This window comes from Drosophila grimshawi, unplaced genomic scaffold (genome assembly GCF_018153295.1).
Source record: "Drosophila grimshawi isolate 15287-2541.00 unplaced genomic scaffold, ASM1815329v1 contig_44, whole genome shotgun sequence".
NCBI lineage: Eukaryota > Metazoa > Arthropoda > Insecta > Diptera > Drosophilidae > Drosophila > Drosophila grimshawi.
Window position 1 is genome coordinate 1,546,699 of NW_025063240.1, and position 60,948 is coordinate 1,607,646.

The 60,948-nt window shown below is 36.0% G+C and overlaps 3 protein-coding genes across 3 annotated transcripts; all 3 read right to left on the minus strand.

Annotated features, from left to right (window-relative positions):
- Positions 1-25,661: 25,661 nt before the first annotated feature.
- On the minus strand, positions 25,662-26,289 carry LOC6558203. The gene has a single exon (XM_001985491.3). The coding sequence runs from the start codon at positions 26,214-26,216 to the stop codon at positions 25,866-25,868; it is 351 nt and encodes a 116-aa protein (XP_001985527.1). The 5' UTR covers positions 26,217-26,289; the 3' UTR covers positions 25,662-25,865.
- A 23,631-nt stretch (positions 26,290-49,920) lies between these two features.
- Positions 49,921-51,463, minus strand: LOC6558807 (gamma-glutamylcyclotransferase). Its single transcript, XM_001985490.3, has 4 exons — positions 51,323-51,463; positions 50,672-50,807; positions 50,484-50,620; positions 49,921-50,423 (listed from the first exon to the last, which is right to left on the minus strand). Exons 2-4 carry the CDS (start codon positions 50,780-50,782, stop codon positions 50,105-50,107), a joined length of 567 nt encoding a protein of 188 aa, XP_001985526.3. The 5' UTR covers positions 50,783-50,807; positions 51,323-51,463; the 3' UTR covers positions 49,921-50,104.
- A 454-nt stretch (positions 51,464-51,917) lies between these two features.
- On the minus strand, positions 51,918-53,018 carry LOC6558833 (gamma-glutamylcyclotransferase). The gene is made up of 2 exons (XM_001985489.3): positions 52,576-53,018; positions 51,918-52,514 (listed from the first exon to the last, which is right to left on the minus strand). Exons 1-2 carry the CDS (start codon positions 52,917-52,919, stop codon positions 52,196-52,198), a joined length of 663 nt encoding a protein of 220 aa, XP_001985525.2. The 5' UTR covers positions 52,920-53,018; the 3' UTR covers positions 51,918-52,195.
- Positions 53,019-60,948: the final 7,930 nt, after the last annotated feature.

Sequence of the window (60,948 nt, forward strand, 5' to 3'; positions counted from 1 at the left end):
GCTCCGAGCAGGACACGTGTTCGGCAACGCCGCCTCTTGTGTCTTCAACAATTTTTGAAGTGCCCGCTTTTTAGCTGGGGGTTCGGCACTGGGCTTTAGCCCAACTGGCGAGTGGGTTGAGTCTTTTTTAGCTTGTGTCTTTCCCGTGACTTCTTCAGCTGTTGTTGTTTTTTTTTTTTTTTAGTTGCCGTGTGTCGGCGGCGCTAAACCCAAAAGTATGATTTGATTTTCGCTTCTTTTTTTTCTGTTGGTAAGCCCATTAACGCATGTTTTCACTCATCAACGCTTGGCTAAGTGTTTTATCTTGTGTGGAACGAGGGGCGGAGATATATGCAGAAGGCACTACAATAATATTTTGATTAACAGTAAGACTAATCATGACGGTAGGAGGGAGACAACATCTCCACTTATATTTTCCGAAAATAATATATAATTTTAAATAATTGCTAAATTTAAAAGAAAAATTAAAATCGTCTTGAATCTTATAATTTAAGAAAGGTTGTCTTTTTAAAACCAATTTCTAAATCTTCTTTCATGCAATTCCTTTTCTAATATTCAGCTAATGTATTTCTAAAATTTACAAAACACATGTCTAGTATCCAGAGTATTAAAAATAACATGTGTGTTACTTTTATTATTATCAAACATTAGTATTTTAAGGATGATAATATAATAACAAACATTTGAGATAATTAATTTGACAATAGATTTTATAATTTTCAGAATTTTAGAAAGGATTTTTGAATAGTAATATAGAATAATTGCAACAGGTAAAAATAGTAAATTCTCTTTTTCTATATGATATTTTAATCTAATCTAATCTAATCCTGCAGCAAAAAAGCATATGCCATAAAACAGAAGGACAGGCGGATGTTGAATAGGCTCGTCGTTATTTAATGTGTTACATGTCAAAAATTATTATTCTAAATATTCATTATTTATATTATAAATGCATATACATTTTGTCCCAGCTTTTCCGTCGCTTTCTTTTCTATTCAGTCAATCTTTAATCGAGCTATTATCAGTCCACAAAAGCTACGCCCGCCATAGACCACTTCAGTTGACACACAATAACCCCATGGGGAGATCACTTTATGCCCTACCCTTTACAACAATTCACAAATGACTTCATTTTCTAATTTCCAATTGAAATATTGCATAAATTTAAATAGAAAACGTGGCAAGGATAACTGCTCTACCCCATCCACCTCTTGGCACTCGCATATGCATGGCTGATCTCAGCTCTCTTCAAATGTGAAAACCAAAATCTCAAATTTGAAATACCAAGCAAAATGCAAGGAGAATAAGTTGCGTGTGGCAGCATACGCACAAAAGCCAACAAACAATTGCCAACATTTAGACGAACACACACGCTACGAGTCTAAACACAAATTCGTCAAAAATCAAAATCAAATCAAAGCCCAACAAAAAATGGGAATAGAATATAGAAGTAGAGGGTTGCGGCGGGGCTTGGTATCAGAACATACAGTGAACTGACTTTCACACCCTGAGGCGCATTAGCCGCGCACGCGTCGCATTCTAAAAAGCAAAAGTAGAAACAATCACAGCCAAAAGCCTTAGAAATAGTGGCAACAATAACAAACAGCAAATTGCCCGAATCTATACAGGACGTGTGGCTGGCAGGAGCAAAAGGACGCGGCGCCTGTCACTGTTTGCACAGAAGTTTGCAGCAACAATTATTACATTTGTTTAACTTTACCCAGGCACTGCGGGCAATTATTGTTGCTGGCAAGCTATTGTTGTTCTTGTTGTTGTTATTGTTGTTGTTATTGTTGTTGTTGTCGCTGAGTTTATTTAAGAAAAACGCACCCACAGCCTGCCTGCAAGCGGATTGCGGCCAGAAAGGCTTGCGCCGAAATCCTTTGCGTGTGCCGAGTCTTGTTTTAATTGCTTCAAAAATTGCTCATACGCTTGATTGCGTCTTAAAGAAGTCGCGGCTGCCACATCCTGTTTTTGTACTCACAGGATGTGCGCCCTGCTGCTGCTGCCGGCAGTCATCATATTGTAGTTGTTGTTGCCGAGCTTTGTTTTAACAATTGTTGAAGCTGTTTGACAGCCACAACGACGGCCACTGTTCAAACATTTCACAACCAGAAAAGTGGTAAACGAAACTCGAGTCGAGCTGGCTCTTAGTATTGTGGTGGGTTCTGCTGAGCCCCAACTAGGCACATATACTTGGCCATTACACTAATTGTTCGGAATGCCAACAGTGGTCATATGAATATCAGCCAAGTAGCCCATAAATCAGTTGCATGTGGCCAATTAATCATAAAGTCCATAGACCCAAGCACATATTTAACTAAAAACACCTGAACCTCTGCGCAGACCGCAGTGCACAAGCAGGAGGAGTAACAAATATAAATGATTAAATATCTTTAATACCCTTGAATATACTAAGTGTATATGTTTAATCAAATCTGGCCAAGAATTTTGAAAGTTTCGGAGATCACTTCAGCCACTTTTTATTTAATTTTTTTATTTTTTATTTAAATATTAGATACTTAATTTTCTATTTTTGTTTTAATAAATTTTAAGACATGTTATAGATGAAATCTCTTTTAAGACAAGAGTGTACGAATAATTATTGGGCTGACTATATGTTTATTAGAAGCACAGACTTAATTGGTATCGCCTAGTCAAGCATATTCAAAACACAAGAAAAAAAATATAACAAAACCCCAAAAGCGTAAAAGCCGCAAAAACCAAAATTGGCAACCAAAATCTGGTACAGGCCTGTCCTAATTGATTTATGAGGGGTTTTTTTTAACCCGACTCGGCAAGCAAAATGAGCCAGCAAGCCAACAACCAACTGTTGTTTTCTGGTTGTGCTGCACAACTCTTTTTAGCTATTTCGCTGTACACATGAAATTAAGCCAAATAAATGATTTACGCAAATAAATTGAAATTTATTGAGTTCAGCAAAATATATGTGGTGTGCATGCATATACTTGGCAAATATATATATATATATTCCTATAATTCCTGTAGCTCTCGCGTGTTTTTTGGGCCGACAGCTTGTGATATGTATGTAAATTTGCATTTTGCATTGCATATTTTTGGGGGTAGTAGCAGAAACTCACACATATTGCGGCGGATTTTAATTAAGCGCAAAAGGCAACAAAAAAGGGTATTCGTTCCCGCATACGTAACAGGATTAATGCACTGTCCTTCAGTCTCAACGTCCCAAAATGTCCCTGTGTCCTGGCATCTGGCGCAGCGGCTGCCTTCCATTTGATTTGCATTGCATTTAATGAAACATTATTTTCGAATTTGTCTGTTTAATCGTGTGACAATTGGTCCAAATGGACCTCCGCATATAAATCAAAGGCATTTTGATACAATCTCCCACTTCAGATACTTTTTTTTTTATTTATGTCCTCTCTTTGTATACCTTTGCTGAAATTATACAAACTTGTTCGGACTAATTTGGAGGCTTTTAAATTGGTTATTAATTTATTTATATTTAATAACAAGTTCAGTTAATAAACATCTCCAGTGACAGTCTCCCGATAATAGGGTATTTACTCTTCGAGGACTCAAATATTTGACAACAGTCCGTTCTATTTTTGTTATTTTTTTTTGTTTTACATTTGCAATCAGCTTGTGTTTAATGATTGGTAAGCTTTGCAATTAGGAAATTAGTTTGATTTTTAATTAACATGCGGTTTCGGTGATTCGTTTTTGTTTTGATTTTCCCAGTTTTTATAGCCTTGTTTTTGTTGCTGTTCCCATTGCTGTGGTTGTTGTTATTGTTGTTTCTGTTTGTGAACCTTTCCACGCAAATCATTTAATGCGTTTTTGTGGTTAGAATTGTTTTTGTGTGGCCTTTGGCCAGGACCAGATTTGCATTTAATGAGCTTCTAAGTGGATTTTAATTAAATTAATTAACCAATTTTTTATCGAGAAGCAAACTTAGTTTAAAACATTTGCGCTCTTTGCTTGAATGCAATTTACATTAAATACTACGAACAAAAAACAGTTGATGTAGTAGCTCCTGCAATTGGAAAGGAATGCGAATAAATGGATGACATATTTATAGACAGTCCAAATTACGCAATTCCAGAGTTAAACATAAACTGATGTGGGGTGTAAGGAATGGAAATTATACCATGTGACCATCTCGAGTGAAGATCCATTTAATCCAACTAGATTTTCAAGAGTCTTGGCGGTCGTCTCAGATGCAACGTCTTTGGGTGAAAGTCCTCCTTGGATGTTCATTGCAATCTGTGCTATGTGCAAATGAAAAACAACTATCCTCTCCAGTCAATCGAATAATGGCAATTATCAGGTCAAGCTCATTAGAAATCCCTAATCAACTGATTATGACAATACTCGGTGCAGCTGCGAAAGTACTATTTTTAGATGTGAACTTCCGAATCATCATTGCAGCAATAGAAATGCGATTTAACCTATTCCCAAAACAGAACACTCACAAATCAGGATAGGCTCTATAGCCAGTAGATATGAATGTTGTGGATTAATATTCTTACTTGTCAATGTAAATAATTAAATAATCATGTTTACTCATAATATAATAAGAATTGCAATTTGAAGTCCCATGATTTTGCACAGTGAGAAGCATAAAAATACTCATAACTAGTGAGTTTGCTGAGGCAGCTATAAATACAAAAGTAGTGTATTTCAAAATTAATTAAGATATCGATAAAGCTGAGGGACTAACTCAAATACAAACAGAGAGACGGACATGGCTAAATCGACTCCCTTTCTCATTCAAGGCTTTACTAAATCCCCGACAACATTATAATTCCCTCTACAAGGATACAAACATTACAGTACATTAATAATATATCCCATATGAGAAAAGAATAATGTAATTTATGTAATAGTTAATTCGGCAGGGATACGAAGCGTGAACCACTTATATTATCCAATTAAATGATACGACTATATTCAGAGCCACTGAATTGGTTAAGCACTTAAAAAAAAACACAATCACTTCACTAAAAGTTTAATGGCAATTTTTTATTTTTTCTTGAACAAATTAGCTGATTTTAATAAATTTAGTATTTGACACAGCTGAGTAGGATCATTTGCTTAAAATCAAAAAGAAAAAAAACGAACTTTTTAAGCCATAGTTGATAATGAGCTGTAAATCAGTTGTTGATTCTGCAGACATTGCAAAAAGTAATTTTATATATTTGGTTTGGCAAGGATATACAAGATTGTACTTGAAGCTGCTTCACTCCTTTTCATCAGCACATCCTTGAGAACAGCTTCGCTCACCTTTAGCTCCGCTCCACTTATAAATTACAACTAATCTATTTTTTAGTCGCCTTTTCTATGCCACAAATCCGTTTAGTGAGTGCATTTAATTAAATCAGCGACGCATTTAACTCGCTCGTTGCGTAGAAAAAGCCAAAATCTAATTAGCTTTTAGCTCGGCTCGCAGCAACTAATTACAGCAGAGCGCAGGAGGCGACTTTCATGTTTGATCCCTGTACAAATTAACAAATTGTATACGTTTACTAAGAGCAAAGCAAACGGAAACAACACAAAGAGTGAAAAAACCAAACAGCAAAAAAAAGAAAAAAATAGAATGAAAATGAAAATGAGAAAAAATTGCAAACGTCATCGAAAACAAACCCCGACGCGACGCCTCGTGCTGCACTCAAGTGGCTTTATCAGTGGTAACCGCAGCTCTCTTGCCAGGATACGCCAGTCCGCCACTAATATCCTTTAGAATTTGTTGCTGTTGTTGCTGCTTGGATGGTTGGTTTTTTTGTTTTTTTGTTTTTTTCATCTCATTTTCGTTTTCGGAAAAAAGCAAAACGGCGAATGAAAATTGCATTCAATTGAGCGCATTTATTGTTTGAATTAAGTCATGAGGAAAATTCCATTAGGATGGCAGAGAAACTGCACTCGAGGATACGTTCCAAATTGCATGGGTGGGTGTACGAATGCTTGATGATGGCTGGGCGTGTTGCAGCAACCGTAGCAGTGGCAGACACATGTGGCGCATTAGCCGAAGGACGTGCTGCTTCGACTTTGCTGCCAAGTGGCTCAGCGTAAGCGTTAAATGGGATTTTGTGCAATGCATGCTTCGATATTATATGTTGTATGTTTGTGTGTGTAAGCCGAAATGAGCGGCTCAGCTTTGTGCTTCTTTTGTTTCTTTGGCTGAGGCGCTGCAATCTGTAATATACATGTTATGTATGTAGCTACCCCAAACCAAACTGCCACAAGTCGATGCCCCCAGCTGCCCACCTGCAGCATGTTGTTCTGGTTATGATTGACAGCTGGGAGCGCTGCATTTGAGTCGCATGAAATTGAAAGGCAACAAAAAATGCAGCGTTTTGATTGAGTCCTTTGGCTGCAAATCAAGCAAACGAATAACAGATTAACATACTCTGCAGATACCCCGTAAAATTCACACTAAGCACATGTAGCAGGTCAACAGACAAATGAATATTAAAAGAACTATTTCAAAAACAATCAGAGACCAATCTAAGAATTAAAAATAATTTCATTAAATTTAAAAAATTAAAACTTTTATTAAAGTTGTATATTAAAATAATTGCTAATTTAACTTGAAATATTCTCTGTTTGGGATACTTTTCATCGCATCGATGCAAATTTAAGTAAAGCATTTCAAAGAATAAATCATTGAAGAGAATTTCGAACATTCGCAACATATATTATAAATGTTGAATACAAATTGCAAATGTACAGGTAACATACTATATATTGTATATATATACAGTAGATAATCAAGAATATAAGAAATGTTGAAAGTCGAATCGAATTTGCCGCAGAAGCAAAACTGGAGTGGACAGATAATCAGACAATAAATCGCAAACTTAATTTATTCGTTCATAAATTTAAATGAATTATCTGCGTTTTATATTTATTATTTATTTGTTATTGAGATAATATTGTCTGCTTATCCGACATTTCCATTTGTCATGTTGCACTTGTGCAGCCAATATGCCCCTTTGACTGCGAGGCATGAAAAGAATGTGTCCTTTGAATGTTGTGATTGGTTTTTCCATGCATGGGTTTATTAATTTTTTGAGCACAGCCTTTGGCCGACTTGCTAATTAGGCATAGAAAGGCAAAGACCACAAATGCCATATTGAGAGGTCCTGTAACTGAGCTGGCAGCAATGCTATGTGTTGTGTAGTCCTTTATTCAACTTTGCTGCTGACACTTTAATTAATTTCTGAGGCTACAAAAAGCACTCGAAATGCATTTATACAACTTGCTTTCAAGTGAAAGCAGAGGCTGAGTCGTAGATAAAAGAATAAAAGACAGTTGCAGTTGGCCAAATTAAAACTGCAAAACGGAAAAGCTCGATTTCAACTCGGAGTCCAAATACTGAATCCTGGGTTCGAGTTGCGGGTTACGGGTTACAGAGTCCAACATCCAAACCACATTCCACATTGACATTGTTTGCCATACACTTCATTTATTTGGAATTAGAGCGTGCGGCACTCGCAATGCACTCAACGCCAACTGGCAACGAATTTGAATCCTTTATGAAGCGTAGCACAAACAACACCCACACACACACACACATCTACACACACGGGGTAAGCACACTCATGCTCATGCATTTATCTAATACTGAGGCAGTCCGAAAAGTAGCCTCAACTTTTACCGCACAACTCTACTGTGTGCAACACGGTGTTGCCAACTTTTTGCCAGCGAAATATCAACTGGAAAAAACCAAATGAAAATAGCTAAAAACTGGAGGAATTTAAAATGAAAATTGATTGACTTTCGGTCAATATTTTTAATTTATAATAATTAGCAATTTGTTTTGCATTTTGAAACCAAGTTCTCGTAAATGATTGTGAAAAATAAAATTATGTTTTAATTTATTAATTTTATTGCTTACGCATTGTGTTATTTATTTTCTGTCCTAATTTTGTATTCTCAATATTAGCTCGCTTGGGTGTTCTCTCGATTTTGACATTAAGATGCCAGATCCATTAAACCTTTCAAATATTATCTTTTGCAAACAAAATCAATAGAAAATTAAAATTTTGTTGAATAATAATATTTATTTATTTATTAAAGTACGCAATTTGAAGCCATAATTAACATACTAAAAAAAAACATTTTTTTTTTATTATTTTGCAAATTCACAAGTTATCATCAACATATCTATTTTATTGTCCAGGTATATCCCTGATAAATATTTTTGGAAATGACAATATTTCATAAATCAAATTGATATAATAAGGACCAAAATTAACACTTACAAAAAAGCTAGTTTTGGCTAAGTGAAAAAAGCTAAATGGACAACACTGTGTGCAGCAGACCAAAAACCATTGATTGTCATCGAATAGAGCCGGTCCGGACGAAGGCGTAAGTAAAAAAGCAGCTTCAGCGTTATGCTCCTCTGTTCCTGCTCCAACTCCTGCTTCAGCTACTGCTGGCCAGCTTAATAGTCAAAGTGTCCAGCTGCAGACTCTGTGTTCTGTGTTCTGTGTCCTTTGTCCACTCCTGCCACAGTGCCACACTGCCATAAAACCCTATCCGAATTCGACTGCCTTCTGCAGTTGGCAGACGTTCGTGTCTATCCACAGAGTTTACGTGTTTTTGTACATTTGTTACGCTACACGTAATGCAATGAGTATGCGTGATTGTGTGTGTGTCTTGCATAGCTCGTCCATGCCACGTCACGCTACACTTGATAAATCTCTAATGCCACTTTGGGTGCTCCAACCGCACAGCCCACACATCCACAGACCCCACTTGAGTGGCTACCCCAACCCTAATTTGCTGAGCATTTGTAAATTTCTGTCCACTCCAGCTGCCGGTTCGATTATTAAAGGTCGAATGATATTTTGTCCCTCAGGTGTTATTGATGATGCACACACATTTGGCCAGTGTTTAATCAAAGGTAATTAGACTATTGTCGCTCGACATGCGAGAATGCTTCCAGCACTTTCGAAAACTGAAACTATTGATAGTAGATAGATGTGAATATATATATATATATATATATATGTACATATGTCGGTTGGATTATATTTGAGTTCAAATTTGGTCCGCATATCTGCTGTATTTACAGCTGATCCTACCCATTGGCCAGTGTCAGTGTCCTCTTGCACCCCTAATGAGCTTTGCTCAGGCCAGTCTCCTGCTCATTTCATGCCCGGCGACAAAAGCCTCTTGAACAAAGCAGGCAACGTTCGCCGCCTAATTCCTTAATTAAAATCGAAGCCTACTCGATGGCGCCAAATGGCTGTTTGGTGAGGGGCTGTTCCAAATGGGGGAGTGGAGAGTTCAATGCAAAATCCATTGACTGATTGCAATATTTCACTTTTAAGTCACGCGCACACAGCCAAACAAACAAGCAAACAAACCGGGCCAGGAACAGTCGAACATGACCAACACGGCGACTTAATTTGTATGTACAAGTCCCATGGGGGTGAGGAGTGTGTGGGTGTGTGTGTGGCAAGGTTTTATTAAAAAGGAGACAGCCGCAAAGCAGAATCAGTGCAACAAAGTTACATTTTAAAATGAAATTCACGCCAGAGCAGTTGACCAGAGCAGGACCCGGCCAAAGGACAAAGAATGGTCAGCATCTTGTTGTGCCAAATGATGCCCCATTCACTTCCAGGGAGATGTGGTGGAGTGAAGAGTGGGGAGGTGGAGAGGTGGAGAGGCAGCTCTGACTGTGGCCGAAACTCGTCGCGCTTTGCCATAATAAATTAACAAATTTGTCTGCACTCACTCGATATTCATGCGGCGCTGACAGCCAACAGGAGCCGCCATCCACCTGTGTCCACATTTGTGGAGGACAACTGCTGCTGCTGCTGATGCTGCTGTCCATTTGGTTGCTGCCAATCATGTCGGATTAATAACAACACACACACACAAACACACACACACTTAACCACACACACCCAGATAGATATTCCAAACCAAATTCAAGCATTCAAGCAAATGTTGCCACTGACTGACGCAGCTGTGCAGCTGGACAATGGTTGCTGCTTCTCCTTCAGCTGCTCCTCATTCGGCTGAGTCTGCTCCTCCTTCTACTCCTTCTGCTCCTTCATCTGCTTGTGTGCTTGTGGCTGGCTACTAAATGACGCGTCGCATGTTGCCATTTGCCGAGTGCCGCCTGTCAGTGCATTACATGGCAGTTCGACTCTGCCTCTGCCACACCACTCTTATCTGGATTTTAATTGTAACGGGCACCCAAGTCGCACAGTCGCATGTGGCGAGTGCATTTGCGTAGTATGTGCAACACACACTCCCGATCACTCCCAATTCCAACCCATCGGACAATGTCTGTCAATATTTTGCGTATTTCATTGTTGCAGTCAGTTACCGTTGCATTTGTTATTGTTATTGTTGTTGTTGCTGTTGCTGTTGCTGTTGCCTTTGCTGTGCGAGATTTATGCTCGTTTCCCGCACAATGTGACCAGTGTGGCTCAACTTCCACTCACTTACCCCTTGCCACTGGCACCAAGTAACCACAACATGTTGCAGGATGCGCGCTTAACACCCAAATGTAAGCCATAGCAGAACCAAGAGACCAGACCAACCTGTGGCCATTGTGCACATTCCTCAATGCTTAAACGTTGACCGGCAACATTCCACGAGCACTTTACAATATACCCTTTACAATAATATGCAAAGTATATGCATTCGATAAGGGCAGAGAAGTAAGAAGGAAAAATATATTCGCAGCTGTGTGGAATATTTTTACCCATGCCACAGGCGAGTTTTACTGAAGACGGATAATTGCATTATTCATTTTAACTCTTATTCCAGAAGTACTGTTATTCAAATATAAATAAAGTTTAATTTAATATTTTTATTTAATTTGGAAAAATTAGTATCATTCGGAATAGCAATTAATTACTGGAAGTAAAACTATGATCATTATTATTATTATACATAGCAATAATCTGGGGCCATTTCAATTTAAAATGGCTCAGTAATTGATGATAGTATTTGTGTTATCCAGAAAAACCCAGTCAGACAAAAATTGCTTAAACGTTATTGGAAGTATACATTTTGGTTGGATTCGATTGGAAAATAATACAATTTTTAAATTGATAAACATATAAACTATTACACATTTATATAAATTATTTAATTAAAATGAACTAAAAATAGTCCACAAATTTTAAAAATGGTTTTAAAAACTAAAAATAAAATATGTGAAATGCATTTACATTTATGGTTGCCATTTCGAATGCTTTAATTTTAATTTAAAGTTGCAAATGAAGTGCTATGAAATAATTCAAATAAAATTAAAATTGAAAAAAAATAAAAGAATATATTATATAGTGAATATTAATCTGTAAAATGGTCCAACATTTATTGCAATGATGGGGGCAACCCAGAAAAAACATAATCAGATCATAAATTGTTGAGTATAAGTAAAAAGTTTGGTTTTTTACTTTTAAACTAATAAACCTTTGAGATCTTAAGTGCTCGATTTAAGCGCATACTTAATTCCTAGAATGGAGTCAAGACTAAACTAAACTTAATCTGTCGAATTGATATATTCGATCTTATTTATACAATCTGTCCACTTGGCAGTTGATATAATCATTTTAATCCTGCCAAGTTATAGCGTATAATGCAGTCGTTGACAGCCCCACAAAGTGGAATTGTTTTGTTTTTAGAACATTTTTTTATACGTTTTCTTATCCGTTCTGTTTGTCCGACAATTTGGCCAGGCGTCAGCTTTGGCACCTGCTGACCATCGTTTCCTGTTCCACCTAAGCCCGAAAATCATTCAGAAGCTTTAGCTTTATTTTGGCATTTTGCTTGTGGTGCCTCTCTATTTTTTTGATTTTTTTCTTATATATTTTTTATATGTCTCGTTGGCGCTTTTTAGTTCTTTTTATTGGAATTTAATTTGGCTTTGAAACTGGTGTCATTCACTTTGTGTGTGTTGTGGACACTTTGTTATTACTGGCTGCTGTTGTTGTGCGTATATGTGTGTGTCTGTGTGTGTGTTGGAGTCTAGGCACGAATTTGTTTCAAAATTGAATTAGATTGGCCGAGCGAACGAACAGCAGCTGATTTGATTGCATTTCATGGTTGCATATTCGCTAGATGGACCACAGGCTACATTTATATTTTTTGGCATGTAATTTGATGAACTTGCTCGCGATGCATAAATTGTGTTCAAATTTCGATAAATCCATGCACTACTGGCCTCCACTGGGTGATGTGCTTAATTGTGTATTAGATTGGGGCCAGGCAAATGGGGACAACAACTGGTATCAAACAAATTTCTACTATTCATATGGAGTAAGCCTATATCTTAATCAAATTGGTTGATGGAATCAGAGTTCATTGGGGCTAGAAATATTCATCAAAGAACATGTCGAATCGAGTTTTTGAGTAGTTAAATATCCGTGCAGAATTTTGGATTGACAATTTTCGACTGTTTCTCCATTCCTTGATTTCAATTTGAGAAAATATATATCTTGTTGTCCAATTTACGATACAATACACAAAGATACCCACATCTATAAAGTATATATATAGTATTTAGAATTGGTTCACTATTGGTTTTACCAGTAATGTACTGTATTTTTAAAAAATTTATTATGAATTTTTGTGCCTTGAATCCAATACTATTTTTATTACGCACACTTTCACAAATCTAATTAGGCATCTAGTTAAATTTTATGTCTGGCATTAAGTTATAAAAACTTTCAACAGCCTAGGCTTGAAAAAGAATTGTGACCCATGTCTAGTCCACAATTATGCAAATTTTTAACAAACTGACAAATTTTACGACTGACTGACAAAAATAGAAGAAACATAAATATAAAAAAATAAAATTGCACGAATTTTACGACTTTCTAATAGGCAAATTTGCAACTTTTTGCATAATTAGCCACAGTGTGAGGCGCGTCGGGGCTCGATTTTTGAGACTCGTAAAAATTGGCAAGTGCAACGTTTGAAAAGCGGTTGGCAACAGCTGTCACAATGGGGGCAGGCAATTGTGGCACGCAACGCGAGCCCTCGTCATAAATGTCCGCTGCCAGAAAGTGTGCATAAATATAATTCTAAAGTTAAATGAAATGATTAGTGACGGCTGAGTGAGAAATTCCACTAGCTGCAGGCGCGATAAAAATGCAATAAAATCCGCGGCAGACAATAAAATCAAAAATACGAAATCAGTTCGATTTTTGTAGGGTTGACGAGTTGTTGATTGAACAACACGCGAAATCTTTTCGAGGGGGGTTGCTGCTGATATTTTGCATAGAAATTACAGATGCACCGTGTAGTGTAGTCGATTGGTTAAGGGATGCATATTACAGGTTAAATTTGTCAGTCAGCCATCTCATAAGAGTATGTATGGAGATTTTCGACCTTTAGATGCCTTTTGCAACTTTAGCATTGTCGCATTTTCCACTTTATTAATTCGCCAATTGACAGACTTATTGCAAATTGAAAACAAAAGCGCGAACAACTAGGAAAACAACGAAAACGTAGCTGGAATCGAGATTCGTTCTGCACGCTGCGCCCAGAGCTATGCAATAAAAATCAAGCCCGAAACGAATTTGTGCAATCAGCTGGAAATTATTTACATGTTTATACGAAATTGAAACAACAAACAATACACACACATACACGCATACACGGTGTCAGCCCGCATTCGACATATGCATTGTCGTCCTTTGTCCTTGCCGTGTGTACAACTCAATAAAAGGCGCAAATTTACATAGAAACTACGCGTTCAGCATCCACTCATAAATTCCGCAATTAATGATGCAAAAAGTGCGAAAAGAATTTGTGCACAATTTGCATTGTGCTCTGCCTCTAAGGACATGTGCCTGTGTCTGTATATGTGTGTGTATTGCTTGTGCATATGTTTCGGGCATACTTAAAACTCGCTTCGGATATGGTCCTTGCCTAGTTGGCGCTCAAGTCAAGTGCCGAACTCGAGTTGCTTGGATTTGTCGAAAGGGTTGTAAGCAGCCTAAAATATTGCAATCTATTTTTACGGCTTATGCTGAACTCTATTAATTTTATCCAAGATTTACCATGTGTCTCCATTTGGGATCATTGTGTTTATTCTGGTCTTCCCCAATCCTTGCAGTAATTGTTCGATTATTTTACATTGTAATACACCCAGATTTATTATATCCTTTATTACTTTTCTTTTCTTTTCAAATTCCATTTAAATTAATCACTTTGTATTTAATTTTCTTTTTAAATATAAGTTTAAATTAATAATTATTAAAACCTTTCTTAGAGTTTGCGGACAGTTTTTAGTCAACACTATATAAAAACAAAACATTTAACATTGTAATATAGCCAGATTTATTATTTCCGTTGTAGTTTGGCGTTTTTTAAAATTGTGTATTTTTCAGTCCACATATAATTTAAAAAAAATTTAAATTTAAAATCATCTTAATTAATTTATATGTTTACCCTGCACATATTTTCGCAGTCTTCCTCATTGCACTTCTAACTCTTTCTATATAGAATCCATATTTCCAAAATAAAACTAATTAATTTGCTTATCAATTAAGTCTTCCAAATTATTACGCCATTGTTTATCTAAATAATTTAATTCTCCCCTTGCTGAATATTTTCGTCACAGTTTATGGACAAATCGATATGTAAATTGCATAATCGTTCTTCTAATTTAATTTTCAGGACTTTCTCAAACCTAAAGTAATCGCTTCCTATTTAACTTCTGCTTAAAGAGTGAAAAATATCTTTACACATATCAAATAATTTTCGTACTATTTGTATACTTGAAAGAGCATTTGCAGTTTGAACAGTCCTTGCCAGAACTCGACTATGCTCCTCGCTGGTAGCTGTTCATGTGCTGATTTATGCCGAGACAATATGTGCGGCTGGCCAAAGAGGAGAATATTTAGCGGTGCTGGCCAAGAGAGCCGAACAGGAAGTGCAGCATCAATTCAGGCAATATACGAGCACTGTGTCCTCCTCCGCTCCCGGTCATGGCCAAAATAATTTGAATGAAAAGTCCATTATGGCTTCCTGTGTGCCGGCGAAGACCGAGCGACGCCATCGGCGACGATGAACGTCTTTGCCAGGCGCCAGCATTCACAGTGATTCACAGTGACCGCAGCGGAGGGTGTGAGTGGAATGAGAGTGGGAGTTGCAGGTTGTGGGTTGGAGGAGTGGTATATTTGTGGCACAGAGTGTGTGTGCTCCTCGCAATCCTTCTACAATGCTCACAGAGCTGTAGCCATTGCTTAAGTGCACTTTACACATTCTTTTATTGTGCCGTCTTTGGACACATAAATTCAATTTGACCAAATTGTTTTTTTCTTGCTTTATTTATTTTTTATTCACATTTTTTGCTTGCAATTTATTTATATGCAATTTGCATAAATAATCACTTTTACATGCATGTCCTGCATATGCAAATGGCTGGCTCATGAAATGCACATTAAGTTGCTTTAATTGCATTCAATTATGCAGCGCTTCGTTATGTGGCAAGAGTTGGGGTTAAAATCAAAAGCACTGCGGCTTGCCTGATAAGACCGTAGTGGCGCCTTGCTCAAAACTTTGGCGCTTCACGTAATTGCAGTCATTAAGTTTATGCAGCTTGCCATGTTATCATCATAACGGGAATGTCCCCGCCGGCAAGCAGGTGCATGTAATGCACCAAAAGTGCGCCAGCCGTTGCCACGCTGCGTATGTGTAACTTACACATATCCCCAATCTCCCACTCAGTCCCCCCTTTATCGTATCCCTCTCCTCTGCTATCAGTGTGCACACAATCTCAGACCATTCACACACATCCACAATGCACACTCGAATAATTTCAACGCGGATTATACTAATTAGGCGCGCCAAAAGGAGAGGCTATTGAGTTGCCCATGGAAGCCCCATAACTATCCCTAAGTCACAACACTCCTCCCCCACTTGGACACACCCCTTCCCCTTCCCTGCCCGGCCTGTTGGTCTACTGGCTTCCTCTGCAAATTTGAAATTCATTATCGACTCTGAACAGCGCACAATGGTCAAATTCTTCTCTAAGTCTTTGAATTAATGCTTTGATCCACATGGACAACATATCGTATATGTGCAGGTTTCTATATTATTCGACTGCCAAAAACCGATTCACTTTTTTTCCTCTAATTCCTTTTCCGTTACAAAATATCACTTGCTGAAAACTATTAATATTTATCGCCCCTGAAAACCTGGGAAATACTTTTTTTAATATATTGAATAAGATAAGATAAATAATTTTAGTTTTTTTTTATTTCAAAAATAGAAGAAAGTAATTATTAGGGCCAAACAAAAATTCGTTTAAATTTTGTGGTGTTATATTTGTTGGTAACTAGAATTGAGTTTAAGCCCACAGAAATTGTATGCTTATAGAATTAAGCTCCTAAAATAGATGTCCGTCTGGATAATCTTACTTATCTAATAATAATAATGTAATGCATTGGTAATTTCTTTAAAATTTATTTATTTATTTATTTAAAACAAGCCGCAAAGCTAAAAATAAATGTAAATTTAATGCCAAATTTAAAATTAAAATGAACTGATAAAAAAGTAAATGAGAAAAATTAAATTCAATTTAAATAAGAAATAATAAATAATAAATCTTGGTATTAAAATGTAAGATGGCAGAACATTTATTACCAGGTTGGAGAAGCGCAGAGGAAACCTAATAAGACCAACAATTATTAAACATTAGTAGCTTTGTAAAAAGGAGAGTAAAACGTTAAAGAGAGAGAGAGAGAGAGAGAGAGAGAGACAGCGAGAGAGAGAGAGAAAAGATAAATAAAAGATAAGAGGATATAATAATGAAGTTTTTAACACTTGATTGTATGTTTAATAAGGGCTATATTTAAAACATTTTTGGCGAATCTCATTTAGTATTTTATAGAATATTCATTAATAATCTAATTTCTTTAGTTTGATAGTCAATTAATTAGCGATGATATGCATATTATTATTATTATTATTATTAATATTATTATTATTATTATTATTATTATTATTATTATTATTATTATTATTATTTCTTATTAAGAATTTTTATTGGGAATTGAAAGGTTATTAAAAATTGACTTGACAACTAAAAATCGATGGCATTTATATAAAGATTGATTTAATTTAAATTTGTTAGACATGGCTAGTTTTGCTATGTGGTTATATATAGATCAAACTATTATTCATTCAGCTGCCTGGCCCACTGTTTAGTTTCTTAGCCAAGCGATGAAGATGTGTTGGTGGTTTTGGGGTGATTTATTCTATTGCCACGAATGTTGTTGCTGGTGCCGTCATGTCGGCTTAAACAAATCATTTATATGCAGCGTTTGCAATTATTTGCACTTAATTGTGTGTTAAGTGCCCAGCCAGCAATGCCTTCGCTGTTGTTGTAGAGCCTGACGCAACCCTGCCCCCTACACCTGCCCCTGCCCCAGTCACACTACAGAGTAGATGTCAGTGCGGCGGAAGCGATGCCCGTTGATTGATATCGCATTCAGGCGTGCTGAAAATTATTTGCATTGATAATTCGCTGATTAATGTTTGCCACCAACGATGAGAGTTGGTCAGCCGACGTGTCGCGATTTTGGTTTGCCTCGTGTTGCATCCTGTTGTGCCCTCATGTGTCCTGTTGTTCGTGTGTGTTGCGTAATATTGATGTGCTGCCTGCAAACCGGTTGTTTGTGGGCTGTTTATTCGATTGTCTGAGGTTTTTGCATTAATGCTGTAAACAATTAAGTGAAGCGTATTAAGTCGGATTTGGGGCCGACTAACTAATTTATGAGTACAACTGGGAATGAGCAGCCGCTCAATTACTGTGTGATAATTGCATTATTAAAGCAGAATAACCTCAAATGTATTCTCAACTTGTTCAACTGCGAATTTGGTAATACTCGCAGCTCAGGGCACTTTTTAACTTGGCAAGCATTGCAGAAACCATCGAACATCATTAGAAAAACATCATTAATATTTAAATAGCTTACTAAAGCATTTGCTGACTACACTGCCTGTCTGTCACCACATACGAGTGCTTATACACTCAGAAAAAAATCTTAAAATACGAATTCTTTACATTATTCTTATATATATTTATTTATAATAGAAAATATTTCTAAAATGTAGCAAAATTACCTGTACACATTTAAAAAACCACACACTTTTTAAAATGTTTAAAAAATGTACCATGCAATTAAGATAAAAAATAACTTGCTTTTAGAGATTACTACTTTTAGAGACACTCCTTTCCATTTTTATAAATATGCTTTCTGAATCATAGTGCTAATGTCGATTTTATAATTTTCCTGTCGCTTTTTCTGACTGTAGAAAAACCAAGGAAGTCTTCTGAGCATTAGCAAAGCAAACAACAACATCCTGCCGAGAAGTTCCCCAGAGAGAGAAGTTCAATTGGCAACAGAGAAAATAAAAACACGTTGCTAATTTATTGCGTTTTAATTCATATGCAAAATGTGTGTATTGCTTTCGTTTCCTTTAATGTCGTTAAGTAAATAATCAAATATGTGCACTTGAATGCCAAACCTGGAACTGGTTGTTTCTTCTTCGTCGTCTGGCAGCCAATTGCAGATGTGAACTTCATTTGGCAAAACCGAAATCTAATAAAGCTCCTTTCACAGCAGGAATTATCTACATGTATATCATCTCTCCTGCATGTTTCTATCCTCTGGCCGGCAACATACATAAATTGGCTGTGCCATAAGAAAGAAATTATTTTTTATTCATGCATTAAATTGTTTTGACTCTCACTGATAATATCCGAGTTTTCTTTATGTTTATTATTTTTCTTTTTTTCCAGTCGCTTTCTTTGCCTGCCGCATGCTAATCAAATTACATATTGCGTCGTGTGTGTGTGTCTCATCTCCTCCCCATCCGGCTGCCTTGTTGCTACCCTCGGCAGCTGAATCATTTCTCAGAGACTGCCTGCGTCTGTGCTCCTGGCACCTTGGCATCAATATTCGTAATGCCAGCTCGCCTGCAGCGCAGTATCAAAAATAATTTGTTTGACAATAAAAGACGATAAACATTAAAATTATGTGCCAGAGATTTTGGCCAGGGCGAACGCAGCCAAATCTGGAAGCCTTAAACATCAAAATGCGCTGGCGTTGTCAACGTGCTGCATATCCTTAATATGCCCCATCCTTAATATGCCCCATCCTTAATATGCCCCATTCCTCAGTCTCAGTCGCTTTATGTTTATTATTGCCAGGAGCGCTTCTGGGGTTGGTGCGAGGCAGATCTTCAATGATTAGTCCGCTAAACTCACTCGTAAATTTGTCAAATCGCACAAGCCGTGCTAAAAAAGAAAAAAAATCCGAAAAGGTATTTTTTATACCCTGTAGACACATGAGTACGAGTACAAGTTTTATTTTTGTTGTAGGTAATAGTATTCATTGAGTATAAAAAATTAAAGACATGTATGCAAATAAATTAAATTAAGTTCTTAATATTGTTAATAATTATTTATGCTCTTATTAGATTTAAACATTAAGTCATATGCGATGGTAACTATATTTATATGTTCACTTTCATTTGTATTCTAATTATATTGAACTCTTTTGCGACTTGCGCAATAAAAACCAAAATTTAACAAAAATCACTCTTCACAGTGAATCCTAACCTTACCAATATTTATATTAATTGGTATTATTATCACAAACTATTATCTATGCATATTCTCTAAGGAAACATTAGCTTAAAGATGTACATGTTTAAAACAGTTGCAGAGCTAAGTTTAGTCCCAGGCTAGAAAAGTTTGTGATAATTTAGGTCGTATTGAAACTTTACATAACGATTTTAGTATTGATCAGTACAAATCAAATTCAATAAGTTATTAAATGAAAACTTTAAACTTATTTAAATTACATTAAATTCATTTTTCTTTTGCTTTTGAAAATTCAACTAGTTAGGAACTTTTATTATTGATCAGTATACAGCAAGTGCACTAAGATATTAAATTACTTATTTAAAATACAATCATATATTTTTCTGATTGCAGAGTATATTCTAGTTGTGCACTTTTAACTAGCGATTTATAGCTATTTTTTGTACTTTTTTATCTGCCTTTGAATTTGAATTTGGCATTTTGAGAGAGTCCCTTGGGGCAGCTGACTTGGCCAGCATTTTATTTGATTATTAAATGAGATTTTTGCGTTGAAGGTGCGGTTCTTATTTGAAGCTTTTGCTTTTGTGTCTTACTCTTTTCTCTTGCTCGCCGCTTCATTTAATATTTCTACACAATTTTTGCTTGTTATTTTTGCACTTTGGCGCAAACATCAAAAAGCGCGTGAAAACTTTGGCTCAGCAGGGGAAAATATATTGCTTGAAAATTGCACTCAACTTTTTTCTTGTAATGTTCATTTTTTGATATTTTTCATGTGTTTTGTTTTTGCTTTTTTTTTGTTGTTTTCATGTTGCTTTGACAATTGTGTGCGCTAACGAAGTCGCTTTGTTTTCTTGATGTTGTTGTTTTTTTATACTTTTTTTTATTCCCGATTCCCGCTTGTTACAACTTTTCAATTGTTTGGCTTCTGTCATTACCTTTGACATGGCCCTGCCAACTTGTTGTTGCCTTTTAACTGTCGCCGTCTTTTGTCTCTCGCGCCTTTGTTTCCCCTCAGCGGCGGCCCTTTGATCTGCCGCAGTTGCATTTCTATTAATTGTAATGATGAGGCCGTTGCAAGCGGCAACAATAGCAACTCCCATTCGCCTGCGGCCTGCAACTGGGAGTGCGAAGATTCTGCTGCCCCTTCCGCATTGGGTCGTTAAATTTAATTGTATTCGCGAAGTGTTTAATGCAAACATACTATTATCTACAATTCTCATTTTTACCAAGCTCCAAATTAATTTATAAGTGTACAGGTTTACTCAAAATATAAAATTGCCCTGCATTTCTTATTATTCATTTATTATTAATTAAGTTCAGAAAGTCTATTTCTAAAAGGAAAGGTTGTGTCTGTCCAAAAACTAGGGGTTTTCGTTACCTAATTCCAAGATAGATATTTCTAAACTTTATATCAATTATGTCTAATTTTATATAATATAAATATTTTCGAATCTTTAAGGCGATTTTCTAAATTTTATGTCGCTCTTATTAGTGCTAAATTCAACAATCACTTAATCATTGTTAAGATTTTAAAACTTGAGAAATAAAAAGAAAACTTTGACTTTTATTGAAAACTTCGGTACACTTTAATATAAATTATTTTAAATATTTAATTATATATACACTAGATATTAACCATTGAGACTTAGTTGTAAATGAATTGCCAGCATTTATAACAAGTAATTCAATGAATAATCCCGGCATTATAGTGTTTTTATGGTAACATTATTTATTTAATTTAATTTTATATAAATTTTAAGTTAATCTATTTTTTATATTTATTTATTTATTTATCCTTCGACTGGCTTTAGTTGACATTAAATGAATAAATTAATTTTACTATACCAGCGTTCTTTGTAACTTAAGGTAATGGCATTAATATATATTTCTTATTTACATACCACAAGGGGTTCACTTCGAACATTTTGCATAACAACGCACTTGAGCCAAAGTTCTGATGTGTAGTCAAAAACGTCAAAATAGACAATTGACATACATTTAGATGGTTCAAAATGCACACATGCAGCTACCAAAGAACACTTCAAAGCCGAAGAACACGAATGCAACTTCACCTTGACCCAAATACGCAGTTCTACTCGGGTGAAATGAAACAGAATAAAAACAAAGGATAAGTCTTGTGTGCCTAGATCCTCATTCATGGATGTTGTTGCACTGGAAACGTGCTAAGAGTTGCAGTTGCAACATATGCAACAGACACGACCTTGAGCTGATTTGTGTGCACTCGAGTTGATCTGGCAGCTGTTGCCGTTTCCCAGGCTCTCCTTAAAAGTTGAGTTGCTGAGTTGCCTTAGTTAAGGCTGCTTAAAGCATCATCGCCCCACCGTAAAAATTGCTTCCACTTAATAAAACACACTAATGATGACCGCAGGACCAAATGAAATGCACTTGAGCACGTAGCTGGCAACATGAAACCACTTCACTTCGTTTGTTTGCAGTATTATATATATATATATATACATATATATATTTATAAAAAGGTACTCTAATTTATTTTTAATAATGTTGCCTCGCCAAACTTGGCTCAAGTATGGCGTTTGTAAATACGATTTATTTTGCCTTTGCTAGTTTGTGTACTTTCAATTAGGTACACATTTTGAAGGCTTTGATGCTATATATACTCTTAGCTCAATCTAGTTATGCTAGCTGGTATAAATACAAATATTTGTATAAATATGAAATAATCGAAAAATTGCAAAATACTGGCCCATCTGACATGTGTTAGACACCCTCCAATGTGCTTCAATGTGCTATGCCTCTAAAACAAGTTGGTAATATAAAAAAATCTAAACTGTTTATTTATAGGTCACTTTACCCCAGCTGGGCATACACACTTTCTACACACGCACACAACTGCACTTAAGGTCTGTGCGCTGCTTTCACCACTTTCACTCTCCGAAAGGGTTGCCACCCATCAACAACATTCTCGTCATCGTTTCTGGTATCATGTGTGCAAATGCAAACAAAAGTGCAAAATCTCGAGGGAACATTTGATTGAATTCAGACAGTTAACCGCTTCTAATGCGCATTTCTTGCTTCCGTTTTTATTGTGATTTTTTATTTTTTATTTTTTTTTTTGGTTTTGGGTAGGCTTCTTCTTTTTGCGAATAATCCCCGTCGCTTATCTGCGTAAAAATATCAAATTTTTTAAAATCATCTTGAGGCAGTTGATTTAGCAAATGCTATTTGTTTTTGCCGGCTATGATTGATATTATTATTGATGCTATTGATTGATGGGAGTTTCAAATCTGTTCGGTTTTACAAAATTAAAAAAGCAGCTTAGCTTAGCTTCAATTTGCATCACACAAAGAACATTACACAGAAGTGGGACTTAAAATCCGTGTATTATATATATATATATATATATTTTTTGCCTAAAGGCCTTTTATCAGCCGCCACGCGACATTTTTCCGCATCGATTGTGGCAAGTGGAGGGTTGGGGTGGCCATGGAAGTGGCCATTGTCTGGCGACTGGCTTTGATCTCTGCCATCTACTTATAGGTAGATGCAATTTGAATACCGCATTGAAGGCGGCAGACCATTGTCAGTGGCATATGAATAACTGCGCGAGTTATTAGCATTGATTGCACAGTTAAAGAACCATAAATTCATTGAAGTATTGGAGCTGTAAGGATACATATTTATCAGTCAACCTCAATATCAAAGAATTCAAACTTTTATCCACGGCTTCACTCTCGCTCCTAAAAACCAATGCATAGTTGGTCCCAATTTATAAATCAATTTATTTACTATACATTTTAGTTATAATATTAACATTAACATTAACACTATCCCATTGAAAACTAAGTTTTTGTATAAATTACTTATCAAACTTAGGAGTTAAAATCTTTTATTTTTTTAATATTGACAAAAGGTTATTAGAATCACTAATATTGTGATTGCAATATTGCAATATATTTTTTTTCTTATTGATAGACCCAGAAATATCGACAGAAAATGAAATTCCATTCTGAAAGCAATCCTGTGCAGCAAATGTCATAAATTACCTGTCAATTTAAATTGAATAAATTGGAATGAATATGTATTTGCTGAGCCTTTTTGAAAGCAATGCTCAAAATGATCTGAAATTAAGAAAGAATCCGAGCTCAGTTGCTAAATATATTATTCTAGTTTTATTGCAACATTTTCAAACTTAATCAAAGCATTCATTTATTTTTATAATGAAAATACTTGCGCCTGTGGATAGTAACGAGACCAATATCAGAATACCTTTTGCATGTATTCCAAATGAAAAGATTCTTGCTCTTATCGCTGAGACACGCTAGATCACACAGACGGACAGACAGGTACGGAACACGCTTTTGATCCTGATCAAGAATATAAATACTTTTATATGCTTCCTTGTGCCTATTACATTCGTTGGAACAACTGCATTATACTTTGTTTTATTCCTTTTAAAAGAATCAAAAATCGATGTCATCTTCAAATACTATACCTGTTGGCATTGCTTAAGTTTAAGTTATGCGCAGAACATTTTAACAAGATAATACATGACTAACTAATTATGAAAGTTCCTTATAAACTTTTCCCAAATATTACAATTAATAAAAACATATATTTTTTAGGGTAACTATAAAGAGTTAATCTAAGTATAGACATTCAATAAATATAATACGTAGTTGTGCATTATTTCATTTAATTAAAATAAAATGATATTAAAAAATTAATTTGTTTTGCCATTTTTATCGAGAGGAAGATTTATTGATCTTTTATCCTTCCGATACTTGAAATATATATCTCCTATTGTTTTTGGTATTATACAGACCCGGGAATAAAAAATTTAACTTTTTTTGTTTCTTTTATTTAATATTTAAAGTTAATTTTTTATTTTTTTGCACCCTTCACAAATCAATGACCCATCCGCTTGCATAAAGTAAACAAACATTTAGATATAGTATTAATTAATTTAGTTTTTATTATTCATATATAATTATTTTAGTCTTAGAATTAAGTTACTTTAGGTTACTCTCAACCATTTGGCTGTTTGCTCTGTAAAGATTCATATTGTTTTTCTTGTACTATGTTCATGCTCGTGACACGAAAATGATTTTTGTTTACAGTCCACTTGATCATCGCTCACATTTTTCGGCTGGAAATGATCTTAGTCTTCGTCTTAGGTATACTATTGCTTATGATAATGGACCTAGAAATTAAATTGACACGTACACATAAACACCAACTTACATTTAACAGCAAAATAATTATACAAAAATATATGTGTTATATATTTTTTATATTTGGTTTTCAATATTTTCATAACTATTCGATAGGTTAAGAAGCCAACTACCTAAAAGTGAAATCGATGCGATTTTTTGTTGTTGTTGTTGTTGTAAATGTTGTAAATAGACACCAAGAGAGTTTTGTAAAAGTTTGAATGATGAACTTAAGCTAATCTAATACAATATTATTATTAAATCCTATTAGTGGAAAATTTGACTTAAGTTTAGTTTCGTATCTGGGCATGAAAACTAGCTGCTGCTTGCACTGGGCCGACCTTCTTGGAAAAAACTCAAAATATAATTAAATGTAATTAATTTAGGTTCTTAAATAACTTTACCAAAAATGAGCAAGAAAATTATGCACTTAAAATATTTTTAGCAAAATTATTTATCACATTTGCGCTTATCCAAATCCATTTAAAACAGCCTTCACCACAATATTCTACAGCGACGGCAAAACTCATAAGACCTTCTTCTGATAATTTCAATTTTACTCCAAATTATTGAACACATATGTGTTTAATTTTTTTTAATTTTATAATTTAAATTTTACTCCAAAATTATAAAACACTTGTGTTTTTTTGTTTGCGAAATCTTTGACCTAAATTTCCCTTTCTGTTTCGAAAAACTCAGACAAATTTTTTTATAATTTCAATTTTACTCCAAATTATTAAGCACTTTTGTTTTTTCTGTCAATTTTCCAAACTTGAATTTTCCTCAAAACATTTATACACTGGTTTTTTTTCCTGCGAAATCTTTGACATTAATTTCTATCTTTGTTTCAAAAAACTCAAAAGATTGTTATTTTAAAAATTTCAATAGTACTCCAAACTATTAAACACCAATGTGTTACACAATTTTTGTTCCTCTGTTTCTCTCTCTGTTTGCATTCATCCTTAACTGTTTTACGGGAGCGCTAGTTCTCACCAACGAAAAGTAATCACATGTTGCGCTTAGGAGCCATCATCAGCCTCATTTTGGGGCATGAATTTGTAGTTGTTGTTTGTTTTCTTTTTTTTTTTTGTTTATTTTTACTGCGCTTGCGGCTGAATCTGCACTGTGGCAGTCAGTTTGGTGGATTTGCCAGTCTGTTGTTGTTGCTGCTGCTTCTGTTGCATGTAGAACTGTTTGAGCACTTTACACATGGCCAACGCGAGCATTTTCCACACCAGCAACTGCTCCTCGGTGCTAGGTGGTGGTGGCGTTTCCGTTTCACTGCCACTTGTTGCTGCTGCTCCTGCCGCCGACGGAGGTGCCTCGTAGTCCACTTGATCGTATCCAGCAGCAGCATCGCTTGCATAAATAACACCATCCACTTGATCAGCGGCGGTGATTTGGGCAGCTGCCGCAACGGGCTCATCTTCGTAGAAGGGAATCGCCATTGCAAAGGATTACGTCAAAATTCTGCTACGCTTTTCACTCGATATTCTGTGTAGTGTTTTTTTCTTTGCCTGTAGTTCGTTACTCGTTGCGAGCTGTCGTTCGACTGACTTGCGAGGTTACATTGCAGGCGTTTTTATACCCGGGAAATGCCGCGCTGACAATCGTCACAGCCGAACAGGGACGACAAACCCACCACCACCACCATCACCACCACCAACACCACCACAGACCCTAACCCAATGCCAGGCGCCCACCCCCCGAACAAGCACAGAGAGAGAGCGACGGTCAGATAGAGAGAGAGAGAGAGAGAGAGAAAGAGAGTGCTTACGTGCACTTCCGTAAGGACTCCCGTGCCCTCTCTTCCCGAGACTTCTCAATGTGCCGCAATGTCAGCTACTTTCTGACTGTATCACGTGCTGTCAAGGAGCGAGAGAGAGAGAGAGAGAGCGACAGAGAGTGCGTGATTTCTGCTTCACACTTGTGGCATGTTACGTTTACGTTAAAGTTATGCATTACGTTGACGCTTACGTGTCGCGTATGCCCTTCCTCAGTTCGTCGTTCGACTTGCAAGGGGTAGCTGCTATTTCGATTTTTCGAATTTTCGCATTGAGCTGTGACTTTTTTTCGAACTTAATGTTGCTTATGCTGCGGGACAGTTACTGTTTCGAATATTCGAATTGAGCTCTGAGTTTTTTCGAGTTTTCTTTTGCTTGCTTGTCTTTTATTTCGTTTGGTGTCCTTGCTCTTCCCCAGTTTCGTTTGACTTTTGAGGGGTAGCTGCTGTTTCGAACAGTCGAATTTCGAACTGAGCTCTGGCTTTATTTCAAATTTTGCTTATGCTGCTGCAACTTGTGTTTTCTTCGCTTTGGTGTCCTTGACCAAATTCTTTGTCTTTGTCTTCTTCTTCCTCGAACTATGCGAACGAGTTTTTTCTCTGTTTTATGCTTGAGGGAATTTTCACATATGCTTTTTGGGTGTTTTCCTCTGGATTTCTCTGGTTAGTTGGCGCGAATTTTCAAATATTTATTCTTTTATAATTTTGTCAATATTATTTATATTCTTGTTTTTTATAGTTGCTTTTTTTCCTTAGCTCGCTGAGTGGCTCATTAAATTTCAAGTTTTTACATATTTTTACAACCGCAAAACAATCGGGCAGCATTTCCAAATGCCACATGCCACATGCCACATGAATATTTTATGATAAAAAGGAGTGCTGACTTTCTCAACTTTTTCGCTGTTTTTTTACACCAAACCCCAACCCCCAAAATGAATTCCACAAATCAACATAATCAACTTCTCACCGTAATCCACTCGCCGTCTTTTCTTCTCAACGCAAAATAAATGCCGTAAAAAATGTAAAAACTTTTTTATAGTTGCTGTAAAATAAAATGCGGCGAAATAGCTGCAAAAAATGCTAAAGGTATACAACAAAAGAAAATCACTTTGGTTATGTGAAAAGTCAGGGAGGTAGTCGAGGACGGGAGATGGGGGCTGGTGTTCAACAAAGGGCAGTCAGCTGGGCAGCAACCTAATAATGACATCATATGATGAGCTAGCCGCCAACCTCAAAATCAAAATCAAAATCAAAACCCATGATCTAATTTTTTTCAGTTTTTTTGTCCCATTTGGCAGCTGGTCTCACTTACCTGAGTGGATAACGTGGAGGAGGGGATGGGAGGAGAAACAAATAGCTACACTCATAAAAAAAAGTTGACCTATGTTTTAGTAAATCGTTGTTCTTTTGGACCTTATTATTCGGAGAGTAAATTTGAAACATTTTTGTTTGTGGCTTTTATAAAAATAAAGTTTTGCATTTCAAAATTTCAGAGTGGATTTTTCTAAAATTTTAAAATAACATTTTATAACTTCCGGGATATTGTGTGTAAACTAAATAATTCTTATGTTGGCTTTTTAACAGACATTTTTTTTAAATATAGATTTGGATTGTCAATTTAGGGTAAGACTTTCTACATATTAATTATTTTTAAGAAATAGAAAAACTTAATATTTTGTAGGGCGATTTACATTTTGGGGCGATTCACAAAAGTGTAGGGCGACTTTTTTTCTGAGTGTGGCGCAAAAGGAATGCAGAAATATATGCTCGAAAGCAAAACAAAGAAGAAATTGTTTTCGCTTAAAAGAACATTCAAATGGAAATGTTCTGCTTGGCTCAACACAAACAACAAGTGCAGGCAAACAAACTGCATTTATTTAGTTAACAAAAAACAAGAAAGGAAGAAAAAGAAAAAAAAAACAACAACACTAAAGGAAAGAATATACCATTTGAGTACCTCAACAGAAAGACAGAACGACAGACAGACAGACACACACAGACAATGCATAAAAGTGAAGTGCTTGTGGAGAGGGCAAGTGGAAGACAAGTGCAAGCTGGGACAAAGGCATAATAACGACTTATGCATACCCTACAAATATATATATTTGATCTATTTATCTATGTATTCATTTAATGTCAACTAAAGTCAGTCAACACAAAAAATACATATTGAAAATAATTTAATTAATTTAATTACAAATAATATGTAACCTTATATTTAAATTTAAAATATAAGAATTATTCGTGTGACTTATGTGCTTTCTGGGAGTATTTAAATGCAAAATAGTCCCACATTTGTTGCATGCAATGGGGAGGAAACAGAAAAAAATCCAATCAGATCAAAAAATAGTTAGTATGAATTAGTTAAGAATAGAATAATAGATATATAATTGATTACACGATGAGAGAGTAACCATAGAGCAAGAATTTTAATATTCAGGATGCATAAAAGAGGATAAGCAACCGATTCTTTTTTATATGAGTAGTTATAATTTCCTAGCTAATATGCCCTACAATACACAACTCATGTTTATAGGGTATATATCGAAGAAAAAAGTGTAGCATAAAAAGCAGCGTCGACGTCGTCGTCGCCTGGTGCACTTTGTTGCCTTCTGGCTGTCAGATTGATATTAAATTATATACCTTATTATCATTTGCGTTGTTGCTGCTGCTGCAGCTATCAGAAGGTAGAAGGTAGCAACACATGTGGGCGTGGCAGACGCTAAAGCCATGTTTATTTACAGCTGGCAACAATTGTTGCTGCTGCCATGTAAAATGATGCACTTTGCTTGCTTTGGTTGCCAAGTTTCGCTCCTCAACTCAACGCAACTCAACTCGACTCAAAGTCAACGGCACACTTCACATGTGGCTGCTTCGGTTGCCTCAGCTGCTGTTGCATTTGTTGTGTAAATTGTTGTTATTTTTGCAAAACAGACAAACCGACAAACAACAGCAGTCATCCTTCCAAGCGGAGCTTCGTCCTCGTAATATGCTTGATGGCTGCGCGCCCAAGTGACATTAAATGGCTGCCATTTTGGGTTGAGTTTGAGTTGCTGTTGCAGTTGCAATTGGAGTTTGGGTTGCAGTTGTTCTCTGGATTGGGTTTGACTTCGGTTCGCCTGGCTGCACTCATAAAAGTGGCTCAAGTGGCGAGCAGCTTTAACGCAATGCGCTGAAAGCATTTTAAAGCACTTTTAGTATAAAAAATATACAGTTGCGAAAACAATAATAGCAACAATCTCACAAGAAATATTTTCAAAAGAGTTTTTTTTTTTTAATTTGCAAGTTTAAGGCAGTTATGAATTGGTTTTTTGAATTGGAAGAGGACTCTTCAAAAAAAAGTGAGATAGATTCAACCTATTTTAATTAAAATTAAAATAAAAACAAATTATTTTAGAAAAGATAAGAAAATAGACGAAATAATTGGAACACAATTTTTTAAATTTCCACTTTTAATTATGTGAATTATAAATAAATAACTAATTCATAGCACTTTTGTCTTCTCATGAAAAAATGAAATAAATATATTTTGAAAAGAATTACAGAAACAGTACTTACTTTAATTTTTAGGGGGAATGCTCAACAATTTATTAAAAACCAAAATTTGAGAAATGGCAAAGCTGATAACTAGTTTTTCTTCATTAGTAAGATAATATGTCGTATTGGTGCTATTATTTTGTTCGCAACTGTATATAAAATATATATTTTTAGTTATTTACGTTTATGCACTTTTTATAATGGTTATCAAAATAAATGGAAGTAACGTATTTGCTTCTATCTTCGATAGCAAATAAATAGGATTAAAGCTTTGATTATGTCCAATGCAGACTTTATTTTATTTGTTGTTGTGTTTTTATGAGGAGTTGCTTGGAGTTGCTTTTCTCTCATGTAACGATTGGCTCTGGATGCATTTTCGCATGGCAAACTATCAAGCTATTATTCTTTATTATGGACAATTTTTGTTATTTATTTATGCTTTTACAGCTTTTCTCAGGTCGATATACTAAAATAATACAGAATATTTATTCTCTTTTCTGCTCTTCTATTGCAGTAAATATTATACAATTTCATAACAAGATCAAGTCGCAAACACAGTCGCCAAAAATTGTATCTGCCAGCTAACCCTGGCTATCCCCAAACCCTTTCAAGTTTGGCGCATTGCTAATCGTTGGCAGCAACCAAAAATGAGCCCACTAATTAACAAATTGATTTATGGAAATTAAAATGACAATTCTCCAGGGAACGCATCAGGGTAAAAACTCATATGCAAATTGTAAATGCCAAAATAGCAACAACAACCCTTCAAAGTTGGCCAAAAACTTGACTTTGCGGTTCGAATGAGTCCACTAACGAACAAACATCCACCAAAGACTTCCCACCGGAGACAGACATTTAATTAAGGTGTCTTCATGGCAACAACAACAAGTTGAGTGGTAAATGAGTCTAATTAATAACGAAGCATTTGCCACATAATTCATGCGAATTGGAAAGCTGATGATGCTCCGTAAAAAGTTTTGAGGTTTGAGTAATAATTTTATAAGCCGCCTGTCAGTTTGGCCAATTCAAGTTAGTTTGAGTTTGGAAACATTTTTTTTGTTGTTGGATTTTTTAGATTTTTCACTGGTCACATTTGGTCAGCAGTTGTTGTGATTGGCCGCAATTGTTTTATGGTGTTTTTTTTTGTGATTTTTCCCGCGTTTTTTTTCATCTGAGCAACTTGATGACTTAAGCCCGGTGTCTGGACATAAATTTATGGCCTAGACGATATGTTTTTGGGTTGCGACGTAATTTATGCAAATTGTGGGCCACTTCTCCATTCTCCAATTAACTCGGGCAGCCAGTTCAATCATATCCTTAATCCCACAGGTCTTCGTGTATTGTTCGCCATTGTTTTCTTGTTCTTGTACTTCTTGGTTTTGGATCTTGTTGCCCAGACAGGCAATCGAAGTCAGCATACATCATCAAGAAGTTGTCTTTTGTTGTCTTTGGGGTTTCATTATAATCGAATTTGAGCGATAAACTTTACAATGTCCGTTTCCTGGCCCGTAATTTACATGTCCTGCCACTTTTAGTCGCACCAAAAACTAAACTAAATAAACATTTTTGGGGCCAGAGCAACAGCAACAGCAACAAAACATCAAAAGCATATAATTTATGGTTCGTTAGGTCAAGCAGGACGAGCAGGACGAGAGCAGCCTGTCAGCAAGTCAAGCCACACACACACACCTCTTTCTGACACTGCCCCAGGGCCATGACACTTTTACCCCTGCACCTTGGTCCTTATGCAAATCGCCCTTAGATTCCCTCATCTTCAGAGTAATGTGTCGAAAACTTGCGTATTCATCTTCGTCACTTCTTACGATTCGCCTTGGTGATAGTTAGTACATCTTGGACGAGATGTTGGTTTAGCTATTAAATGGAAATTATACAAAGCCAGCCTCATGGCATAAAGCAAGCAGACCAGCAATAACTACACTCCAAAAAAGGACGCTTAGAATGTATATGAAACGGAAGATTTTGTTTTTCTAAAAATCAGGGATTTTTTAAAATTCCATTTTTATACAATTTTGAAAAAATATCTATAATTTTCACAGTTTTCTTTTATTATACGTACACAGTTATGTTTCTTTTTTTGTTTCTTATTTTATTTTGTGATTAAACATGAGTATTTTAAAATTTCACATATATATTAATTTTAGATAGTTTATAAATTCTTATAATGTATTTTTTAAAAAAACTAAAGATTTTGGGGCATTTTTAATGTTTATAAATATTTTCAATTATTTCTGAAACATAAAAAACACTGCTTATTTTAATAAATATTTATTGCCACAAGACAAACTTTCTACATTTCAGAACGACTTTAGTTTTAAGGCGATTTCCTAAAGTGTAGCTTCATCCTCGCCACCCCCCCCGAAAACTGTGGGAAAACTGTGTCCGATCACATGTGAGTGCCCCTGCTGCTGTCGAGTTGAAATTTATGTGGGCAGCTCTGGGAATGCCAGACCATAAAAAAGGGACAAGGGCAACTTTGAAGAAGTGCGCGATTAGTGTGTGTAAAACTTGAGCTGGGGGGAGTTGGGGCAGTTGAGGGCCAATACAAAAGGCAGCCCAATTTGAATGAATGACCCAACGGTGGATTCAATAGACGGCTTTGTGTGGGTGTCTGTGTGAATGGTCAAATAAGCATAAAAGGCGACAAAAGTGGCACTTGGCCATGCAAAGACTTCTCGCTTGCTTTTGTAACGGGTCTAAGTCGGTTTGAAAAATACTTGAAAATGTTTTCGACTTGTTACTTAAATGATTAAATGCATTTTGGGGGTTGTTTGTTTACTTGTATTTTAGGTTTTGCTGGCATGTCTAACTGTCGATTTGGGGCTTGTTTTCTGTTCTTGCTGTTGAGCTCAAAAATTTCATATTAAATGTTTTATGAGCAGACCAGAGTTACTTTTTGAATTGTTGCCAGTCATCGTCTGTATTTTTATTGTCAGCTCTGCATTTAATTTAAATTATACATCAGGCACACTTTTTATATGCATGCCAGCATTTACTTCTTGCCATTTATCTTATGAGCCATTTCCAATCTAAGTGGATAGTTACTCTGTTGCAAAAGAGCACAATGATTATGGTATCAAGTATGATACTGAACGAAAATCAAGCTTGTTAAATAATACAATATTTAATTCCTTTTGTGTAGTGTATCACTTTGTCGTTGTTCGCAGTACTTTATTTTTCTTATATTTCTCTTGCTGCCCATTCAAAGTAAAAAGGCGACATTAAAATTATTTTTTATCGTCATTTTATTTGCAATTTTACTTTTTAAATTTTCGTGTGCCGAGGGTTGGCCACATTGTATGCGAATATTGGCAATGGCAAAATCGCTTTTGCTCTTTTTTTTTCATTTACGATTGAAAAATATTTTAGTTTCATGCATTTTCTTTTTATCGAGCATTGTAAAAAGAATTTTCTCATTTATCTCTGCTCGTTTAATTTTTAATATAAAGCGCGCCAATTTCAGAGACTTTTTTTCTTTCGTAAAACGTTTTTTAATATGCAACATAAATTGTGACGGATTTCGGCATTGAGTGATTGAAATTTATTGGCGCAGCACTAAGCAATCGGTACAAAAGAAGAGAGTGAGAGAATAACCTGATGCCAAACATCAAATAAATTCAGTGCTCATAAAATTGTCTACGCCAAATCCATCCAATATATCAAATCAACCTTAACACCCTCACATGCTCGAGAGGAGTATTTACCACTCACAAATCGGCAGAGGGCGTCCATATTTGACTACCAATTATGAGCAATTGCCTGCTAGACAGAGACGACACCTTCCCCATGTACTTGGATGAATAATAAAAAAAGAAGAGAGCTGCCTGCACACATGATAATTTATCGCACATGCCTACACGTTGTGGGGCATGCCACATACGTGAATAAATGCATGTAACTGTAAGTCGTCGCCTGCTCATATTCATATTTCATATGCATGGCCTTTATCCCTTTTGGCTGTTGGCTGTTGGCGATGATTTGCAGCCGCTGCCACTAAATCAAGCATGCAGCATTAGATCACAGTGCTCTCCACTTGGGCTTAAGCCACAGCGTGTTGCGATAATAAATGAATTGTTTATGGACTCACCGAGTGTGTGAATGAAGTTGCCAAGTCTGTCGAACATATTGCGACATATCTTATAGAGTACGCGGCTGAAGTTGCAGATTTAAATATATTCAACTTGTTATACGAGATTCTTATTAAAATACTTTTAAGAGAGTGAGAATATGGTACTGTTATATATTTAATTCTAAATATGGATGTCTGAATGGATTTGCCAAGTCTGTTAAGCATATTACGCTATTGCATATGTTAACTATTGTTCGATGCATAAAGCGTTTTTTATGCAAACATGAAACTTCAGATCTGGGCGGTGTTTAAACTATTTAATTTAGCAATTTAAACTAAAGCGCGGGTCTGGCTTGCTTGAATCTCCAACTCGGACTCTTCGATAGTGAAAACTATCGATATTTACTAAAATTACAATGTAGTGTTTACATAAGTGAATAAGATTTAACAGAGTTATGTAAAGTAGCGATAAATTGACAAATTAACAGCTGATCATTCAATATCAGTTGTATTCAAATTAGTTTGACCAAACAAATATAGTTGCAGAATTAAATATATTTGGCTTAATGTGAGAAAAGTTAAAGTAACAGCCATATATTCAAAGTTCCGATTTACATATATATTTAACTTTATATACTTACAATTTGTGCCATCAATTTAATTTGATATATTTGTTAATTATTATCATTTGTATGAATGAAGTTGCGTAATCTGTCGAACATATTGCAACATGCCACATAGAGAAAGCTAAATATAGAACCAACAAGTTATTCAAGACCTAACTCCGATTCAAACATATTTTATTTTTTATTTCATATTAAAATTCTTTTAACAGTGAGAGTTAAATGACAGATTGAGAATGTGTTTCTAATATCTATTTAATATTTTATATCTATTAATTATTACAATTGAATCAGTGATTTATGAACTATTGTATATGAATGTATCTTAGACATACCTGTAAATACACTAGTTAAAGTACAATCCAGCAATGGTATCATGAGTAACATTTAAGTAACAATGGTATTATCATTACATTGACAGTCGAATAATGCAATGCGAGAATATTTCGTTAAACATGGTCAGTTGGTAAAATAGCCCGCCATTTACTCATCTTTATAAATATAATATTAATTACAATGCAGTTGGCTGACTGGCTGATTGACTACTGGCCATGGCCATATTGAGTACATGAAAAGCGTGCAATTCATTTGCTTTCAACAAACATGATGATGACGATGGTGAAATTCAATGCCTGCCAGGCCAGTCCGGGATCTCGAAGCTCTCAGCTGTAAAAGTCTGTCAATTGTCAGGCTCTGTTTGTTATTTGTTGTTGTTGCTGTTGTTGGCCACACGCCGGCAGAGCCCTCAATTAAAATGGGCCCCGGCAAGGCGGCTTAAATAAAAGAAAAGAGTTCAATTGATGGCTGACATATTCCTTTGTGCGGGGGGCGCTCATGCAAATTGTCGAAAATATTTTCAACTGACCAACAATTGAGTGGTGAGTGGTGGCCAGAGCCAAACCCAATCGACCCCACCTTTCGTGTTGTTGTGATTGGTTTTGTCTAATGGAACTCGAGCGTGGCAACAATTTCATTGAATTGGATTTCAATATGCGGCAGGGCCTTGCACAAAAGCGCACGCCGCGTTACTTTTTGATTTGCTTTTTCTCTCTTTTTTCTCTCCCTCCCTCCCTCCCTCCCTCTCTTCATCGACAGTCTGTGGCACACAGGACACAATTCGTTGGTCATTAAAAGGGACACGTGCACTGGAGCACGTGACTGAGGCCAGGTTCTCTCAACATGGAGCTGGACGCTCTTTTGTTTTCACTTGCCGTGTAAACTTACCCGAAAAATATTCTCGATTTCCACGTTTGTTTGTTTGTTCCGGTTTTGGGGAAGTTTCTGCTTGAGAAATGCGCTTTACAGCGCCCAAGTGTAAATATTTGAGGCCAACTTGACACAATGCCAAGCATTTTTCGCTTAATTTTTGTACAAATACATTTATTATGTTGCGGCTTGGCCCTTTCCCTTTGTTCGAGTCCTTTCATTTCCGGCGTGTGACCATCATGTTAATTTGTTATTAATTGTCTGCTGTGCTCTTGTATTTATTTGTTATTGGGAGGCGTTGCTATCAGTCACCGTCCAGTTGATTTCTGTTTTGATTTCGGTTAGTTGTGACAGCTTTTTGGTAATGTGAGCTGCGCCGTCGAATGGGAACATTTTGAACAATGCGTGGGATAGTAAATATCCATATTGATTGTGATTGATAACTACTGGACATGATATACCTGAAATGTTACATATTGTAGTCAGAGAATGTCTACATCATAGGAGTACACACTGTACACACTTCTCCATTCTGTCCATCAAGGAGTTTTGTACTTCCTGCACGACGCTGTCGATTTGTTGCGGCACTGTCAGAAATGTTTAGGGCCATTTTTAACATGCAGGCGCATCGAATTTCGAATTTCGAGCGACTTGCATAAATTATAAAAATATTGTAAAAATTGTGAATGCCTGCAGTTTAATCAACAACAGACACACGACCTCAGCCTAATCCTTTTGAGTGCAGATCGAGCGAGAAAAGGGTTAATACTTGGCCTTTTTTTTAACGCGGGCGTGAAAAAAGCGCAACAACCACAAAACACATTGAGGCACCACCAACAGAATAGATTCACCCAATGCTGCTGCTGTTTTGAAGTGCTGGGCTTGAGCTGGTTTGAGAGCTCGAAGCATGTAAGGCCATCAATGTCAGTCATAAATTCATCATGGAAATCTGTTTTGGCTTCGTGCGGTCACGTGACTCAGTTAGATAATGTTTGGCATCAAGTTTATTAATTGCTTAAATTAAAGAGAGACCGCTCTGGGGTTGCTCCGGTCGCGGAGTGTGAACAAGTTTGTTGCCACAACAACAGCGATGCCAACAAAAACTATTACCAATTAAGATAATTGCGTCATTTTCAATATGCACTAAACGCCGCTGGATATCGCAACAGAGGTAAAGTTAAGTACGAACTTGCGCAGGCTGTACTAAAACTTTATGTATTGAATTAAATTGAATAATATCGGCTTAAGGATAACATAGACATAAAACTGTAATATGCTCTTAAAATAATAATTTTGAAAAAGTGTAAGCGTCATAAATAAAAAAAGGGTGGAATGGCATTTTAGTTGGAAATGCAAATTATTATTTTATTAATTTAAAAAATTTTGATGCAAACAAATAAAAATTGTTGGAGACCTTTTGTAGTTCTGACAAGAAAAGCGAACAAGAGCAAAATAAAATTAAAGGGTTAAGGTAATTCTTCCTACTGTTCCCCTAAGTTGTTGAATATTTCAAGAATTGTTTTACTTTTCATTTATTCATATCATATATAAAGTTGCCAGTTAATAGTCTTAAAATGTCAAGTCAATAGTTTTTCGGAACTTCCCTCGCGTTTAACAAATACGAAAGCTAAACAAAATTGAGTTTGGGGCTGCTTATATAAATTCAGCATCATCATGACAGTGTCAGGAGCAGCTTAAACAAATATAAATCCTTGTGCTAAACACATGTCAAACTTGCTGGGGGGATAGGGGAAGGAACATAGGACAAAGGACATTGCGCAACAAAGCACTCGACTAGCTCGCTTCATGCGCAGACACACAAAAACAAATAATTACAAGTAAAAATCGCTGGCAGGATAATGGCGCATAATGATGAGCAGGATGGCTGCTCGCCAGACGCTCCCGGCCGGCAATTAAACATTTTCAATAAAATTTACACCTGAGCTCATTTTAATTGAGTTGCAACCAGGGCCACTCGAAACGAGACCAGACGATTCCAATCCGATTCACAGTGAGCACATGTCTAGTGCCAGAAGCCAACCCATCCCCATCTATATCCTAGAGAGAGAGCGACCGTGGAACAGAAAGATAAACTTGTTTTTCTGCTCGACTCCCCACCTAATTGCCCGGGTTGCTTGTTGTGAAGTTGAACTTCTTTGGCTGCCTGCTGCTTTTTGCTTATTTCAATTGATTCCCGCTTCAATGTAGTGGAATTGATTTGTGGACGAGTGGCCACGCCTCCATCAACAAATTAGTTGCCATAAATAAGAAAAAAATGGCAAATTGCACAAGCTATGCGGACAAGTGAAATATTTTTTTAAATTTGCATAGTCTTTCAACAGCGCGAATTGAGAGGTAGAAATTTGCATATTATCCAAATAAGTATGCTGTGATACTTATTATTTGACTACCCTAAACAGCTTCGGGTACACAAGTTTCTTAGTGTTTTGAAGAAGAGTTAAGAAGAGTTGTAAAATTATCTATGCAGAACACACTCGATAAATATATGATAGTCGACCAATATCAGTCGACTGAGATATATACAAAAAATTAAGTGTTCTAAGTCTAATTTAATAAAAATTCAATTTTATACAAATTATTGAATTAAAATATAATAATTATAAAATTTCATGTATTCTTGTGGGGGAAAAACAAATTAATGTAAAATAAATTCTTAAGAAGCGGTTCTCACAGTTTTGTTTAGTTTTCTCACAGAGTGTAATATTTTGTGAGACAATTTTTTGTACCAAATAAAAATGAGAAAATAATTATTGGTGAACACTAACAAAAATAACCTTGCGTTAAAACTGTTTTGAACCTTATCACCAATCAAAAAATAATATAAGAAATGTAGTAATAATAATAAATATTCAAAGATTAGAGTCTTCCCTCTGTTATAATCCCATAAAGACATCTCGTGAAGAGCATTCCAATTTCGTATACAAATCAACAAAATATCTTTGCATATCCTCGGCTTACTTTATTTTTTTGTCACTCTTATGACAACGCCAAATTCTTGCCGCAATAAACATAAATTGGCACACGCAGCTCCCACAGACCTCCCGTGCCATGCTTTTGGCAGCCCTCAGCAAATGCAACCCCGAGCGAGAACTACTGAAATTGCCAATAATTTTGAGCCCTTGTCACATTGCTGTTGCCGGCAACAGTCCAACGGATATGGCCCATAAATGTAGCGCATGCAAATTTGTTTGCCTGATTTGTTCATTTTGTTTCAATTTTCGCTTTGGCGATTTGTTCACTCTCCTTTCATTCCAATAAGGTTTTGCACGGATTCCGCTCCCGGGTCGCATTCCGCAAATAATTGCAATGCCTTCTCAAAAAAAACTTGTCGTGGTGGTGGCTGTCAGTATCCCTGGCATCACCCCTTGCAGACTCTGGGCATGTGTGTGCCTAGCCTCGGTTATGGTAATTTCTTTTTTATTTTTTTGTTTTATTCTTCTCCACAATTTTTGCAGCCTGTCTGTTTGCATTATTAGCATTTGACTCTTGATTGAGTCTAATATTACAGCAAATTGCTGGCAAATTGGAAATGAAAGCGTGTAGAAATACTGAAATAAACACAAACCAGCCGGCTTATAAGGAAATGTTGCAGTGACAATGGAGGAGATTGCATTGAAGAACAATTCCGTGGCAAATACTACAAATCGCAGATACTTTTTATATTTTGATAATTCTTTTTAATTCGAGAGTTGACAATAACAAAGTTTGTATTATATATTTAAATATTTTATATATAATATTTTATTTATATTTTTTACTATTGTTTGCGTCTCGCTTTAGACAGCTGCTTCTAATCGCAATGATTTTTATTCAACTCTTTCAGTTCAGCTGAGAATTAAATGCAATTAAATTAAACTAGAGCTATTGGGCCCAGGGAATCCCTTGTCTCTGTCGGACGTGCAATTAAATTCAGCGTCGGTTTAATTATATTTTAACAAATTTTAATAAGGCACCTCAAGGGCTCGCTCCACAAATTTTTCAACTGCGTGGTGCAAAAAATTGTTAACAACTTCAATTAAATTATAAACTTGCAGCGAGACCGCTGGGCGGCATTTAATTACGAATGTAAAAATGCATAAAAAATGGCCTGGGTGAAAGTTTTTGGCCGCGCGGGTTTAACTCAATTTAACTGTAAAAACTTTTGCCAGCTCAACAGTTCGCTTCAGGTTGGCATTAAAAATGCTGGCAACGCTTAACGCGGCTTAATTGTGGTCACAGGTGTCGAGGGCAACATTTTTATCGTTCTGTTCACAGTTTACAAAAACAAAAACCAAAAAACGAATAAAAAATCGTTGGACCGCTATTGTTGGATGGGGAGGGGAATTTGAGGGTGAGTTGTGATCGGGTGGATTTTGTCTTTGCTTTTGCTTTGGCCAAAGACAATTTTTATGACCTTTACGACTGTTTGCAGAGCCCATTGAAATGGGTTTGATTTAGCTGCCTTTCCTGCCTGAACATCTTGTAGGAATCTGCAATTTATATTTTGTTTGTTTTAGCCTCGTAAAAACATTGCTTTAGGTAATTTGATAGGTCCCATTGTGACAGAGCAACCCTTTTGGCTATTTGAAATAATAAACATTGTGCACTTTTCAGCGTTCGCATTTTTTAATTGCTTGAAATTTAATATTTTTTGCTTGCCTTACTTTATGCTAATTATTTTTGTATGCCCCAACAGCTCGAATTTATTTATTTATTTTTTTTTTTAATATTGAAAGCCAATTAAAAAATTTAATTTTTGCACTCTTTGCTGTTGCTATTGAAAATGGCTTTTGGCGTCGGTAATCCGATAGCCGCAATTAGCGGGCGAGAACGAGATGAGAGCTTTAAGGCTATAAGCTGATTACCAAACAGATGATGATTATGGTAAAGCATGTCGGATGTGTGCTTGATGCAAATTATGGACATGTCTGAGGAGCGCAGCAGCTACAGTATGCCGACAATTAAATGCTAATTGGAGAACCTGCATCAATACACAAAAGCCCTTGTAACTACTCAATAGGAAATTAATAAAGCTCGGGAGTTATTTATGCAGTTGGGTTTTTAAAAATGTTACCACGAAGTGGGGGAAGTTATGATTATATTGGAATTAAAATCTTTATTATTTTAGGAATGATATTAAACTGAAATTTGAAATGCGTTGAATATTATTGTTATTAATTTTATTATTACTTTTATTTTGCGTCCAGTTCTCCTATACACACCTTGTGTCTGGTCTCCACAACATCAAATTCACGAAGCCAGATTGGAATCTGATTGAAAGAATTTTTTACCATTTGCTCTTCCTCACTTTGACTCAGATGCACTAATTCAATTAATTAATTTTATTTTTATTTATTAAAAATTTAACTTCTTTTTTTTTTTTTTTTTTTTTTTTTTTTTGGCTGATTGCGGTTGATCCAATTTTGCAATATCCCCAGAAATTTGTATCATTATTTTCTATTTTTTAATTTAAGGTTACTTAAAGGAGTTAATACATTTTATTTTTAATTGAATTTATTTTTAAGTTTTTGTACTTTTCTGAAAATATTGACATTAGTCGACAATATGTCAATAAATAATAATAATTATTATGATTATTATTCTAAATTTCATTACCAGCTCAGCTCACTTTCATTCCATTAATATGATCATTGTTGTAGATCTTATCTATGTACCTTTAAACTATAGAGTTTTTAATCTTTATAAATCTGTTTCAGTTTCAGTCACTTTTGTGACACTGGCGTGATCCACTTTCAAAAATCTGTAGCCACCATATTTAATAATATTTATGCTTACCATTATAAGCTTGCCTGCCACATTTTCCACACTCGAATCACTTAGGAATGCATATAGCTATTTATATTTATGAGCCAATCTGAACACAACCAAACCCACTCCACTGTGTGTGTGTGTCTATATTATAATTCAATAATGTGCAACGCACTGGCGCTTGCCTTTTTTAATTGCTTTTCAATAACAGGCTGCGGTGTGGGGGTGGCATGGCTTGATAAGCCGACAAATAATCGCGGAGTGTTAAACTTGTTGAAAAATCGTATGCTGGCAGAAATATGCACGAAATGAATTAAAAATTGCACGCTAATGCAATTCACTCGGACAGTGCTAATTTAAATTTTTGAGTAGCTGTCGAGGCCGACGTTGCGCGCTATGCAACAAATTGTTGCATGGCCGAACACGCTGCGAACTAATATCAGTACCCTTGCCGGACCCAAAGTGCCACACGAATCGAGGCAACAATGTTGTGTTAATGTTAATGTTTACACATGCATACATGTACATAGTATGCATGTGACACGACCACAATGCACAGGAGTCGCCCTCGCTCGGCTCGTTGATTTGCCAAAAGCAGACAACATGTACTCTCCACACTGTTCCTGCCACATTCCTCTGGCATTCGGTGCACAAAGTGCATCAGTTGCGCTGCGTTGCACTTTGGAGTGCAGCCAGTTGCCTGCTGCCTGGCAGAGTGTCGATAGCAGCCTTAATTAAAATTAACATTTTTTGCACAAAACTTTATGGCCAGGCCAGAGATCAGGACACTGGCAGGTCCTCTCTTACATTGTGGCAGCCAGTTTGATTTTAGGCCAGAGTTAACTCAATTTGTTGCTTGGGGGCACTTTCGTGCCACACACTTATTTCGATTGATTTTGATGATGGTTATTTAATTTGGAGCGTCAAGTGGGCGTTATTGATGCGGCTTAGAGTGTCACAGAGACAGAGAGCAGCGAGAGATGCTCAAAGAGTTTGTCAAATTTGAATAGACATGTACACATCCGTCGCTTCAATAAAATAGCAATTAGCTTAGAAGTCTTTTTGCAAAGAAGTGTTCCTTCTTAAAGCACCAGCACTGTCGAAGTCAAGTAGAGCACTCATTCAATATCTGATCAATGTCGAAAATTCCGTCTTATTTAATTTCAATACCTTTCCTTATTGTCATCCAGCAATCCTTATTTCTACATAAATTGAATTCGATTGTCCTTGTATTAAGATATTTAGTTTTTATTTAAAACACATATTTTATATTATGATAAAAAATAATAATACAAAATTATAACATTTTCATCTTAAACTGAAATGAATTCAGCTTGAACTAAATTTTTTTAAATGAAAAAGAGCACTCAAATAAAATTGTTTCATATTTATTTATAAAAATGCTTTCAAGAACGAGTTGTGCTTACCATTTGATTTACAAATTGTCACGAATTCGAACACGTATAAATTTGAATTTAGAACAGCTGTTGCAGATTTACTTATATGCCAGAAACAAAAAATGTTTACATATTTAAATGTATGCGTATATAGCCACAAGCATTTTGTTGTCCAAACGACGATCCCATGTTGCCAGCCATATTCGTAGCCAGCTCATATTTCCATTTAGTTTATTTGACTTTTGAAAATACATTTCCGTTGCATGAGCCCTATGGGCACAGTGCGCGTTGGCTCCGGGTTGCCTGTGCAAGAGTAAATATCAATATTTACACCTTTAATTAAAAACGCTAACAAGGTTATTTAGTAGGTTGCAGGCAGCCCGTGCAAATCAGCCCGGAAGTCAACCATTGCCGAGCCGAACAAGCGACGCTTTCTCGCAAAAGCTTTTAAGCGAAAATACCAAAATGAAAATGTAAAATATATTGTGAGTCCTGCGCTTGTTTAACTTGGCCTGGCCCCAATTCCATCCAAATGGGTAGCAGACTGGTGTGGCTGCCAAGCCAGAGTAGCTTTAAGCCAATACTAGAATAAATATTATATATTATAATCTATGTGCATTCATTAGTCTGCATAAATTTGCATAGCAAACGAACCTATTCAAATAGAAGCTAATATTATTTATTTTTGCACCCAGTGCTCATAGCATATTGTGGCACTTGGTTATGGCACTTATAAAATAATAACTCCTTTAGTCCAGATTTCAATATTACACAATATTTATTATTTTTAAGATTTAGATGATTTCGAGTTGAAGCCGTGGACGGACTAAAATATCTCCTAAGTTATACGTACTAATATTGACAATATTATAAGTACAGTTTACAATTTAGAAGGTCAATATACAGACTTTATCGGATTGTCCAACACATATACTGTCAGTAGTGAAAAATAGAGAAAAAGTAAACCGTAAAAGTCAACTTTAAATTAATCTTTGAACATTTTACGCAATATGTTGACAATTATTTATAATAACTGGTCTATAAATACATATTTTTGCACACGTCTTTTTGAAAAGATATATATACCTCAATAAAAAATGTTGTTTAACATTAAAAAAAATTAGAAAATTATTATTTTTTCTGAAAATACCAAATACTTAATTTTTAAATGTTTTGAGTTTTTCTTGAAATACTTAACATTGCACCTTTTGTACAAAAAATCAACAAATCAAATAACAGGGAAATATTTTTAGAAAATTATCATTCCAATTCTTTGCTAAAGTGTAAGATTTGTTGTCGGATTTAAGTTCCAGAATATTGCCTTAATTTTGGCGGCAGGGGTAAGTTAACTTATTAATCAGATAATATGTATGTATAATATGTATTTCAAGATGTAACAAAAAAACATTTTAGATAGTTTATAAATAAATATATTCTAATTAATAAAAATCATTCGACTTTACGGCGAAATTTAATGGCAATTTTAAAATTATATTTTACTTAAAATGCCGAAATTCGGTATTCCACCAACTCGAAATGTTACATAATATTCCAAAAACAGAGATAAACGCACACATATATTTTAAAAAGATACACATGTGTATTTGGTATATATAACGCGCATAGATTTCCTATTGTTAGAGGTCCCCACGGACTCTTTGTCCATTTGGAGTGCATCTGTGTGTATCTAAAATATTTGTCATAATGCACGTGCCAGCCGCCCACATTGCAACACCCACTGAGTGGTGACATTAAAATCTGCACCGCCGCCTGCTGCATGTCGTTTAATTAAAAAATGCCCCAAAAGCATTTACCCAAACCCCGAACTTAACTCAGTTGGAGTGGATGCAATGGATTCATTGATGCAGCATCGCTGACAATGTTGTCGGTGTCGTGTGTGCATTTTAATGAAAACGGAAACCAAATAATCACTGGCTGGGATCAGGCCGCAACGGTCAAGCAATGGCAAATTAAACAAAGCCAAGGATTTCCATAATAAAAAGTGCAGTTTGCGGAGCGTATGAATTTAATGATTTAATCACACGCTCCTCGCCGACCGCCCTGCGGCACAAGTGGCATGCCTTGTTGACACTGCATGCGTGTCAAGAGAATTTGTCAAAAAATGCAAGCGGCTCAAGGGAAATAACCAAGTGGAATTTCACTCACCCACATTGCCACTTCCTCCACCGTGGCAGGGTTGTTGGCCGCGGGGCGTCCTCGTTGCATTTCTGCAAAAATTATTAACTTGGATGTTGCACGGCTGTCAAATGCTGGCATGTGGTCAACATTTAAGTGTAATTAATGCCCGCGGCCAGTCGGAAGTTGCATCGCCAACGACGCACTTCCGCCTGCCCAAAAGTGCCAGTGCACCCAATCTGTGTATCATCTCTCCTATCCTGTCTCAGTCTAAAATATGAAAAGCAAATATTCAGCTTAATTTGATTAGAACACGAATCACTGCAAATGCACATTGCGTCAGCCGCGGGCTTTGTTTTTGCACTCTGCAGTATCATCCGAATATATGGTATATATATGTATATGTATATGTATAGTATATGGTATGTGTTTGTTTGGTTATATCTTGAAGCCTTTTCGAGATGTTCTATTTGCTGATGCGTGTCCAATGCAGACTTTCCCATTTCTTACATCCAGAGTAATTACAAAACCCACTCGTAGCTATTGTTCCCCAGAGAGATTTCAAAGCAACATTTACACGATTTTCTAATGGACTTTTGGCCCTTTTTTGGGTAATCGAAATGTGTTTCTTTGCTAATTAATAGTTATCCATCAAAAAGTTTTTCACTTTGAACTGTCAGAAACTACTATATGCAAATTTTCATCAAAAGTTTTCTTTACATTTCTCGCCGTTTTCTTGGCCTCTCTCTCAACATCAGTAAAATTGACTAACGTGCCGTAAATTGAATTTGTTCCACATGGCAGCCAATGCCACCAGTTTCAGTAAGCCGTGGCAAGTGTGGTCTTTGCCGCCGCATGTGGCATAATTACACAGGCGTTAAGACATACTTCACTTATAGTTTGCGGAAAGTCAATTAAACTCTGACACTGCGCTGAGCTCTTTTAGTTTTCGATTTGTATATTGTGCAAAACTATTATAAATAACTCTTTGTGCAATTGACAAGTTTGAAGAGTAGAAGAAAATAAGAATAGAAAATGAAATGAAAATTTGGGAAATTACCTCAGTGTGTGTACACTCAGAAAATTTAAAATTTTTATACTCTTGTCGTTAAGGGCAGCTCACTTCATAATTCGGAAATTTTTTCTAAAAATCTGAGATTTTCTTTTATTCATTTAAAATTTAGAAAAATACATCAAATTTTACAGGGTGTTTTTTATGTGTATATACAGCTTGCTTATAATATTATTAATCAGTAGTCATTTCATGTTTCATAGATTCATGTAAATTAATCTGAAAGAATCTACGCATTTATAGCATTACAACCAAGTGTTTTTTTATATAAGAGTTTGCAGTTCAATTTTTTAGAAATATTTTCTATTATTAAGAAAAATATTTATATGTGAAAAAACTGCCTCAGATATGATATCTGTAAAGTATTTTTTGCTACTTAAGTTATAAGATTCTTAATGCTCTTAAATATTTAAAAATCTATTCTCACAGTTATCTTTTCCTGAGAATACCCAGCTCCGATAGTTGCTTCAAGACCATCTCCATTGAGGAGTGCCAAAACTTTGTCACAAAAATGAATTTAATTAATTTTAATCACTTATTTATGATGATTACCAATTTCCTGTCTCGAAGCATTCTCTTTTACAGCTGAAAAGTTGCCCAGACACGGACATGGACACGGACACAAAAGTTTTTCAGCTTTTTGGCTGCCACTCCTAAACTGCAATTAAAGTGCAATTTAGTGTGAGCCAAAAGACGCTTCTACTCAGCTCAGCTCAGCTCAGTTCAATTCTGTTCTGTTGTGATCCCAACTGTTTTCTGTTCTTGGCCAGACTGCAGACGGTTAACGAGGCTCATCGAGGCGCCTCTGCGTTTTGTTCACTTGGACCTTTGGCTTATTAATTTAAATTTCAAGCTCTTCGCTGCATAGTTGCAGCTTCTTTGGAGTACTCGAGGACGACTCGAGAGGGAAATGTGAGTTTTAACTGGGCCTGGGCAGCCTCCCGAATTGCGTGCCAAAGTAATAATAAACATAATTTGCTGTGCACACTCTGCAGCTAATTTGGAACGGGGGTTGGGCAGTGGTGGGGGCAGCGAGGATTACAACGGTTACAACGCTTCAGACGTCATCATCAAGAGCTCAGAGGTCTCAACTCTTGTAGGTGTCCAAGTGCAAAAGTTCGAGCACAATTTCGAGTTGGACTTTAACAAAGTAAAAAGTTAGCCAAAGTGCTGCGGGAGCCTTTGTGGCACTTGTGTTAGCTTGTTGCGTTGGTAAATACCCTGTATTGCGCACTTGTAATGGGGTATATTCGCTGCCGATTTTACAATATCTTATTAAAGTAGATGCTTCAATTTGTTATCTTCATCTCTTGTTACTTACCCTGTAAAATTAAAGTGAGGTATTCTTTTCATTCAACTTTTGGATGATTACAATTTCAATTTAAAATTTCTTGTTTCGGGAATATTTTCACATGCATAAATGGTTTACCAATTTAAGTATTTAATAATTCTACCGGGAATCCTCAATCCTCCCAACAAGTAAATAACATACAAATAAATACACAAAGAATTTGTTTAATATTTATATTTATATTATTTTAATTTTCAATTAACAAAACTTTACTTTAATTAATTTATTTATTAATCAATTTTAAATAAATAAATGATTATGACCATTTTGGCTTAGTTGCTACTTGTGTTTAACAGGGCATCGCAAAGTCGTTCATTTGCATTTACAACTAAGTTTGTGGTGGTGCTGCTGCTTTTGTTGTTGTGGTTTCCTTTTTGTGTTAGTTGTAAATTAAATTTGCAAACGGTCTGGCAACTCGACACTATAGTTTATAATCGTTTGGGAATTGAAATGCAGTCGATTCGAAAATGTCTGCAAGTTTTTCACTTTTTTTTTTTTGGCTGGTCAGCACAACTTTTTGGCTCGGCATTTTTATTACAGTTGGCAGCCGCAGCCACAAATAAAAATACGACTGTGGGTAAGGGCGATTCTACTCAACATTCTACACTCTATCATTCATTATTTAAAATGCACGGCGCCATTGCCATTTAGACACCTAATGGCACAGACTTGTAGCCTTGCAACATGTGGCAGCACTCACACCCCGTAACTGGCAACCTCGAGCGCTTGTAATCATAAAAGTTTACGAGTCAAAAGAAAAAAAACAAAAACCAAATCAAAACGACAAGTGATGAGTCGAACCACGATGACACTGGGCTCAGCTGCACCCATTTTGCGGGCATGGGAATTTAATTAAAATCAAGCTCAACTCCCCTCTAAACCATAAGCCCCCTGCCCCAAAAACAACCCACTAACCCAGACCCATTCTCAGGCCGTCGTTTAGTTTCAATCAAAGTAGCGTCGAAAAATTTACGCAAATTGACAACAGAAGCGACAACGACGTCGAGCGTCAATAAAAAACGTTTAGAAGTGCCTCTCCCCCCTGATATCCTTCCCCGCATAACACGCATACACCTCGAGCAGAACTCAGTCGTAATTGAAACTCATTAGCGTGCATTTTAGTGGCCATTTTGTGCCTTTCACAAGCCTTTGGCCAACCCTTTGGGTCCCATTTTGTTGTAAGTGGGTTTAACTCTGTTCTGTGTTGGTCCCTGCTCGTAGTTTGCTGTTGTTGTGGGTTGTTCGTGGTTGTTGTGTGCGTGTGTGTGTGGCGTGCTTGGTTGTGTGGTTTATGTGGTAAGTGTGCCATCATTATGAGTGTTATGGGTTTTTTTCTTTTGCATACATACATATATATATTTTTTTTTATTGTTGACGGGTTTTGCCGAGCTTTTATGAAAGCGACAAAAATGCAATAGGCAAGTAAAAAAGCAACAAATGCAAAAATAAAAATATTAACAGCTGTTTTGTCACGCCAAAGCTGGTACACCCTAGCAAAACGTGTTGACTGCTAAATTTAAATTGTAATGTTGCAACTGTATAAAAAGTCGATCTATTCTCTTTTATAGTAGTTACATATTGAGCATTGGGTATCAAGATAGCTGGGTAAAAATAAACAAACAGGCAGAAGAAAGGTCATCAAGTCGCCTTATAATCAATTCTGATCAATACTAAATAACACTCAACTTTCAAATAGAATTCAGCCGAGTATATTTCATAATGTTTATATGCATATTTCTTTAATGTTTGTTTATGTTCATTGATTGCTAGTGCTAAAAAAAATAGCTTAATTTTTTAACAATATTTGAACTATTTCTTTTTTAAGATTTTCCAAAACGTTTGTGTGCATTAAAAAGCAAACAAGTTTTGATTAACAACTGCTCCATTGTAATGATCTAAAGTATTTTAATTGGTGCCACTTATAAATAAAAATAGATAACATTATAAATGAATGCGAGCAATATATTAATTTATTCTGTAAAGTGTACGTGTATCTCTTTATGAATATATATTTAGCTCTACGTTTTTTGACTCTTTTTTTACACATTTCAAACCAAAAACTAAAATATCATTCACAAGATTCATGCAGACAATTAATTAACTATATGAGAATGTTGACATTTTTGAAATTCCAAGCTGCACGTTGTCCTGTTCACAAATATATTTATTTATATTTAAATATTTGTTTAGCTATATATTTATTTATTTCTGAATGCGTGAAATGATTTGTTATAAATGTATAATGTGCTCAGTCAACCCTTTAAAAATATTTTATACACATTTGTAAAAAGTTGGATCCAAAAAGGAGAATACAAAATATATATAAAAAATGGAAACTCATACGAATATAGAATAGGAATTTGCAGAGTTCAATGTTAACTGAGTTTGACTTCAGATAGTTCCAATTTGAGCTCCATTGCCTCGACCATGTTGCCATTGTGGTGCAGACCCTTCAGCCACTTGATATATATCTCGGGTATGCCCGTCTCCTCGGCGCCCTTGACCAACACCTTCAGATATGTGCAAGAGGGCTGGCGATTCTGAGGCACATCTGTCACAGCGGATTCGGCATGGACAATCGTGTCCGGTTGATTGCTGAGATGGTAGGCGCGACAGATGACCTCGTCCTTGGTGGTCAGCGAGTGAACGGGCACACTAATCGGTATATAAATGCCGTCGGAAACGCCCTCCTGGCTGTGAGAAAAAATGTTGTAGTTATATACGTATATGACTTATTAATTAGTCAGTTTATACTTATCCAAATCCTTTAGATTGCACATGTCAATCTCCCAAATGGCGCCAAACACTTGACTACCAGCCGTCGGCACAATTGTCGCCGGTGCTCCCAGCCAGTTATTCGAGCCGACAGCCTTAAAATCTAGGCGATAGTTCTGCAATAAGTAGAACAGTTACATCATATATATTGCTGCCTATTAACTTACCTCCAGTCTGCCAGCTCCGAGGCGCCTCGCCGTGGGATTTTGTATGTGGATGCGACTGGCCAACATATTGCTGCCAAAGCCAAAATAATAGAATTTGCCGGCCATCTTCATCTAAAGCTCGCTTCAGGTGTGTATTCTGCAAAGAGTTTTTCTTCAATGATATATATATATATATTTATTTATTTAAATTTCCAAATTTTCTGAAGAAATAAATTTATTTCAGAGCAAATTTCGTGCTGGAAGTGTCTAAGGTTTGACAGTAATTGATATCATTGCTATATTGCACTGCTCGCAAGCAGTGCACATTTAAAAAGTAGAAAGCAGTTTTGTGTTGGTTGTGGTCTTCTCTGAAGCTGCACTCATGGCTGTTGAAAAAATAAATACATATGTATTTATAAATAAATAAATAAAAATGCTTAGTTTTATTAAGCAATAGAGCAAATAATTGTTTACTTATTTATTACATGTCTACTAATTGGTAAGTCACATCATTAAAAACCGTTTCACTCATAATTTACAGCCGCAATATGGCAAAAGCTCTTTCACTTCAGAGCTTTTCAATTGTATGGAGAACAAACAGCTGATTCTGATTATATTTTTACAGGGCCTGCAAATTGTTGTATTTTATAAAGTAATTAAAATAGCACTTACCGGCACTTTTTACGTTCTTTTACTCAATAATACAATCAATATTACGCGGTAGATTCATTCACTCTAATTATTAATAATGTGTACACGTCACTCAATTAATGTTTTCTTTGTTTACATGCTACTTGCCCAGCTGACAAAGCGCGACTGACTTTTGCCAGAGAAAGAAAGCAAAGTCGAATTTCGAGTATTTAACACTACACAACAAAATATCTTAGCATGCATTGCTTTCTTGATAAGAGATAAAAATTTTAATAACCTGAAAATGGGTAAAAAGAAGTACATAATTAAGTTGTGTGCAAAAATGTAATAAACAAATGAAGCCGTTTTCAATCCCAAAGAGTATGTGAATTCTTAATTAACATCAATAATCTGTCTGTTTGTATAACTATAAATCTACTGCGATTATGATACGACCTAAATGTTCTGCAATAGAGTGATCAAAAACCAAACAATTGAATAATGTACATGATCACTTTACGATAAAATCCAATGTTATGTTTGAATATCATATGTACTTATTTCTTCTGAAAATTAATCTTCAATATATTATTTTATTATTCTAAGCTTAAATGAGTTAATACATATATAATTTGAATTCATTTTGTTAAATAGTGTAAAAGAACTGGGGCAAGTTCAGCATCTTACACTTAGCAACTAGACGAAAGCTGTATATTTTGGTTTGAAACTTGACTGTTTCTGAACAGTTTTTTTTGACGTGGTATTTGGTGTGCAACAGTTCCGGTTGAAGTTTGGGAATGTTTTACTAATGCTTAGAAACAAATAAAATTCCCTTCGGTTAGCGAAGACTCCAACCCACAGAAGCAATTTCAAAATTGAGTTGAAATCGAGCGATTAACAATTGAGAGAAACAAATTAGTTGAACAGCTCAACCTCACGAACTTGAAGCGTCTCTTCCAGTTTGCTCACAGTTTTGTTATTGTGCTTGAGGCCCTGCAACCACTTGACATAATTCTCGGGAATGCCGCTCTCAATGGCACCTTTGACGAGTACCTGCAAGTAGGTCTTGGAGGGCTGTCGGTTCTCGGGCACCTGATCTGGCTCCATTTCGTGCAGGTTGCTCTCAGGCTGGTGTACTAAATGGTAAGCCCTCGTTGAAATCTCAGTGCCTCTGCCATGCAGCTTCACTTGCACACTAATGGGTCTATATATACCCAGGTGGACACCTTCCTGACTAAAAATAAATCATAATCATTTCATAGACTGCTATCTGGTCGTTTCTCATCGTTACTCACTTATCTATGTCCGCCAATTTGGAGAGGTCTATTTGCCACAGTGTGCCCCAAGTAAGAGTGCCCGGTGTCGGCACAATAGTTGCCACTGCTCCATCCCATCTCACAGAGGACACCATGGCAAAGTCCAAGCGGTAATCTTCGAGCAGAGCTGGTCCCACGATCTCAGCGCTTGGGTTCTGAATGTGAATTCGCTTTGCCAACATGTTGCTGCCAAAGCCAAAATAATAGAATTTGTCGCCATGCACCTCAGCCAGCGGATAAGTCTGGTTAATATTCAGATCGGCGCCAGCTCCATTGATCGCACTCAGAGCCACAATATAGATAAGTGTAATGAATATTTTCATTTTGTGTACTGTTTTTTGACAACCTTCTCGTCGTCTATTCAAATCAAAACTGCAAACTGCAATCGAGTAATTGCTAGAAAATAAATCAATATTTTGCACAGTCCCTTCACCAAAGCGATGCATCCACTTAAATTTGTTGAAAATTAAATAAAAATATAAAATAATAGAGAACTTTGCAGTCGTACCCAACCGATTGTGGAATACTCTGATAATAGCTGGCTCAACCTCTGCAAAAGGTTGTCATAAATTTCCTCTTTTTTTTAATTGGTGATTACAGGTCTACACGAGTAGGAGATATAATTTCTTACGATTTGCGGGGCATTCACTTTATTGTATAAATAATGAGATTTAATTAGTTAGATTATCATAATATTTAATTTAGATGCTGATAATTGACTTTCAAGACTCCAGTCTGATAACTCTTGGTTTAGTTGTCCAACATCTTTGGACTTTCACATTTTCATTATTCTTGTATATAATAATCATTTTTCTCTCGCTAAATAATTTCTGAGTGTGACAATCTCAAATGCTTGTATTTTGTTAAGTACTTGAAATGATTTTCAATCAGAGCAACGCAATAGAAAGAACAAACTGCCAACGCATATTGACATTTTTATTGTGCAATTATTGGCAAACTACATTGACAATAAACTGCTGGTATTTATTTACATCTGCAAATTAATAAACTTGTGTAAGTGGATAACAGCAATCAGTGTTTTTTCAATTACTTTCGCTGACAATTTTGTTTTTATATAATCGGAGACAATTTGATTTATTATTAAATTCAATATTTATTTTCTGTTACAAAACCTTGGACCACGTTTGTTTCGCAAATATGCGCTTCAAATTTTTTTTTTTGGCTAACTCGGGTAATCCTAAAAAGGGTAATCGGGTAATCCTTCTGCCATTTGCAACAAATATTGATTACTTTTATATAATTACATTAACTGCCACACTCATGTGAAGTTGAAAATTGGTCAAATTCGGACAAATTAATTATTTTTGAAACAGAAAATTATTAACGTGCAGCTAGCAGAAAGAAAACGCATAAACGATAAGCGAACAAGGGTGAAAATAAAATCGGTATTGGATTTAATTATGGGTTTCTGTTTTTTCTTTGCTATTGTCTATCTTGTTATTCAAGTGCATAAAGTGATAATTAGAAAATATTTCAAACATTGTTGTCTCTAAGTTCATTAAGAACTTGATTTGGATAGTCATTTCTCATAGTTCCCATTGTTTTATAGCTCATTTAATATTGTGCGAGATTTAAGACATAAGTGTGGGCTTGGTGATTGATACAGAGTGTCCACAACCATTGCGGATAATACTCGGCGTTTAATAGTTAATATAATAGTGCATTAATAATTACTTAATAATTGCTCTGATCGGGCGCGACGCGTGCTCAACTCTGACTGTCTTTATCAAACACGACTGAACGACTAACTAATGCCAGCCTTTGTCAAGTGCGTCTTTGCTCCAATTGATCAGTTCAACGAATAAGTACTGAAAATGAGAGACGCACATCTACTCGCTCATTATTTCTCAATCTGTCTATGTATATTATGCATACAGAACTAGACTCTAAACATTGTTGCTTTGACATACTTATATGCCACTCGTGATAATAGCATCAACTATATATGTACATAGTGCATACACTAAGAAAACAAAATCGCAACGCGTTTTAGAAGTGACTCAACGCAAGAAATTTTTCTTGTTTTTAGGAATAATTTATAAATATACGAAAAAAATGTCTGAAAAAAAAAAAAATAATTTCTTATATTCGAATATACTTTTAATAAGTAGAAATGCAAGTTTATTTGAAATAATCTTTTCTGAAATTCAGCAAATATTAATAAATTCTCTTCTCTCGATTTGATTAGTTGCAAGTCACTTTTGAACCACGTCGAGATTTCAATTCGCCGTAAAAACGTAAAATTTTTTCAAAGTAAATTCTATGAGTTCATCATAAAATGTTTTGGTCGGTGAATTCTTAAAATATATTTTCTCTTATCAATACCAAAATTAACAAGAATTCAGAGATTCGAGTTCTGCGTACACATATAAAAAACAAGCTGGAAATTAGCAATATATTTTTTTTCATTTTAGAAAATTGTACTCTTGATTTAAGAAAAGAAAAACTTGGTTTTGCTTTTTCTGAATAATAAGGTGAGTTACGCTTGGCGCCAAGAGAATCGTAGTTTTCTGAAATTCAGTGCAATTTTTTTCCGAGTGTAGAACGCATTTAGTAATTTATTTTTAGGTTTATGGAGTAGCAAAGCTAACCGAGCAGCGACAGTTATTTTGACAGTTATTCGGGTTCAGCTTGTGGCAACAAGCTCGACAAATTGTTGCGCCACGTGGTTGCCCCAAACTACCCAACTATCCCTACCTCCCGTAGGTCTGCCGCATGGTTTCTGTCATGTTCAGTAACCAAGTAACCACCAATACAAATAAAACATAAATTGTAACGAGCTTGTCAAGCGGAGTCATCGACGGCGGCGTCGTCGTTAACTATCGACGTCGACGTCGACGACGGCGTCATTATATAATTGACTCCATGATGTTTTGCCATCTTGCAGTTTATCACCAGTGGGTGGTGCAGGGTGGTGCATGAGGTGTTTATCAGTGATAGCCACAATGATGATGGCGACATGCATCAACCAGCATGTCTGGATGCATGTCAAAAGTAAACGCGGCTAATAATGATGTTGGGGAGCTGTCGGAGGAGCTGTCATTGGCAGACTTCCGGGGAATGGCGGAACATTCATCCATCAATTCAAGTGTCACTCAGCTGCAGCTGGGCACACATGGCGTATGCGTAATTATATCTGACTTCACTATCTGCCTGCATTGCATTGTAATTGAAATGCATTTATGAGCTTGTTGAGCAGATAGATAGTTTGCTTCAACATTGTGTGCTTATTTTATTTTATGTTTTCATTTGGATTATGTCTTAAGGTTGCACAAGAGTTTGGCCAAGCTGATGAGATGAAAGCTGGCAAGACGTCGGAATAATTTGTTGTGCCATGCTTGAGTGTGTAAAGTGGCGTTGATTGCTGTCACTCATCATCAGCGCAAGTTGGATTTTTGCTGCCTCCCATCGATTTCCACCTTCACCCTATAAGCATAACTCAAAGCATTTTTCCGCGTTAAGCCTGAAAACATTTTTGCCGGTGAACATAATTTTTACACGCAAATATTTGTTGGAGAGACATGCGTCAACCTTGCGAACTTTTCTCTTGAGAAAAAGTTGTCAGTTGAATTGCCAAAGTTTGCACACACTCATAATCACACACGCAAACACACACGCACACACACTCCCTCTGAGCCACGCTCCCTTGCCTACCTGCCTGGGTGCGAGTGGCTGCGTTGTCAGCACAAATCAAACATCCCGACTTTGCCCGGCCAGCTGAGAACTCTGTTGATATTTGCAATGCTTAAATTGATTACGAGATTCTTTCAAGAGTTTACAATTATGCACTATTTTAGAGGAGAGTGTTCCTCCTTATGCATTGTTAATGATACAGCTCAACATAAGGAGTAAAGTTCATATTTTAGGCAGTTAAATCTTATCGCTCTACAATGCTTTCAGTAGTTTTTCTCAATTCCTTTTGCCCTAAATATGTTTTAAAAATCACTCTCTGTTGGAAAGAGCATCGCATCTTTGTTGTAGTTTTCGATTGGATTTGCTGAAATGCGGAAACTTGATCCGTTTACTTGCGGAATTTTTGCTGGTGGATTGTGGACTTTCGGTTTGGTTTTGTGGCTCAATCATTTTAATGGCAGTATCGTGTTAGGCCTTGTTGAAAATGTATCTCATATATACATTTCATTCTCCCATTGATGCACAGCCACACACACACACACTCACACACACACACATACAGGCATGAATTTACTAAAAGCGTTGCCTTCACTAGAGCAAATTAGATTTGAAGATATGGAAATTAATTTGTTGTTTTATTTTTGCACTTACCGGGCTTATCAAATTGCGCAACAGTGCAAATATTTGCACATCTTTTATTTTGTTGTTTACAGTGCATTGAATAAATTAATTGCTTCACGCTTTGCTGAACATATAATTTAAAGGTCCATTTTCATGGATGACCACCTCAAAACAAATAAAGCTGGATATTATTTTGATTTTCAATTTATGTATATACTTCAAGCAATTGTCGACGTGTTGTTGACGAGAATTTGTAATTAATTTTGTCAAATTGCGTATGTAAAATGCATAAAATGAACCAATCTGTGATAATGTTGTTATTAATAAATAGTTAAATTGAAAATTACGTTTATCTTTGTGCTGAAAAAGTGACAACATGATCAAAACAAGTGGAAGAATGTGAATATACCAAGTGAGTACCCACAAAGTATCTGCAAGTCTTTGATGAGTGAAAGTTTTAAATGGGCGACAGGCAGGCAGTTGAGCTATCGGAAGCAAAAGTTAAACGAGTACGAGTATCTTTATATCTCACATGGTAAAAAGCGCGCAGAAGCGGAAAATCCATTTATCATTCTAGTGTGTGTGAGTGCGACTGTGTGTGTGTGTGTGGCAGACAGGCGAAAAGCTGCCAAAGACACTTGATAATATTTGCATGCTCAAAAACTAGCGCCAACCAATATAGTCAGGTGGGAGAGAGAGGGAGGGGGGTAGGATACAACGGAAAAGTGACAAAAGCTAAAATACGGATATGCACAGCACGGAAGGAGATTTCAGCATGAAAAATTCACAACTTTTGAATGCAAGACATGATGGGAAAATCCTGCATCGAGAGGCAACCATCTAATGAATAGATGTTGCATATTCTATGGATAGCTAAAAATCAATAATTAAATTTTAGTTTTATTTAAAAATGTTTTTCACTTACTCCAGGATGAGTGATTTTTTATACTCTAATAAATTTTAGTCCTGTCGGAACTAGTCTTCAGGAAGAGATTTAAAGAGTTAAAGTTTCAATTTCAAAACATTGTCATCAACATTTACTACTTATATAAAAATTAGCATTGATTGCAAAGGGAAAAAACTGAATTCTATATTATTAATTATAAATTGGGTGATACCGAAAATTGAATGTAAATAAATTGAATAATATATGTTTAATTGTGCTCGTAAATGAGTATGTTCATGAGATGCCCAAGGTACTACTACATACCAAGAGCTCCTGCTGTGATTTTACATGCATTACATACAGACTCACAAGAATATATTCCAATAAGTATGGATGCTTCGCTGAGCGCTTTGTTTGCATTGACTGCCGATGACTGTGATCATTTGTGTGCTCATGTGTGCGTGAAACTCAGCCAAGATATGACAACGGCAACGACAACGACAACGACAACGACAGCGATGACAACGGGATGGGCCGTGTCTGATGACGATGACTATGAGAATAGCTAGCATATTATGGCATTTCTTGGAATGGGGTTGGTTGGGATGGAGCAGTCACAGCCGCCAGCAACATAGGCATATGAATATTCATGGCCCATGCTTGCCTCACTGCTGAGGATTGTTTCCCAGCCCCTGCTGTGCTGAGGATTTTACTAGCTGAGTTACCCGAATTGCAACTAATTGGGTATCGAGTGATTGTGAAGCTAGTGTTGCAGAAAATTCGATCAATTACGTGACAAGTGACAAGTTAATTGTATGAATATTTAGTGCAAATCCCCATCATTGCTATCTGAAATTAAAAACAACTTCAACAACAGAGGGTAACTCTCAAGTGCAGCAGTTTCAATGATATTTTTATATATTCAAAGCCAAAAAATGTACCATAATTTCCATTATGCTGCCGTGGTTGTCGTAAAGTCAACTGCCTGCAAGAGCAAGGCAAGAAGCAACGGCAACATGGACTAGTCAAACATCCAGAAAGTTGTCTACATCGTGGTAATTGCATATGTGCTTATACTCTATGTTGGTTAATGGTGGTGCGGTGGTGCGTTCTCTGCCACGTTGCCAGGCAAACACTGCGGCAACTGCAATTTTAATAAGTCATATAAAAACTTGAGCCAAAATGCAGCGGCTTATAATTAATTAACAAGTAGCCAAACTTGACTCGAGCAGTTGCTTGTACCAAGGATGCGACTACAAGGATGCAATACAAGCCATACTCGAGGAAAAGTTCAACATGAAAATGTGATAGCAACTATGGAGCAAAGTGAATTATGAATAGTGCATTTTTCTGAATAGCTCTTTATTAATTAGCAGATTTATTGTCTGGGCCAAGGAGTAGCTTATCGCGAAAACTGTCTTTGACAGAGTTGATTGTACAACAAGTAAGAATACTGCAATCGACTGAGCTCGACTACAATATACCCTGAACCCAACTATTAAATACTTAAATTCAATTTGATTGCCAAATTACACTTGAAAATTATAAGAATCTGCCGATAAAATTGTGAATTTTATTGTATATATATTCGTAAGAAGGTTGCAGTTATCGATAAAATAAAATGATAATTATCTGTGCATATTTATTTTTGAGGTCAAAGATGCTTTCTTCTCCTTGTTATTTTACCCATTTATAATAGCTGCTGGATATATTTATATATTTTGCAATACCATTAATTTTATTATTAGATTTATTTAGTACATTATGTTTGTAGTAATAAACTATTACTTTAATTTTTACATGCATACAACACAACTTTCTATTAATTCATACGTTAAGCATTTTCTGATTTTATATATGTCTATGGGATGACTATACACTCAAGTTTATAGTTTCCGCAAAGGTAATTTAATTATCTTTTTATTTTTGTAGCTTTATTAGTGGTTTGGCTTGTAGTCTTATGATATGTTTATTTCCAATACGGAAGTCAAGCAATTTGAAATCATTAGAGTGAGGCAATTGTAAAGCCGAACACGCAAAATATTACGCTCGAATTAAAATTGTACAAATTGTACAAGTTGCTTTGACATTGTATAATAAGTATAGAACTTATTTGCTTTTAAGACCCATAAATAACTCCAAGTCGGAGCTAAGCCAATCAACTTTAGATTTGCCTTAAAGTACAGCTCTCCAGCTTATCAGTATATGCATTCATCTGGGGAGAGATTACTGTTGGTACTTCACATGTCACTCAGAGGTGCGAGTGGCAGCCGTAGTGAGTGCTGCAATCTGCAGTCGTGGCATGCAAGCTGACAGCTGTCCTGTTTGCTGCTGCCTGAGTCGCAGCTCGTCAAACTTGGTTAAAGTGAAATAAAGTCGCACAGCGAGTCTGAGAGCAAAAACAGATAAGAGCAAGTTCTTTGGCCGACATCAAAAAGAAAAAGATGCAGAAGTTGTTGGCCTCGATTATTAAGCACTTTACGCTGACTGTAAGTCCTAAATAGAAATCAAAAAATATGCAAAATATCATTGAAACTTAATAATATTTTCGCCAAGTGCTTTTTAAATAGAATACCAATTTTCTTTTTGGTTGCTTTGTGCCAGGATTTAGTTTTAGATGTCCTCACCGCTATCTAATGACTTGGTTTTGAATTCCATGCCTGTCATGCTCCCGTCTAGACCAATTAATAATATTTCGTGTCAAGTGGAATATTAGACAAAAGCACCGAAAAATCCACCAAAATAAACAAATGCCCAAGAATTTGTTTTATGTCAACAACAACAATATAATGCAAGTCAGCTGCATAATGCCAAAAATAAAATACCCTTGCTAAAGTTATATTATAACGTGTGAAAATCAGTAAATCATCGATATAAAGCGACCCTTATTTTGTGGAATAATAGTCAATCACATAAATATTTAATAATTTCATTAAAGATGCTAATTTGAACTGCTAGTTGAGATTATAAGTGAGTAAGAGTGTTTGCTTCCTTGGCAGAACAGGCAGCATGTCCTTGGGCAGAGTATAAGTAGCGCAGTGAAGCTAAAAATGGAAGGCTGATTTCAAAAGTGAGACATTCAAAAGACAGAGCTCAAGGCTTTGTGCTCTGCTTTTTGTCTCGCTTCGGTCTGTGCCCTAAACTGAGATTAATACGCTGATTAAGACGCACTCAGTGCTGCGTTTTAATTA

What these genes read in the sequence shown, in the direction of transcription:
- LOC6558203 (XM_001985491.3), bottom strand. Translation starts at nt 26,216, where the DNA reads ATGGCGATTCCCTTCTACGAAGATGAGCCCGTTGCGGCAGCTGCCCAA.
- LOC6558807 (XM_001985490.3), bottom strand. Translation starts at nt 50,782, where the DNA reads ATGAAGATGGCCGGCAAATTCTATTATTTTGGCTTTGGCAGCAATATG. An exon ending in TCGGAGCTGGCAGACTGGAG is followed by an intron (nt 50,621 to 50,671) that starts GTAAGTTAATAG and finishes TACTTATTGCAG; the next exon opens with AACTATCGCCTAGATTTTAA. An exon ending in AATCTAAAGGATTTGGATAA is followed by an intron (nt 50,424 to 50,483) that starts GTATAAACTGAC and finishes TTTTTCTCACAG; the next exon opens with CCAGGAGGGCGTTTCCGACG.
- LOC6558833 (XM_001985489.3), bottom strand. Translation starts at nt 52,919, where the DNA reads ATGAAAATATTCATTACACTTATCTATATTGTGGCTCTGAGTGCGATC. An exon ending in AAATTGGCGGACATAGATAA is followed by an intron (nt 52,515 to 52,575) that starts GTGAGTAACGAT and finishes ATTTATTTTTAG; the next exon opens with TCAGGAAGGTGTCCACCTGG.